General features: G+C 40.2%; 2 protein-coding genes and 1 long non-coding RNA gene across 3 annotated transcripts; all 3 read left to right on the top strand.

The window, feature by feature from the left end:
• Window positions 1-5,477: 5,477 nt before the first annotated feature.
• On the top strand, window positions 5,478-7,084 carry LOC140015873 (uncharacterized). The gene is made up of 3 exons (XM_072068701.1): window positions 5,478-6,329; window positions 6,627-6,924; window positions 7,038-7,084. The coding sequence occupies exons 1-3, from the start codon at window positions 5,478-5,480 to the stop codon at window positions 7,082-7,084; spliced, it is 1,197 nt and encodes a 398-aa protein (XP_071924802.1).
• A 12,219-nt stretch (window positions 7,085-19,303) lies between these two features.
• LOC113689287 (uncharacterized) lies at window positions 19,304-21,118 on the top strand. Its single transcript, XM_027207080.1, has 2 exons — window positions 19,304-20,171; window positions 20,325-21,118. The coding sequence occupies exons 1-2, from the start codon at window positions 19,304-19,306 to the stop codon at window positions 21,116-21,118; spliced, it is 1,662 nt and encodes a 553-aa protein (XP_027062881.1).
• A 19,343-nt stretch (window positions 21,119-40,461) lies between these two features.
• On the top strand, window positions 40,462-43,394 carry LOC140015687 (uncharacterized). Its single transcript, XR_011822316.1, has 2 exons — window positions 40,462-40,670; window positions 43,232-43,394. It is a non-coding gene; the product is annotated as an uncharacterized lncRNA (long non-coding RNA).
• The last annotated feature ends 16,735 nt before the right edge of the window (window positions 43,395-60,129 follow it).

Here is a 60,129-nt window from a genome sequence, read left to right as displayed (position 1 = left end):
TGAAAATGTGATGATTTCTATTTTGCATGCTGATTTGTACCTTCGGATGGCATAGTGAAGGCCTACAAAAAAATTTGGTTATCTATAAAGCTCCTGCCGTGAGCTTGATGCACTTGTTTTATTTTGGCTGCTGAATGGGTCTGAGTTTGGACAATCTGAGCATGAATGATGTTTATCTAACTGGATTTTGGATGATTATCAGGATTAGAGTCTTGCATGTGTTAAATTTCGCAATCAAATGGTGAAAACAAAGCTGTGGAAAATTCTGTCTTGGTTAGAAAATTTTGCCGTGAGCTTGCTTGGGGTAGTGCAGCTTAAATTGGTTTTGATTTTTGTAATTTGGGCTTATAATCATAATTATATAGCTAATAATGAGTACTTAGGCCCTGCATGTAGCTAATTAGTTGTTAAAACAGAGGAATAAAAATTCAAAAGTGCAATCTGCCTTAAGGCAAGATCATCCGGACCAAACAGAAAAATTTCTGGAAATTTTGATGGTTATGGATATTATTTGAACTTGATTTCTGAGCTGGAAATATTCATATGCTAGCTTGATACGTGCATAAGGAATTTAAGAGTTTATAAGCATGTCCAAACCAGAAAATGAAATGAAAATAGAAAGCTCTTCACGCATGATTCAACCGTGACTAGTAGGGAAATTTTCTTGTGGTTGCCAAATGTTGAGTTGAAATCTCAACTTTGATTTTGGAATTTTTCTGGGATTTATAATGGTTGAAATGCCTGAATTGTACAGTTTTGTAGTCCACAAGAAAGGTATGGAGGGTTGAATAAAAACATTTTGGTGTAAAAAGGGGAAAAGGAATCTTTCCAAGTGAAAAATAAAAATTCCAGATTTTTTTTGGATTTCCACTGACCAGTCCCAGTAAAATGTATATAACATGGTGTAGGAAAATCAGTTTAAGGCGCCGTCTGTGGCATTGGAAACTAGAATCACAGGTCTTTGTCCTGTAGAAATCTCGTATTTTTCCTCTATGTGTACTGCTGCCAGTGAATTCTTAAAGTGGACTGTTTTGGGTGAATATCCTATTTCTTTGTGAAACTGGATTTGGATTCGGATTAAGATTCTTGTTTACTTGTGGTTTAAATTTTTGACTGAATCGTGATTGGAGTTAATTAATGTTGCCAAGGGCTAATAATTGATGAAGCCTTGGGCCATTTGAATGATTTTTCAAATATTATAGAATGATGAAAACTAATTGCTGGAACGCCTTGGAGGCTTTATTTTTATTGTTATCTGCTCATAATGGGTTTGTTGAAACCAAGTGCTAATGATTGATGAAGCCTTGATTGTTCAATTTTATTTTACTGGAAAAGCAATTGTTGAAATCTAGAACTAAGGATTTTCGAAGCCTTGGTAATTTGCTAAGTGAGATTTGCCATATCTTACTCTATAAGATGATTTCGGAATAGAATCGGAGCTATGGAAGCCGTTTTGACCTTACGTACCTGAGTAACCATGATCAATTGAATCAAAAATATTTTCCTTTAGCTCAAACTAGCCTTGATAGCTATAGTAAATAAGTGCTATAGCTTTTGAAATCTAGAAGACTTATTTTAATTCTTTTCTTCCCTTAAGCTTTGCACTTGGATAGCTCACTATAGAAAAAGTTCCAAAACACAAGTTTTATTAATTTTAGTAAAAAGTATGGGAAACTTGCTCGGCAAGAAACCCTATTTTAGGAAAAGTAGTTGTTGGAAAAAAAAATCTTGCAAAAGCCATATTTTCATAGAAATGTTCAAAATAACTTCCTTACATTGAGGTTAAGAGACTGGCCGACTTTTCAAGGAAATGATACTAAGTATGTTTTAAGGAATAATACCTAGAGGAAAACTATAAGAGATACTTCGATCATTTTCGTCAAGCCTCAACCTAAGTAGAATTTTGAATCTACTACAGGAAAATAAACTAGTAATGTACTAGATAAACCTTGATGGTTATAAGCCTAAAAACTGAATAAAACTTATAGTCTCAATATTTGATGTTCTAGGATATTGCGAGGACGAGGAATTCGATTCCCAAATTTGACATCTGAACTTCACTCTTGGTGAGTGTCCCTGCCTGTTCTATGCTTACTTGATTAAAATGCTTCCTTGAATCCTGCTGTTCTATTCCTATCTGATTGAAATGCTTCCTTGAATCGAAATATGATATTTGCAAAAAAAAAAAATTGGTTTTGAACCATCGAAGTGAGTGGTGTGTACTTTATCACACTAGCCGTTCGAGTGGTGATGAGAATGAAATATTTTTAAGAATCCAAGAATCCATGAATCCAATTGTAGTTGAGTCGCTGGGTGAATCCCTCGACATGTGAATCCAACTACCATAACATCTGAATCCGTGAATCTAAATGTAGTTGCGTCGTTGGGTGAATCCCTCGACATCTGAATCCAACTACCAAAACGTCGTTGGGTGAATCCCTCGACAAATTTATTACGGGTATATCTCGAGTATACTGCGTCGGTAGATGAAGTTTGGGCCCGAAGCAGAGGTATGAATGGTGACGGGTTAGGATTAAAATAAGTGTATCTACATGGAAATTAAGTAGGGAAAGTTGACGGAGGGTCAACTACGATGGTATCTGATCAAGCGTGGAAAATGGCTCCTGAGAGCCCCTGTATCCTACCCTGTGTTGTTACACGCTTTTCTAATTGCTTAAATTGTTTAAATTATTATCCGTTGTTTGATTTATGTGACTGCATGTTTTGGGGCACCACTGAGCTTTAGCTCACCCCACGTTTATTGTTTTCCTTAACAGGTTCTGGAAGTTGAAAGCTGGAATGCTTGCTTGTATTTCCTTTTGGGTTGTATTGAAATACTATAACTTGTTTTGTGGGCTGTAGTATGTTATTTGGAATAATGTACTTCTTACTTTGAATTGCCACTTGAAGCTAGAAAATGTGTAAACCCTAACTTGGATACCTAGTGTGTAAGTTGTAATAGGGATTTACGTATTTATCTATTCTGATTTGTTTGACGTTATATCTTGGTTTGTAAGTTTGGATTACTTAGAATTGTGAAGATCTATCCAGTTTGGTACGACTGTAGGCCGTGGTGCGTAGCATGCGTAACGTTTAAGAGCCTCGTCTGGCTAATTTTGCTTATATATCACTGTTGTCTCTGAAGTTAATGTGAATTTAAGGAAGATCTTATTCGGGAAAGATTTGTGTTGTAATAGATTAGGATATTCTTCGAAAGGATTTGGGTTAGAATGCTTGCGTGAGTCCTGGCGAGAGCTGGGCAGACGGCCCGCCAACCCTTTGGTTCGCCTCAGGGGGAAGTGGGGTCGCCACAGGTGGTATCAGAGCCTAGGTTAGAAAAGTTATTCAAGAGATATAGTAGATGTGTTAGAAACCTTAATCCTCTCTAGAAATAAGAATGAAGACCTTAGAACTACCTTAAGTGATATTCGATTCAGTTAGTTATTCAAGTTCTAATCTTTAAGTCTTGATGGCTTTGCAGGTATGGAGAATGGAAACGGACATGCTAATGGGGGTAGTACGGCTAATGGACATGCAGAGCCACTTAGATCCATCTCATATAGGCCCCGAGGTGGAGGAGACCTCGTTCGATATTCACCGGCAGATAGGCACCCTAGATGCGAGTGTAGGGCCATATACGCGTACCCCAACGCGTTAGTGTTATCCCTTGATGATGAGCGCCGCCACTTGAGGGACGCTAACTCCATCCTGATCCAGGACGTGGAGGAGCTGAGCATGATGGTAGATACTCAGTTTGATCGCATAGCTGATTTGGAGATTAGGCTCACTGCTGAGCATCACTTGCTAGAGGCTGCTCGACTAGAGATAGCGCGCCAAAGGGCCAGGGCGACTCGACTGGCCGAGAGGATGCGTGATAGGAGTATGGGCATCAGGGCTGATGCCTCGATGATGATGGATGAGGCCGCTAGTTTCATTCAGGGTAGCGAGCCGGCTGGCGTCGAGGAGGATCCAGAGGAGGACCCTGAGGAGGACCCGACTGAGGACATTACTCCGGATAGCCCTACTCAGGGATAGATTAGGACCTACCTGTTTATACTAGCTATAGAAGGTTAGGCTAGGGACATTAGTAAGCCGTCAAGTTTTGTCTAGGTGGATGACTTACCTTCGAGGCACTATATCCCTAATTTTTGTATAAGGGATTAGCGGTATATATTTTTGTTAACTTAGGTGCCTTACTTTTGGAAATGTTCCAACCTGTTATTTGTATGACTTTTATGTGGAAATATATGCTAAGTATTTTATTTCCTTTTTCCTCATTTTCGTACTGGCTTTAGTTACCAAAAAGGAGTAATAATAATCATAATAAATAACACCTTCGCTTAATTGCTTCATCCTCCTGTAATAGGCATCATAGACTATGGATCGCCAAATGGTAGGAAGAGGCCGTGGGAGACCCACTAGACAACACCCGGAAGCGGGTGGTGATAGGGAACCCGAGGTCAACCAGGACCAAGGGCAAGAGGGCGTGGCCGGAGACCAAGTGGCCACTGCAATTAACCGTATCACTGATGTCCTAGAGCGCTTGACTGAACGCCAAGCCACTGGACCAGTGCATCAACCAGGAGGCCCAGTTGATTCCGATGATCGGGCACTGGAAAGATTTCTGAAGTTTGGACCTCCTAAGTTCTATGGAGGACCCGAACCGGAAATAGCTGAAGGATGGTGGGAGAGAATCTCCGACATCTTTGCAGCTCTAAATTACACAGAAGAGCGACAGGTGACCTTTGCCACCTTCCAGTTCGAGGGAGCTGCTCGCTCTTGGTGGAACTTGGTGAGGGTTACTTGGGAGACCAACCATACACCAAGGACTTGGGCGAACTTCACAAGGGAGTTCAATGCCAAATTCCTTCCACCACTCATTCAGGAAAAGAGAGAGGATGACTTCATCAGATGCAAACAAGGGGCGATGAGTGTCGCCGAATATGAAGTCCAATTCACCAAACTATCCCGCTTTGCGCCTGAGTTGATAGCCACCGAACAAAGGCGTGTTCGGAGGTTTGTACAGGGTTTGAATGTGGAATTTCAGGAAGGTTTAGCCGCTGTGAGGATAAATACTTTCGCAGATGCTGTCGAAAGAGCTCAAAGACTTGAGGTAGCTAGAGCCCAAGTGAAATCTTTTCAGTCTAAGAAAAGATTTGCCCCTAGTAGTAGTCGGGAGCCGATTTTTGGAAATGCCCCACCGGCCAAAGTAGGCCGAGGAACCGGTGGAGTGATTAGACCTGGAGCACCGCGAGGCGCTTTAGCAAGAGGAAATGGGGCAAGAAATGCAGGGGGGAAGACACAATGGTGCTAGAGGGGGACCTATTGGAAGAGGGCAATCTAGGAATAATTCACAAGGAGGTCGAGCAATTACTCCTCCATCGACCTGTACTTATTGCAAGAAACTTGGCCATACTATAGACAACTGCTGGAAGAAGCTAGGAAAGTGTTTGAGATGCGGGAGTAGCGAGCACCAAATGGCTGGATGTCCCAGGGTGCAGGAAGGGATTACTCCGAACGCAAGACCAAACAATTCCGGAGGAAGCCGGCCGACAGTTCCTGGCCGAGTGTATGCCTTGGATAACCAGCCCGTGCCCAATTCCTCGGAAGTCGTGGAAGGTACACTCCCGATTTTTCATCGTCTAGCTAAAGTGTTAATTGACCCTGGTGCAACGCATTCATTCGTAAATCCATCTTTTATGTCCGGAATAGAAGTGCAACCTGTTAGATTACCCTACGATCTTGAAATTAGGACACCAATGGGTAATAAGAAGGTAATCACTAGTTTGACCTATAAGAATTGCGAATTTTGGATTGGAGAGCGAAAAATGCTAGTGGATTTGATTAGTTTGGACATAAAAGGCTATGACGTTATCATAGGAATGGATTTCCTAGGTCACCATCATGCTAAGCTTGACTGCCGAGAAAAAATAGTGGAATTTTGTATACCTGGAGAAGCAACTCTGAGGTTAGACGTTAAGGGTAGGTTAGCATCTTCTGCTATGGTCTCGGGAATACGGGCAAGGAAAATGTTATCTAAAGGAGCTCAAGGTTTTCTAGCATTCTTGATTAATACTCCCAGTGATCAAGTAAAATTAGAGGATGTACCCGTAGTACGGGATTTTCCGGACGTCTTTCCTGAAGAACTAAAGACTTTACCGCCAAAAAGGGATGTGGAGTTCAAAATCGACTTGGTGCCTGGAACGGCTCCAATCTCTAAAACCCCATATCGAATGGCTCCTGCCGAGCTTAAGGAGCTGAAGATCCAATTACAAGACCTGCTGGAAAAAGGTTTTGTGAAGGAAAGTGACTCACCATGGGGAGCACCCGTTCTATTTGTCAAGAAAAAGGACGGAAGCTTGAGGTTATGTATTGACTACCGAGGGTTAAATGAGGTTACCATTAAGAATAAATACCCTCTACCGTTGATTGATAGCTTGTTTGACCAACTGCAAGGATCAGTGGTCTTCTCTAAATTGGATTTAAGGCAAGGGTATTACCAGCTGAAGATTAAGAAGGAGGATATACCCAAGACTGCTTTTAGCACAAGATATGGACATTTTGAGTTCGCAGTCATGCCTTTTGGTTTAACTAATGCACCAGCTGCATTTATGGATTTAATGCAGAGGATTTTTAAGAAATACTTGGACCAATTTGTCGTAGTTTTCATAGATGATATTTTGATATACTCCAAGACTCAAGAGGAACATGTTAAGCACTTGGGGATAGTATTGCAAATATTAAGAGAGCATAAACTATATGCAAAATTCAGTAAGTGCGAGTTTTGGTTGGCGGAGATTTCTTTTCTAGGGCACAAGGTCTCCAAAGATGGAATTGCCGTGGATCCGGCAAAAGTTGAAGCCGTCATGAATTGGAAGCAGCCAGGAACCCCAACTGAAATTAGAAGTTTCTTGGGTTTAGCAGGTTATTATAGGCGATTTATCCAGGATTTTTCAAAGATTGCAGGACCTATGACTGAGCTAACCAAGAAAGGGAATAAGTTTATCTGGACTCCAAAGTGCGAGTTAAGTTTCCAGGAGTTAAAGAGACGTTTAATATCCGCTCCTGTTTTGGTGTTACCTGATGGAGAAGAAGGTTATGCAGTGTACTCCGATGCCTCTGGAGAAGGCTTAGGATGTGTTTTAATGCAAAAGGGTAAAGTGATTGCTTATGCTTCTAGAAGATTGAAGCCTCACGAACAAAACTACCCAACTCATGACTTAGAGTTAGCAGCAGTGATTTTCGCCTTAAAGAAATGGAGACACTACTTGTATGGCGTAACTTTTGAAATTTATACGGACCACAAGAGCCTCAAGTACTTGTTCTCCCAAAAGGAACTAAATCTGAGGCAAAGGCGATGGGTAGAATTTTTGGAAGATTATGATTGCTCGATTAACTACCACCCAGGAAAAGCCAATGTGGTAGCTGACGCTCTAAGTAGAAAGGCCCAAGTGGCAGGGTTAATGGTCAAAGAGTGGGACATGCTAGAAGAAATTAGTGGTTGGAACCCTCGCTTGGAGAAATTGAAGGTATTATTTGGGAATCTTTCTTTGAAATCCTCATTATTAGAGCGTATTAAGGAAGCCCAGAGAACGGACCCTACGACTCAGAAGAATTTGGAGAAAGTGAAAAAGGGAGAAATCCTAGATTTCAAGTTAGGGTCTGAAGGAATATTGAGATTCCGAGATCGAATTGTGGTTCCGACAGATGACAAGTTAAGGAAGGAGATCTTAGAAGAATCACATCGATCAAGGTATACTATACATCCAGGTGTGACCAAGATGTACCATGATGTGAAGGAATTATACTGGTGGGAAGGTTTGAAAAAGGATGTGGCTGAGTACGTGCAGAAATGTTTGACTTGCCAACAAGTGAAAGCCGAGCATCAGAAGCCCTCTGGTTTACTGCAACCGTTGGAAATCCCTGAATGGAAATGGGATCATATAACAATGGATTTCGTAACGGGACTGCCTAAGAGTCAAAAAGGATTCGATGCAATTTGGGTAATAGTTGATCGACTCACTAAGTCTGCACATTTCCTACCTGTAAGCATGAGTTTCTCATTGGAGAAATTGGTCAAGTTGTACACAGGAGAGATTCTAAGGTTACATGGGATTCCAGTGAGTATCGTGTCTGATCGAGACCCAAGGTTTGTCTCACGTTTTTGGCAAAAATTTCAAGAGTCTTTGGGGACTAAGTTGAAATTTAGTACTGCGTATCATCCCCAAACCGACGGGCAGTCGGAAAGGACAATTCCGACCTTGGAGGATTTGCTAAGGTCGTGTATACTGGATTTTGGAGGTAAATGGTGTAACTATATGACCTTAGTTGAATTTGCGTATAATAACAGCTATCAAGCCTCAATTCAAATGGCACCTTATGAAGCTTTGTATGGGAGAAGGTGTCGATCTCCGATTCATTGGGACGAAGTTGGAGAAAAGAAGATGTTAGATCCTACAGCTATACCTTGGATAGAGGAAGCCCAAGAGAAAGTGAAACTAATTCGAGAAAGGCTTCAGATTGCCCAAAGTAGACAAAAGAGCTACGCCGACACAAGGAGAAAAGATTTGGAATTTGAAGTAGGAGACAAGGTTTTCCTAAGAGTTAAACCCTTGAAAGGCGGAGTAATATCTAAGAAAGGAAAGAAGCTGAAGCCAAGGTATATCGGACCTTTTGAAATTGTGAAGAAAGTTGGGAATGTAGCATATCAGCTGAAATTGCCTGCAAGCATGGCTAAGATTCACGATGTATTTCACGTTTCCATGCTTAGGAAATATTACCCTGACCCAAGCCATGTGCTGCAACTAGAAGGAATTGAGGTGGATGAGACGTTAAGCTATGAAGAAGGACCAGTCAAGATTTTGGAAAGAGAAGTGAAGGAGCTAAGGAACAAGAAAATTCCTCTGGTAAAAATGTTATGGAAAAATCATGGACTGGAGGAAGCGACTTGGGAATTAGAAGAAGAAATGCAGAACAAGTACCCTAATTTATTTCTTTAGAAAATGTAAATTTTGAGGACAAAATTTTTGTAAGGAGGGGAGGATGTGAGAACCCTGAGAATGCATTCATAAATAAATAACATTTCGTATTTCATTTGCATTTCCTTTACTTTTATTTACTTATTTACTTCTAGCATTTCTTTTGTTTTTGGATTTCAGTTAAGAATGTAAAAATAGTGTATGTGAAGTAATCTAATTTCCCTAAGATAGGAAATTTCTTAGCTTGCTGGGCTAATTTAATATCTTAGAACTAAGATTAAATCTTTCGTTTTATCATGAATAGTAGAATCTTAATTTCCTCGACTCAAACATATTAAGGACACTCGAATCGATAACCTTAATCCCTTAAAATAAATTCAAATCAGTACTAACGTTAAATGTTAGATTTATTTAACTAGGTCAAACTTGATTTTAATAAGTTAATTAATAAGGTAAGAGTGTTAGGATCCTCAATATTAAACCATAACTGATAAATATTCGATAAAAAGTGGCTTAAGTGTACTATCGTGTTTTTAGGCTTTCGAATCCTACTTGAGGATAATCGTTGGAATTAAGATTAAAATTTAGAGTTTAGACGAGGTTAGGGAGCAGGGTGAAAAGACCAAAATGCCCCTCACGATCCACAAAATCTCCACTCCACCACAACCTCATCATGCACGGCCAAACACTCCCTCGTACAACCTTTCATTGCCGCCCACTTAGCCAATCAAAAACTCACAAACTCCACAACTCTTCTCCACTGCAGCACACAAAGCTCGGCCACACTCCAACTGAGCCAACACCCTACAACCCTTTCCATTCACAGCCCCAAACTGAACAGACAACCAAGGCAGCACCGCAACATCCACCAATCAAGACCATCACCACTTCCACAAGCAAAACAATTCGCACACTCCACAAATTCTGTCCACATATATTTCAATAACCACGGCAATACTTCACTCAGTCCATTCCACATACCAAAACACCCCACCTTCACTTGGTTATCATCGACCGAGAGTGAAGAGAAAAGCTTGAGCTGCACCATATAGCCGAGAGTGAGGGAGGAAGTTGAGAGCTGCAAATTCCAATTCTGGTGCTGTCCGCGAGTTGCATTTCCCCTTGTCTTGTCCGTAAGCTGAGGGAGACACCAGAGAACCATCACCACCTTCGATAACCTCAGACCAACACCACAACTGCAACCTTAACCACTCTGCACCTCGCCAATTCCAGCCGCAACTCACTGAACCAGGACCACTACCCTGTCGCGTGCTTGTGAGCCGAGAGGAGGAAAACATTTTCCAGATTTTCGTGTGAAAGCTTGACTAGTTGTGAGGTAATTTCTGGATCATTTTAGGATTAATCTGAGGTAGTTGGAGTTATCTAGTAATATGTATGTGATGTTAGAACATTCGGAAGTTGAATGGAATCATTAGAAAATTCTGTTTTGAATGATGAGGTACCATCCGAAAGCTGAGATGATAACGCACTCCAATTCTGATTTCCTGTGATGATTTGAGCACTTAAGTGGATTTAGTCAAATGAAAATGTGATGATTTCTATTTTGCATGCTGATTTGTACCTTCGGATGGCATAGTGAAGGCCTACAAAAAAATTTGGTTATCTATAAAGCTCCTGCCGTGAGCTTGATGCACTTGTTTTATTTTGGCTGCTGAATGGGTCTGAGTTTGGACAATCTGAGCATGAATGATGTTTATCTAACTGGATTTTGGATGATTATCAGGATTAGAGTCTTGCATGTGTTAAATTTCGCAATCAAATGGTGAAAACAAAGCTGTGGAAAATTCTGTCTTGGTTAGAAAATTTTGCCGTGAGCTTGCTTGGGGTAGTGCAGCTTAAATTGGTTTTGATTTTTGTAATTTGGGCTTATAATCATAATTATATAGCTAATAATGAGTACTTAGGCCCTGCATGTAGCTAATTAGTTGTTAAAACAGAGGAATAAAAATTCAAAAGTGCAATCTGCCTTAAGGCAAGATCATCCGGACCAAACAGAAAAATTTCTGGAAATTTTGATGGTTATGGATATTATTTGAACTTGATTTCTGAGCTGGAAATATTCATATGCTAGCTTGATACGTGCATAAGGAATTTAAGAGTTTATAAGCATGTCCAAACCAGAAAATGAAATGAAAATAGAAAGCTCTTCACGCATGATTCAACCGTGACTAGTAGGGAAATTTTCTTGTGGTTGCCAAATGTTGAGTTGAAATCTCAACTTTGATTTTGGAATTTTTCTGGGATTTATAATGGTTGAAATGCCTGAATTGTACAGTTTTGTAGTCCACAAGAAAGGTATGGAGGGTTGAATAAAAACATTTTGGTGTAAAAAGGGGAAAAGGAATCTTTCCAAGTGAAAAATAAAAATTCCAGATTTTTTTTGGATTTCCACTGACCAGTCCCAGTAAAATGTATATAACATGGTGTAGGAAAATCAGTTTAAGGCGCCGTCTGTGGCATTGGAAACTAGAATCACAGGTCTTTGTCCTGTAGAAATCTCGTATTTTTCCTCTATGTGTACTGCTGCCAGTGAATTCTTAAAGTGGACTGTTTTGGGTGAATATCCTATTTCTTTGTGAAACTGGATTTGGATTCGGATTAAGATTCTTGTTTACTTGTGGTTTAAATTTTTGACTGAATCGTGATTGGAGTTAATTAATGTTGCCAAGGGCTAATAATTGATGAAGCCTTGGGCCATTTGAATGATTTTTCAAATATTATAGAATGATGAAAACTAATTGCTGGAACGCCTTGGAGGCTTTATTTTTATTGTTATCTGCTCATAATGGGTTTGTTGAAACCAAGTGCTAATGATTGATGAAGCCTTGATTGTTCAATTTTATTTTACTGGAAAAGCAATTGTTGAAATCTAGAACTAAGGATTTTCGAAGCCTTGGTAATTTGCTAAGTGAGATTTGCCATATCTTACTCTATAAGATGATTTCGGAATAGAATCGGAGCTATGGAAGCCGTTTTGACCTTACGTACCTGAGTAACCATGATCAATTGAATCAAAAATATTTTCCTTTAGCTCAAACTAGCCTTGATAGCTATAGTAAATAAGTGCTATAGCTTTTGAAATCTAGAAGACTTATTTTAATTCTTTTCTTCCCTTAAGCTTTGCACTTGGATAGCTCACTATAGAAAAAGTTCCAAAACACAAGTTTTATTAATTTTAGTAAAAAGTATGGGAAACTTGCTCGGCAAGAAACCCTATTTTAGGAAAAGTAGTTGTTGGAAAAAAAAATCTTGCAAAAGCCATATTTTCATAGAAATGTTCAAAATAACTTCCTTACATTGAGGTTAAGAGACTGGCCGACTTTTCAAGGAAATGATACTAAGTATGTTTTAAGGAATAATACCTAGAGGAAAACTATAAGAGATACTTCGATCATTTTCGTCAAGCCTCAACCTAAGTAGAATTTTGAATCTACTACAGGAAAATAAACTAGTAATGTACTAGATAAACCTTGATGGTTATAAGCCTAAAAACTGAATAAAACTTATAGTCTCAATATTTGATGTTCTAGGATATTGCGAGGACGAGGAATTCGATTCCCAAATTTGACATCTGAACTTCACTCTTGGTGAGTGTCCCTGCCTGTTCTATGCTTACTTGATTAAAATGCTTCCTTGAATCCTGCTGTTCTATTCCTATCTGATTGAAATGCTTCCTTGAATCGAAATATGATATTTGCAAAAAAAAAAAATTGGTTTTGAACCATCGAAGTGAGTGGTGTGTACTTTATCACACTAGCCGTTCGAGTGGTGATGAGAATGAAATATTTTTAAGAATCCAAGAATCCATGAATCCAATTGTAGTTGAGTCGCTGGGTGAATCCCTCGACATGTGAATCCAACTACCATAACATCTGAATCCGTGAATCTAAATGTAGTTGCGTCGTTGGGTGAATCCCTCGACATCTGAATCCAACTACCAAAACGTCGTTGGGTGAATCCCTCGACAAATTTATTACGGGTATATCTCGAGTATACTGCGTCGGTAGATGAAGTTTGGGCCCGAAGCAGAGGTATGAATGGTGACGGGTTAGGATTAAAATAAGTGTATCTACATGGAAATTAAGTAGGGACAGTTGACGGAGGGTCAACTACGATGGTATCTGATCAAGCGTGGAAAATGGCTCCTGAGAGCCCCTGTATCCTACCCTGTGTTGTTACACGCTTTTCTAATTGCTTAAATTGTTTAAATTATTATCCGTTGTTTGATTTATGTGACTGCATGTTTTGGGGCACCACTGAGCGTTAGCTCACCCCACGTTTATTGTTTTCCTTAACAGGTTCTGGAAGTTGAAAGCTGGAATGCTTGCTTGTATTTCCTTTTGGGTTGTATTGAAATACTATAACTTGTTTTGTGGGCTGTAGTATGTTATTTGGAATAATGTACTTCTTACTTTGAATTGCCACTTGAAGCTAGAAAATGTGTAAACCCTAACTTGGATACCTAGTGTGTAAGTTGTAATAGGGATTTGCGTATTTATCTATTCTGATTTGTTTGACGTTATATCTTGGTTTGTAAGTTTGGATTACTTAGAATTGTGAAGATCTATCCAGTTTGGTACGACTGTAGGCCGTGGTGCGTAGCATGCGTAACGTTTAAGAGCCTCGTCTGGCTAATTTTGCTTATATATCACTGTTGTCTCTGAAGTTAATGTGAATTTAAGGAAGATCTTATTCGGGAAAGATTTGTGTTGTAATAGATTAGGATATTCTTCGAAAGGATTTGGGTTAGAATGCTTGCGTGAGTCCTGGCGAGAGCTGGGCAGACGGCCCGCCAACCCTTTGGTTCGCCTCAGGGGGAAGTGGGGTCGCCACAATGTCTACTTTGCTTTCTTTACATTTCTTTAATTTCTTTAATTCCTTTCATTCCTTTCATTTACTTTTGCTTTATTAAGTTTTTTCTTTATGGGGTATGTGTACACCTCTTGGCTTGTAATAGATAGGACTTGGAGGAGCATTCAATGAAGACCTATCGAAGACGTGTGCCTAGCTAGCAAATGTAATAGTTAGGGCTTTAATTGTCTTATGTGTCTTGCATGCTTAGTTGCTACGTGTTAATTTGCTTTGTTAGGGCCTTGCATCTAGTCGAGCATGCTAAATGTTACGTGCTACGTGTTTATGAGTATTTGGTATGTCTACTTGCTTTCCATAGTGTCGATGAATGGAATGGATGAATGTACGTCACCACACTAGTCCAACGCTAGTTGTGGCTTTTTTTTATCGTTTCCACTAGTCCAACGCTAGTCGGAATTCATAGAATGGGCTAGTCCAACGCTAGACCCTTAGGGATTTTCCCTTGTTAGTACGTCATTTGCTTGTTCACCACATATCACGCATTTTCCTTAGTTTTATCATTTGGCATGATCCTCGAACCCCTTTTCCCCTCATTTTAGGTTTTGCATCCCATACTAGCTATAGGGTTCATTTTGCTTGAGTGTCCCCTTCCGATAAGGGAAACGAGCGAGTATGGCTACTCGATAGCCTTAGCACGCTAGTTTCGCCTTCTAATCAAAAGGAAAATCGAAGTCGAAAAGTTAGGAGTCAACCCCCGTACCCGACTTTTTGCATTCCTCTAGGGTCATACTTTCATTTTTATCACCTACATACTCTTTTAACCACATTTTTTCACATTTCTCAAAACCATACTTTCTCACTACATTTTTCCTATCACGTGCTCATTTTCACCTCACAAATGAAATTCCACTTTACCTTATATATCTATTATTCTATTTTCACACACTTGCACACAAAAAACACTTGAATTTTATACAATTTCACACATGCACCTTTTTATACATTCGCACACTTGCACTTACATTTCTTGCATCTTTCATACACTTTCACACTTTCACACTTGAATTTGAACTCTCATTTGCATTAATCGACCTCTATGAGGTTTTCCTTTGTTGGCCGCCACAATTCATGTGGTTTGGGACCAAAAGCCTCACAAGAGAAATCGTAGAATTTAGGATTGCATTTTCCTTTCCGTTTTGCATTCATATAGTCATATCCGACGTGCCAACATACATTGGGTAGAAAACTAGGAAAGGTAAGGTTAAGTCGCGCAACTAGCCTTGGCTAGGTCAAAGGGGTGCCTTGGATTCTATCCTTGCCTTCCCCTTTGTCAAACGTGACTCCCGAACCTTTTTCTTTGGCATACGTGGACTAGGAGTCGTTTTTTGAAAGGGTTTTACTACTTTGTCTTTAAAAATTTATTTTTTAGGTGACTTGGTACACCTTAATCATTACCAAGTGGCGACTCCAATTTCTCATTCAAAAACCCTTTTTAAAAGCTATTTTTTTGGGTCAAATCGTCGCTTTTTCAAGTCCCATATTAGACCCATATCTTTTTCAACTCACAAAAATCATTTTCCAATTAAAATGGAATCAAAAACATCTTTCCCAAACTATTTTTTTTCTTATCAAAAAATGGGGCGCGACAATACCTTGGGTAGAAATATTAGGAATCGTGAGGCTAAGTCACGCAACTAGCTTTGGCTAGGGTAAGGGAGTGCCTTAGGCTTTGCCTTTGTCTTCTCCCTTATCAAATGTGACCCCCGATCCCTTTCTTTGGTTACGTAGACCTAAAAGTTTTAAAAGGGTTTGTTTACTTTTTCGTTCAAAAACAAAAATCATTTTTGGGTGACTTGGTACACCCTAACTCTATACCAAGTGGCGACTCTATTTTTATCCCAAAAATCATTTTTGGGTGACTTGGTACACCCTAGAAAGGGAACGCCACGTAGGGAATCCCGTTTTTAGGAATAAAACCAACATTTTTTGTGTCCCATGGGTATTTAACCCTTCAAGGGACTGCACGTTTAAGTTATCGCATAACTGGAGGAATGAGACTCATAGGTAAGGTAATTAACGAACTACTTTCTCCATTTTAGATGGCTTGCCCTCGCCGCATCTATCAATTGTTAATACCGTCAACTGAGGTTCAACAACGGCCTACCTTCATGTTACCTAGTGAACTGCATCAAGTAGCCCAGTTTTTAGGACCAATTGGAGACTTTAAGGAGATCAAATCCAACAGTTATTTGATTGAGGCTTTAGTCCATCTGTGGGACCCAGAGTGTTCTGCTTTTAGAATAGGCAATAGCCAAATGACTATAACACTCGAGGAAGTAGCTGGCCTCCTTGGTTTACCCACACGTGGAACTGCCTTGGTATTTCCGTTTGCTTCCGACAAGGCCGAATTTTGTCAAATTATAGGATTGAAAGAGTCAGTGCTACGAGGGTCAGATCAGGGCGTCGCCGTGAATATTCTGTTTGAACGTTTTGCGCCACGCGACGGATTCGAGAGGCATGTGACGGATTTTGTGTTCACTTCCAAAGCCATATGGGAGCGCAAAAGGCCACTAGTATATGGGGTAGTTATGGCTGGGATCTATTTCTTTTCGCGAAAAGATCAAAAGATAGCTTTTAAATCAGCAAAAATTGTGAATGACCTTTTCTTGGGAATTCAGGGTAAGCAATGTTCTATAGTCCCGACCATTGTCGCAGATATTTTCTTAGCTTGTACTGGTTGTCGAAAGGGAGAAAAGTTCTTCCATGGGGCGAACTTGGTTTTATACATATGGGCTACGGGACATTTTAAGAGACAAGCATCCGTTACCAATAGTTTGCCGGTGGTTGGATATAATTGGATAGTCACACATCCCAAAAGAGTCAACGAAGGAGATCTGCCAAAAAACGCATCCGAATATGTGGATTACTTGGAAAAGTTACAAGATTCCAACATTAGGTGGGTATTAGATTGGACAGACTGTTTTGAACCGATACTTCGCACTAAGGCATCCGAACGTGTTCTCTTGCTGGGTACTCAAGGGATCGTCTCATATACCCCGAAGAGGTTTCTCAGACAACTAGGGCGCATTCAAGGACCAGCGTCTATTTCCGAGTTCAGTGAAGTCACTATTTTCTTTGATAAAGGAGTATGTCCAAAAGAGATCCCTATGAAGAGCCAAATCACTGAAGCTTGGAGAACAATATCTGATGATAAAAGCATTAATTATCTTCCGGAGCTCAAACAGAAGGGTGTAATAATTTCACAATATGAGGATTGGTTAAAAGACTCCACCACAGGGTTGCAACATGAGCCATATGAGGAAATTGAGAAGTTGAGAGCCATCGTTAAAGCCAAGGACATGGAGGTGTTACAGTTGAAGAAATCCGTCGAAGCACACAAAGAAAAGGCAGAAGACAACAAGAGGTTATATGAGAAGGAGCGAGAAAGGCGCCAAGAGATGAAGCGGAAATGTGGGGAATTATATGATCAAGCCGAACGTGTCAAGATGCCATATGCTAGAGAAAGTAAAGACTCTGTACTAGATAGGCTTAGGAACTTTGGTGATCTTGTACGAAATCGCCTTCGCGATATGATGTAAACAGATGTATCTGGTTTCTGCAATGAAATGAATCTCTCCCTTTTTTACAAAGTGTTTGTCAAATAACAGGTTTGATTAACGGGTCTCATTCCAAAAGTGTTGCATCATGCTAGGCCTACCCTTGGCACAAAAAGGGCCCCCCAAATAGGACATGCATCCGAATTGTTCGAATAATTACTAACTCATGTCTTTTTCTTTTTTCTCTTCTGAATAGATTGCAGAAATTCAGTAACGATTGGTTTATCTAAAGAAGTCTTTTGCATTTTCAGGTAAAATTTCAAAATAGCTTTTCGGAAAAGCCCCATTATTACGCGATCCCGAAGTAAAGCCCAAAGGAATCGTGTAGACATGAGTACTCAACCAGAATCGTCCGATAAGGCCGTTGCAACTACCCAGCCGGAAGCCGCCAGTCCCGGGGTTCAGTTGACAGAGTTACTCACAAAATTTGGAGAAATGGCATCTGAAATGGCCGCTCAGAAGAAGTTGATTGACGAGCTCATTAGTAGCGGAGTGCAACCTGAACCTGTACCCGCCACACAGCCACAATCCGAACCATTTGTTATTCCTCCAATTCAAACCACGTTACCATTTGTTATTCCTCCAATTCAAACCACGTTTGAGGGAATTGTCAACCCGCAATACGCTTACACTCAAAATCCTCCGTTCTATCCTCCTTATGGGCAAGGATTTCAGCTTCAAGGCGATCCAAACATGCATCTAAATCCACCAGTTTTTTATCAGACTACCGCAGAGCCTGTGGTACCGGAGCACACTTTTCAAAACAAGCCAGAAATGGGAGAGTCGTCTGCCCAGGTTGATATGAAGTTACTTAAATGTTTGGATCGTTTCGATGAATTCATCCGGAAAAACCAAGGTTTAAGCAAATAAGGGGTGTTAGATTACGATGATCTGTGCCTGTTTCCAAACGTACAACTGCCGGTGGGGTTCAAGACCCCTAAGTTCAACAAATATGATGGAACAAGCAACCCTAAAGCACACCTGCGTTTATTTACCAACAAGTTGGACAAGCCGGTGGATGATGAGAACTTGCCACTGAGGTTGTTTCCGGAGAGTCTAGAAGGGGACGCCCTCGATTGGTACTCAAATTTAAAGCCAGAGGAGGTGAAGACCTGGCTTGATCTGTCCAACGCTTTCATCAGACAATACGAATATAACTGCGAGCTGGCACCAACCCGGACTACTTTGGAAGGAATGAAGAGGCGACCATCTGAAGATCATAAGACATATGCCAAAAGATGGAGAAAGATAGCTGCGGAAGTGGAGCCACCGATGACCGAGGATGAAATCATACGTACTTTCATAAAAGCACATGATCCGCCGTACTTTGAAGAGATTTTCCGTATGACCGGATGTTCGTTTGCTGCAATTGTAAATAAACTTGAGAAGTTTGATGACTTTGTAAGAGCTGGGAAGATTGTTAATGTCTCTGCTCTCAAATCCCAGTTGGATGCTTTACAAGGGCAAGGAAGCAATGTGAAAAAACCGCAGTTCAAAAAGAAGGAGGGGGATGCGACCTTTATCTGGAACCAAAACCCTTCGCCTAGACCCCGATATCAACACAATCCAACCTACCAACCACTTTACTCTTATTCAAACCCGCACCCTGTATATACTACTAACATCCACCACCCTCGACCTCGCCCAAGCTATCCTAACCCACCTTCAGCTCCTTTTCAAATTTCTCAACCAAATTCACCCCAAAACCGACCTCGCCCTCCATATAACCCAAGATTTCCTCCCCCAAATAGACCTATTTACAACCATCCTCAACCTCCTGAACCTTACAACCGATCCCCTAACCGTACATTTACCAATTTAGGCAGGCCTCTGGATCAATTGTATGACCAGTTGAAGGCCGCGGGAAAAATTGGTATGGTACCCCCTCCTACCTATCCATATGGCATGCCCGCGTGGTATAACCCACAAGCCGTCTGTGCTTATCATTCAGGGGCCCCCGGACATGCAACCATTGATTGCAAGGCTCTAAAGCATAGAATTCAAGATATGGTTGAAGCCGGGGAGATTGTAATCCGAAAGAGGGAGGCACAAGGGCCGAATGTAAATAGGAACCCCTTGCCGGAACACGCTAATACCAATGGGGTCATTCTGGACGACGCGGAGTACGTGGAACAAGTCAAAAAGATAGTAAGGGAAGCTGAAGTGTTTGGGGTCACGGACCAACCATTTGTCATAGAATTGCCATTTGAAGAGGATGAAAAGCCTTTTATCTTGGATCTCACGCCAGCTGAGAGGGCGGTTTTGGAGCCAATAGTCGTCGAATTCCCGAAGCAGGAGCCTGTCCTGAGTCTGCAACAAGTGCCATGGAACTACGATGAACCTGTCATACAGATTGGAGAAAAGTTAATTGCGAAGGAAGAAGTGTCAGCGGTCACCAGATCGGGGAAGGATGCAAGTCCATTTGAAGCTGCCATTCCATTTCAAGCAAGTAATTCCGAGCCACCTGCTAAGCCAACAATCACCGAGAAAGAAGCATTGGATTTTCTTAAGAGGCTCCAGAGAAGTGAATACAATATAGTCGAGAAGCTAAGCAAGTCGCCCGCTCAAATATCCATGTTGGATTTGCTCTTTTCATCAGACACGCATAGGAATGCATTGCTTGAAGTGTTGACTAAAGCTCGAATCCCTAAGGACATTTCAGTTGATAATTTCTCACATGTAGTTGGGAATGTGTTATTCACCAAGCAAATTGCTTTCTCAGACGATGAATTGCCGGCGGAAGGCATTGGACATAACAAGGCCCTGTACATAGTTGTGAGGTGCAACGGGAAAATGCTGCCGAAGGTTTTGATTGACAATGGATCTGCGCTTAATATCTGTCCTTGGAGTACCTTGGAAAAGCTAGGATTGCAAGACATAAAGCTGAGGCCTTCAGGGACCGTAGTCCGAGGTTTTGATGGAGCACAAAGAGAGCCAATAGGAGAAGTGGATTTAGTCGTCGAGATGGGGCCTGCCCAGTTTCAAATAACCTGCCAAGTCATGCACTTTCCTAGTGTTTACAATGTTCTGCTTGGAAGGCCGTGGATTCATAAGTCTGGGGCTGTGCCTTCTTCATTACATCAATTGCTGAAATTCGTAGTAAATGACAAGCTGATACCTATCTTTGCCGAGGAGGATTGCCTTGTAATTACCGATTCTGAGTGCAAAGAAGAGAGTAGCCGAAATGCCACCGTGACCCCTTATAGCACGGCTGATATTGTCTCCGTCAGTTGGATAACAAAGGAGGAGCGAGCTCTATCAAAGGCCAGTGTCATGATGGCTAAGGAAATGATCCGCGGAGGATATGAATTTGACAAAGGGCTGGGACGAGACTTGCAAGGAATTCGGAAGCCAGTGGAGATTGTGGAGAAAAAGGATTCATTTGGTTTGGGTTTCCGACCGACTACTAAAGACATTAGAGAAATGAAGGAACGAAAGAGAGCGGAGAAAGAAGGAAGGCAAATGGCCCTTGACATTCCACCCCTGCATTATACTTTTCCACGACCAACCGAGGTAATCATGTCAGAGCTTAACCCGGTCGACGAAATTGAAGCTAGTTTGGCCCAATTGTTCGTTGGGGCAACATTTGAAGACAGTTTCCCAGATGAGGCCGAGTTTCCCGACATCCCTGAAGGATCAATTTCTAATTGGACAGCCGAGTTTCTGCCCATTCGAAAGGAGTTTCGGTAAACCTAAAAGGGTTTGTCATTCATGCGAATTCATGAAAATACTTTTGCATCTGTAAATAGCTAATGAAAGCATCTTTACCTTTGACTAAATTTTGCACATGTAAATATTTATTTCCGCTTGCTTTCTTTAGTATTTGCTTTCAATCAAAGGTTTTATGAAAATGCACAAGTTGTTCTTGTCATATTGTTTGGTTTATTCGTTTGTTTATATTCATATTGATTGTTCATTTGTTTGTTGTATGTTTGTTTGCTTATTATCCCACATTCGTTAATTCTTTCAGATGGCCAAAAATAAAACTATTTGACCCTTTGGATATCACAATTCTGGAATTCGATAATGGCAATCTCTATATCACTCACGACTTAGAGGTCTGTGAATCCGAGCTCCAAAGCGAGAGTGATAATGAGAAGGTATTCGATTCTTTTGCAAAGGATCTTGAACAATATGAGGAGAAACCAAAACCGAACCTGGAAGAAACAGAAAAGGTTAACATTGGCACTGAGGATGAGGTTAAGGAGGTGCAAATTAGTATTCATTTGAATGAGAGGCAGAAAAAGGAGATCCTTGAATTTTTGACTATGTTCCAGGATGTCTTTGCATGGTCCTATGATGATATGACTGGCATCTCAACTGATGTTGTAGTGCACAAATTACCCACAGACCCTACTTTTACACCCGTAAAGCAAAAACCCCGAAAATTCAAACCAGATATGAGCCTCAAAATAAAAGAGCAAATTGAAAAACAACTCAAAACCAACATTATCATTGTTTTCCATTACCCAATTTGGCTTTCGAATCCAGTCCCTGTTCCAAAAAAGAATGGAGAGGTGCGAGTTTGCGTTGATTATGTAGACACCAAATTTTGAATAATTTGTATGTGGCTTCTACTTCATGATTTTTATTTTAGACCGCTTGCATTTAGTTCATTGTTGCGTGTTTTGCATTTTTAGTTGTTATTTTATTTTAGTTTTATTCATTTTGCCCTTTTAGTTTGTCTATTCATTTTTTTTTTGTCATTTCAGGTTTTAATCACTTTTAAGTTTTAGATTTTAGTTTTTAGTTTTTTAGTTTTTAAGTTTATAGAGTTTTAGAAAGAAAAGAAAAATCATTTTAGTCATTTTGTTTTTATTCAATATTTTCTTGAAAGAAAATGAAAATGAAAAATCATAAAAATGAGAAAAGAAAAAAAAAGGAAAAAGAGGAAAAATTCAAAAATAGGCTTTAGTTGGATTGGAAAAATGAAAAAAATAAAAATGAATGAAACGAAAAATCAAAATTGCCATTTTTGCTGTTTATTTTCTAGTTTATTTTATTAGATTGTTAGATTGTTTTTACTTAATTTTATTATCGTTTTGTTAGGCTACTTTAAAAAAAAAAAAAAAAAAAAAAAAGAAAGAAAAATAACATTTCGTTTTATCTTAATTAGCATTTCTGCACTTTTGTTTTTCTGCATTTAAATAACATTTATGTTTTTCTGCATTTGTTAATTAGTTGTTTTTGTGAAAAAAAAAAAAAAAAATTGTCGCAGCATGCACGCTGCAATTTTTTTTGCAGCGTGCAAAGGATGGCCAGGCTTGCCCTTTGGAGGGCTGGATGAGAGGGCCTGTCCTTGCCCCTCATCCTCACCTTACAAGCAAGGGTTTAGGAGTTTGGGAGGTAGGATAAATAGAAAAAGAAGACATCAGCCGCAGGAAGGGGGACTACGAAAGGGAGACAGGAGAGAAAACGGGAGAGAGGATCGGAGAGGGCCGAAAAACTGAAAAAAAGAAAGAGAAAACAGCAGAGAAAATCAGAGAGCTAGAAAGGTCGGTTGTGAGGAAAGGCTGGTTTTTCGAGTGAGGCTTTGAAGAGAGAGTTGGGGAGGTTGACAGCCACAAAGAGAAAAAAAGTTTGAGAGAGGTGGGCGGCTGCAAAAATTGGAAGGAAAAAAAAGGAAAAGACCGACGGGTTTGAGGAGAGGTTGAAGGCTAGAGAAAATTCTGGGTAGAGAGCATACGGGAGAGAGTGACGGGAAGGATCAAAGGATCAACAACAGCTTTTGGAAAAGAGGTAGCTTTGTGGGGGTTGGAAGTAACAAAAGAGGGAGACCGAGAGGAGATCGAGTAGCTACTCCATCAGAATTGGCATCGCAATCCAAACTGAAGCAGCAATTCTAAAGGCGGTGACCAGGTAGTTTTTGACCCTTTCTCTTGCTTATTTTTCATCTCATATGAAACCTGATTGTTGGACAGAGATGTTTCATGCATTCCGTTTCATTATACATTCCAAAGTTGCTCTCTTTGGCTGTTATTGTGTTTTTCTTGTGTCATGCAGTCTTTTGCTCACTTAAATGTTGTGGGATTCGATTTAGCAGTCCAAAATTTTCTGTCATAGCCGTTTTCTTTTTCTTTTTCTTGGCTGTTGAATGGGAATCTAGTTCAGGGCCCTGGTTTTGATTGTTTGAATAAAATACCATGAAGTGCTATACTTTTGGTTACCGAAATTTTTCTTGGATGAGGCAAGGAAAGTTTCCATTTTTTTTGGTATTGCTGAGTTGGTTTTCACGGGCATGAAGCCTGAATATTTTGTTGTGTTTCTTCAGCCAAATTCTGGACAAAACTTGCGCCATCCTTTAGCTTATTTTGGTCTGGATTTCATTTGAAACTTTGGGTTCGATGGTACTTTGAGAGTTATGACATGTATGCACTCATTCCAATCTCTTTTCACGCCGTCCAGCTTAGTATGGGTGAACTTGTTGGATTTAGATCATTACATTTGAATGAGCCTTAAATTGTCTTTGTTGGCCTTGATGTTTCCCGTACCATGCTTTATCATTTGACATTTTCATGAGGGAAATCTGGAACTCTGGTTTGACATGAGGGAAGTTGCCTTTCATACTCCTGTTTACTGTTTTCTTTCCCGTGGCAGCCCCAAGTGCTAAATCATCTTTGTATATTCCTCCAGAAATTGTCGCATGATCTTATTCTAGGCTTTCTGTTTGCTGGGAGAGTGGTGATCATGTAGTTGTTTAGCCTAAAGTTGTAATGTGGGTTGTGAAAAACATATAGTCAAAGTCGTGTTTTGGAAAATCTGCATTTTTCTTCACCATTTTCTTTCTCGAAACAGCTGCTGGGTTGAGCTTCTCTTTGTATGTTTAGATGCTAAGATCCAGCAGATTTTTGGTTTTAGATCAAAGTTTTGATGTTGGTTAAGTTTGTTTCCATTTGAAGTTGTGTTTTGAGGCTAAGACCCGTGCTTGAAAAATGAAAGTTGGTGACTAGTTTAGTGCAGAATTTTCTTAGCAAGCTGCCGAGAGTTTTGCAGGAGCTTCCATAGTAATCTTGCATGATTTAGTTACAGAATTTTTGCAGCAAGAAGTTTGATCCTATGGTCACTCTCTGCTTTGTTTCATTTTCATCTTTGCGATTAGTTTTTGTGCATGATGATTGGTGTTAAAGAAGCTAATAAATGTGGAGTTTGAAGCTTTGTGTATGATGTTTGGGTGATCAATAAGAAACATTGGCAGAAGTATAGTAACCAGAAATTCAGAAATCTGTTCGTATGCATGCATGAAAATATCTAAGAATTGTACTTTGACCCCTTGGCTTCTAACTAATGCCGCTATGACCCAACCAATTGAATAATTTCCTCAATCTGGTCCTTGGAAGTTTTAACTCCACAACTTCATGGCTTGTTTTGTTTCAATTAACTACCATGCTTGGTCGATTGCACTTAAGTCATGACTTTAGGGGTTTTATGACCGAATGAGCTCGTGTTTGCCTATTTTCTTTAATTTCCCTAAATAAATTGGTTGTTTGATCTTTTCTTGGCTCTTGGGACCTTTGGAGTGCTTAAATGTTTCGATTGAATTCGACTGGTTGACTAAGGTTTGCAATTGGGTCTTTAGTTGGTAATTGGGTCCTTGGTGGGTCCTTTTCTTGAAACTTATGCATTATTTGATTTCATTTAAATTGCAATTAGGAGAGATTTGGTGACTTTGTTATACTTTACTATTTGAGGTACCTTGACCTTTTTATTATTTTGAAGCCATTTTTTTTTTTTCATTTGGACACCATTCAAAGGGGCGGTATAATTTCTTTTATCCCTTTTGTTTCTCTCCTATGTGACCCAACGTGTTAAGTGAATTGCATGCTTACTTTGCTTTCCTAGCTTTTCCTTAATTCCTTTTACTTATGTCCTTTACTTTTTATTTTCATTACGTTATTCTTTAAATGGGGTATGTGTACACCTCTTGGCTTGTAATAGATAGGGCGTAGCAAGTAATTTGGTCCATTTCCCCTTTCCCCTTTGTTTTAGTTAGCAAATGTAATGGTTGCATGCCTATGTGTTATATGTTAAAGGTTTTATTAGGATTTTGCATCTAGTCAAGCATGCTAAGTGTTATGTGCTACGTGTTTATAAGTGATTCGCATGTCTACTCGTTTTTTTATATAGTGTGGATGAATGGAATGGATGAATGTACGTCACCACACTAGTCCAACGCTAGTTGTGGCTTCTTTTATCGTTCCCACTAGTCCAACGCTAGTCGGAATTCATAGAATGGGCTAGTCCAACGCTAGACCCTTAGGGATTTTCCTCGTTAGTATATCATTTGCTTGTTCACCACATATCACGCATTTTCCTTAGTTTTATCATTTGGCATGATCCTCAAACCCCTTCCCCTTCACTTTAGGACTTGCATCTCATGCTAGTTAGGGTTCATTTGCGTGAAAATCCCCTCTTGATAAGGGAAACGAGCGAGTGTGGCTACTCGATAGCCTTAGCACGCTAGTTTCGCCTTCTAATCAAAGGGAAAATAGAAGTCGAAAAGTTAGGAGTCAACCCCCCGTACCCGACTTGTTGCATTCCTCTAGGGTCATACTTTCACTTTTATCATCTACATACTCTTTTAACCACATTTTTTCACATTTCTCAAAACCATACTTTCTCACTACATTTTTCCTATCACGCGCTCATTTTCACCTCACAAATGGAATTCCACTTTACCTTATATATCTATTATTCTATTTTCACACACTTGCACACAAACACTTGGATTTTTCATACAATTTCACACATGCACCTTTTCATACACTTGCACACAAACACTTGAATTTTTCATACAATTTCACACGTTCACCTTTTTATACACTTGCACACTTGCACTTTAGCCATCATTTGCATTAATCGACCTCTATAAGGTTTTCCTTTATTGGCCGCCACAATTCATGTGGTTGGGACCAAAAACCTTACAAGAGACATTTTAGAATTTAGGTTTGCATTTTTCCTTCATTTTGCATTCATGTAGTGCATCCAAATGTAATAAATTCTTTGGTTAAAACAAGAAAATCTTTGATTAAATCAACGCAACTAGCCTTGGCTAGGTCGAAGGGGTGCCTTGGATTTTTATCCTTGCCTTCCCCTTCGTCAAATGCGACTCCCGAACCTTTTTCTTTGTTTGCGTGGACTAGGAGTCGTTCAAAAGGGTTTCTTACTTTTTTTTCCTTAAAAAATTCACTTTTTGGGTGACTTGGTACACCCTAACTCTATACCAAGTGGCGACTCCATTTCTCATATAAAAAACCCTTTTTGAACTATTTTTCTTGGGTCAAATCGTCGCATTTTCAAAAGTCCCATTTAGACCCATTTTTCTTTTAAATCATGATTCATTTTCCAATCACAAAATACATTTTTAAACCATTTATTTTTATTTATCAAAAAATGGGGCGCGACAGATTATAGAGATCTCAATAAGGCCAGTCCTAAAGATGATTTCCCTCTGCCAAATATTCACATTCTCCTGGACAATACCGCCGGGCATGAGATTGAATCTTTTTGTGATTGCTTTGCTGGATACCACCAGATTTTGATGGCAGAAGAAGATAGGGAGAAGACTACTTTTATCACTCCTTGGGGCACCTTTTGCTACCGAGTCATGCCTTTCGGTTTAAAGAATGCCGGGGCTACCTATCAGAGGACCATGACCACCTTGTTTCATGATATGATCCACCGGGAGATGGAGGTCTACGTGGATGACATCATAATCAAGTCTAAGAGGGCAGAGGACCATTTGGCTGATTTGAAGAAATTGTTTGAAAGGTTGCGGAAGTACAATTTGAAGCTAAATCCTGCGAAATGCGCCTTTGGAGCACCCGCGGGTAAGCTGTTGGGATTCATTGTCAGCAAGAAAGGCATAGAGATAGATCCAGCAAAAATCAAAGCAATTCGAGATAAGACAGTGCCGAAAACTCAGAAGGACGTGGAAAGTTTCTTAGGGAAGATCAATTTTATTGGGAGGTTCATTGCCCAGCTAACTGCCACATGCGAGCCATTGTTCAAATTATTGAGAAAGAATGTACCGTTGTATTGGAATGAGGAGTGCCAACCGGCTTTTGACAAGATTAAAGATTATTTGTTGCATCCACCAGTCTTGGTGCCACCGAAGCCGGGTCGACCATTAGTCATGTACCTATCCGTGCTTGAAGGAGCAGTTGGTTGTGTCCTTGGACAACATGATGACTCTGGAAGGAAGGAGCAAGCCATCTACTATCTAAGCAAGAAGTTCACGCAGTATGAGGCTAATTATTCATTCATTGAGAAAAGCTGCTGTGCATTGGCCTGGGCAGCCCAAAAGTTGAGACACTACCTGTTGAGCCATACCACTTATCTTATTTCCCGATCTGATCCTTTGAAGTATCTTTTGGAGAAGCCGATGTTAACTGGACGTCTGGCAAAATGGCAGATAATTCTCTCAGAGTTTGATATTGTTTTCACTTCATAAAAAACTGTCAAGGGGCAAGCTATAGCTAATCATTTGGCCGAAAATCCAAGGGATGATGATTATCAACCACTTCATACGTATTTCCCTGATGAGAAAGTTTTATTCGTAGCCGCTACAGATGATATAAGTGAGCAAAGCCCTGAATGGAGGCTTTTCTTCGATGGAGCTTCGAATTCTCTCGGAGTTGGAATTGGAGCTGTTCTGGTTTCACCCGAAGGGAAGCATTACCCTGCCGCTGTCAAATTGCAATTTGCTTGCACAAACAACATGGCCGAATATGAAGCCTGCATTTTTGGTCTCAAAATGGCTTTAGAAATGGAAATCAAAGAGTTGATAGCTTTCAGTGATTCAGATTTGCTCGTGCATCAAACCTTGAAACAGTGGATAACCAAAGATTCAAAAATTCTGCCCTATCATTGCAGTCTGTTCACTCTGGCCAAGCAATTTCAAAATTTGGAGTTCAGACATCTTCCACGAGCCCGAAACGCATTTGCCGATGCTTTGGCCACCTTAGCTTCTATGATCCAATATCCTGATGAATTGAGGATCGAGTCAATTCCGATTCAACTTCAAGACAAGCCTGCCCACTGTTGGGTTGTAGACAAGTCCTCCGACAATGTTCCGTGGTATAATGATCTTAAGGAGTTTCTCAAAACAGGACCTTACCCTTTGCATGCTAATACAAAGGACAAGAGTTTTTTGCGTAGAATGGCTTCAAAATTTTTCTTAAATGGTGAAGTGTTATACAAAAGAACCTCGGATTTGAACCTTTTAAGGTGCATTGATGAAGATGAAGCCCAATATATGATGAAAGAAGTGCATAGTGGCGTTTGTGGACCTCACATGAATGGCCATTTGCTAGCAAAGAAAATCATGAGAACCGGATACTTCTGGCTTACTATGGAGCAGGATTGTATAGATTTTGTCCGGAAATGTATAAAATGTCAAATGCACGGTGACATTATACACGCTCTACCCACTGAATTGCATAGCATGACCGCCCCATGGCCCTGTTCAATGTGGGGTATAGACGTAATTGGTACAATTGATCCTCCCGCTTCAAATGGACATCGATTTATATTGGTGGCAATTGAGTACTTCACTAAATGGGTTGAAGCGGAATAATTCAAACATGTCACGAAGAAGGTAGTGGCCAATTTCTTGAGAGATCACATCATCTGTCGCTTTGGAGTACCCGAAACGCTTATTACAGATAATGCCAAGAATCTGAACAATGACATGGTAGATGGACTATGCGAGCAGTTCAAGATCAGACATCGCAACTCTGCCATTTATAGGCCTCAGATGAATGGAGCTGTAGAAGCCGCAAATAAGAATTTGAAGAAGATTATCCGCAAAATGACAGAAAGGCATCGCGATTGGCATGAAAAGTTGCCTTATGCATTGATGGCGTACCGGACTTCTATTCGGACATCGACTGGGGCAACGCCATATTCACTCATATATGGAATGGAAGCTGTATTACCAGCTGAAGTTGAAATTTCGTCGCTAAGAATCCTCATGGAGGCTAAATTGGAAGAGGTTGATTGGATCAAGCAGCCTCATGAGCAATTGACTTTGATCGATGAAAGGCGATTCAATGCTATCTATCATGGTCAGTGCTATCAGAAACGTGTGGCCCGGGCTTACAATAAAAAAGTCCACCGACGGACATTCGAAGAAGGTGACAAAGTACTAAAGCGGATTTTGCCAATGCAAGATGAAGCTAAAGGCAAATTTGCTCCAAATTGGCAAGGGCCGTTCATTGTCCAAAATGTATTACCTGGCGGAGCTCTTATTTTGGCAGAAATGGATGGACGACCTTTCCCTCAACCCATCAACTCAGATATGTGCAAAAAGTTTTTCATTTGATCATGCAAATTTTCTTTAGAAACTCATGCAAATGGCGAAATGCAAGTCAGGCCATCTTCTTTTACACTAAAAAACATTTTATCTCTACTTGTCCCCTTTGAGCCATCAGAATTGACAAATTTCGTTTGATAACCCTTGAGAATTGCAAACCCCACACTGGGGCAAATTTATTTAAAAAAAAGAGATGATAAAAAAAAAACCCTACACTGGAGCAAATTTAGTTTTCAAAGAAAAATGCAAAAAGTGAGGAAAAAGCAATGAAAAAATGCAAAAAGAGAAAATCCGATTGGACTGGGGCAAATTTTCTTCAGTTTCTTCAAAATCGGAGACAATTTCAAAATAGTGCAATCTCAAGTTATTTCACCCCTTGTATCAAATCTGCTTTCAAGCCTCAACTTTTCTTGAAAAACACCCCACCTTACCTCATTACAAAGCCCAAAGTCCTGGCTTTCGTCACTTGCTGCATTTCTATTAGAAAATTTGCTAATCAACTGGCAGGTGATGTCCGTAATGTCTTCGCCTAATCTCATAAGGGAAGTACATTTTACTGATGCCAGAAATCTTTAATTCATGTTTCTGAGTCGATCATGGTCGAGATATTTCATTGTTCTTTGGGTGAAAACCCGAAAGGGCGCCTCGAAAAAAAAAGAAAAGAAAAGGAAAAAGAAAAAAAAAAGAAAAATGTGGGGGCAACTTTGATGAAAACCCGAAAGGGCGCCAAGGCAGGTTTTCTCAACAGACGAGCACGAGAGGGAACAGCTGGTGACCTGGTTCATTTAGACTTTTTCCTCCTATTTGTGATACTTCTGCCAATATTGAATTCCGAAGCAAATATATCCAAAGTCTTGAATATGATATTCGTTGGCCAAAAATTTGTATCTTTCTTTACAAATATTCTTTTGCAAAATGTAAATCTCTTAGTTTTTTTCAATTATCTGCGTTCGACTGCTTGTGGTTATCTACATTCTTTTGCCTGCTCATCTTTGCCTGACATAGGATATCATCTTGCATATATCATTGATTTTTTTATATATGACAAATTTTCATGCATCATTCTTTCACCATTGGATTCGAGTGGATGATAAACCCTAAGGTTTGTGCAAGGATAGGGGATTCAATCATCTATTCGGTGACGTGGTAAATACAGCCTCAGAAATTGAAAAGGGTTCAAAATTACAAGTTCGATTAAGGCAGACGCAGCAGAAAAGAGGCAAAAGCATCACAAGATTCATGTTTACACGATTCTCAAGGCAAACCGGATCAAATGATGGTGGCAAGTCCATTATTTCTTCTTTTCTTACAGGAACGTTGCATTTACAAACAAAAACAGCCACTCTCCATTTGGCACCCAAATCGATGTCAGAAAAAGCTTCCCAGTAAGCAAAAACAACATCAGCTATTGCTTCGACCACAGAGATCCAAATCTCCCTCTTGGTACAAGAGTTTGAATTACTCTCAGGTAAAAACTTAATTTGTGAGATCCCGTAAAACCCTAATTATTTTCCTAGGATTTATTTTCCCCTTAATTGCATGTTTTCTGCATTTTCTGGCTTAGAAATATTTTCTTAGTGGATTTTATGAGCAATTATAGTTTTAAGATGATTTTTCTAGCATTGGTGAGTTTTTAGAAAATTAAGAATAAATATTGGACGTGGGACCCACTAGTGCGAAAAGTTCGGAAAAATTCGGTCAATAAGGTTAAGTTTCGGATACTGTTAAAAGTTTATCGGGTATTAAGAGATAAGTAGGGTGTGTAAAGTGATTGATGTGAGAGAGAAAAGAATGATAAGGATGCATTTAATAGAGTGACACATGTCACTTTCTTATTGGTTGAACTTTTAAGAATTACTATTCATTGTCTTGACTTATTTGACCAAGGGATTAAATATCCAAAATTCACCAAAAAATCACCATTTTTCTCTCCTTGTTGGCCGGCCACCTTGAGCAAGAAAGGAAGGAGATTTCTTCAATTTTCAAGCTTCTACTTGGTGCAAATCAACCAAAAACATTTGCTTCCATCCATTTCACTCCATAAAATTCTTCCTTCTAGAGCTAGTAAGTTGTTTGGTGAACTTTGTTTGAAGGTTTAAGGTGTCCAACATCCTCCTCTCTCTTGTTTCTTGGTAAGTGATGCTTCAACCTCTCCCCTATAGATAATGATGGTTATTTTGTGCTTAATGGTGGCATGGGTGTTGAAATATATGATTTGTTTCTTGATTTGAGGAGTTTTGGAGAAGTTTTTATTTTATTGGGAATTTTTCTGGTTTAATATGAATGGGATGTTGTGGCCTTGTATGATGAATTGTAATGGTTGATAATGACTCTATGAGGTGTATTGGATAGGAAAATGCAATCAATTTTGGATTTGGTGTGAAAATTGAAAAGTTAGGGTTCTTAAATCCCAATTCTGTCCGGTTTTAGATCACTGGGTTAGAGGCCGAATTAGACTTTTCTCAAAACATGAAAGTTGTAGGTATTGATGTGATTGAGATTCCTGTAAAATTTCAGGTCATTTGGATTAATGTAGAATGAGTTATGACGAAATTACTGTAGCTGTTCTGCTTTGGACAGAATGCGAAAACTGCGATAGTAATTGGCCATTTTGACTGGAATTGGTTTGGATTTTGGAGTTGGTGTCTTCTGATGAAATTTAGCCGAGTGTCTTAGCTAACATATGCCTTTGGAATTTCGGCATTTGGACTGGTATGGACTGAGATATACCGATACAGTTTTTTGTGTTTTGTGAACCTGTTTTAGGAATTCTGGGTTAGTATTTGGCATATTTGACCTAGTTGTGTTACGAACTGGATTGAGTGGTCTTCTACATTGTTGTAGACCTGTTTCATAGATTCGAAACGGTGGGTCTTACACCCCCATCCGATAACCGTAGAGAATTTGACGCCATTACCGCATAATGAGTGTAAAACAGTTTTCTATTTGGGGGCCAAGACTAAGGCCATTTTCTAATTTCTGGTTTGCTATTATGCTCATTTATGTATATGAAACCCTATTGGGGTTGTGTTTAGCGTTGCTATATGACTCGTTATCGAGTCTCATTGTATGTGTTATATGTTCTAGGGCTTGAAGGTAGTGCACGACGGCTTGGTGATCGTGGTACATGAAATACCACTTACTTGCTTGGTGAGTATACCACTCACTAAATTGTTACTATGTGGCTTTGTTAAATGTTATGTGATGCCTTGATGGCTTACTTGCATATTGGAATTGATTAAGGTGAGGGTGTACTTGACCGCCCTCACCTCTTTTGGATATTGTCATTGATTGGCTACCGTTTTATTGCATTACTGAACTTGATATATTGGTTGGTGAATTCCATTTCATGGAAACTGAATTGATGTCGTTTGGACGATGTCCAACGGCCTTACTGCATTACTGAGCTCAACCCCGTTTGGTAGTCAATTGGATCGAGCCGGCGAGGGCTTGGTCGTGAAGATTGAATTGCCACGGGGACTGTACTGGGGAACCTTGTGGTAATGAGACCCTTGGTTCCGGTAAACTCGAGTATTACCAAAAACTACTGAAATGAAGTGCGGGCCCGGTTGGGGTATGTTAGGTGGAAGGATTGGAAGTAAAGGGTGGTCTACGGTTTGGTACTTTTAACATTGACGGAGAGTCAATGAGGTTGGATCAAGATTGCAAGCGTGGAAATGGGCTCTTGAGAGCCGACCGTATCCTTTTACCGTTTTGCTTCATTGCTTATTTGTGCACTTTAAATGAAAGTTCATTCTTATATGACTTTGATTGCTTATTGGGTGGTATACCACTGGGCTTTAGCTCATTCCGTGTTATTTGTTTTCCTTACAGGGTGATAATTACTTTTGAGAATGGATTGGATAGTCAATTGCCGAATTGAGCATGTAAATGTCTTTTGTATTGCTCTTGAAGTGAAACCCTAATGTATAACGGGTTCATTTCCTTTTGATAGGCAAATCGAATGTGTACTTCCTTAGCGAATGGTTTTGGCTTGCCGTTGTGGCTTGTAAATGGCTAATGTTATGTTGCATATGTATTTCGATGCTTGGTTGGGTTTCGGACGGGTCGGTTACTATTCATAGCCGAATCTGGAGTTCGTTTCTTTTATGTAGACACCAAATTTTGGTACGATTTATTTATTTATGTTCATGCTAGTTTATCTTAGTTATTCTTTTTATTTTCTTTAGTCGTTTACTTGTTTTATTTTTTTTATTATTTTTAGTCTTTTTAATGTAGAATTTCTAAAAAAAAAAGAAAATATGTTTTAGTTGTTTTAAAATTCAATTTTTGTCTTGGAAAAAGAAAAAAAGGAAAGGGAAGAAAATTGTTCACAAAATATGTTTATTTCTTTTTAAATTCAATCTTTTGACTTTATTTATTTTTTGGTTAGGTTATTTCGAAAACAAAAGAAAAGAAAAAAATGAAAATGAAAAATGGAAATTTGCTTTTTTTTGTTGTTTTTAGTTTATTTTTATCTAATGTTAATTAAGTTGTTTTCATCATTAATTATTATTGTTTTATTATTATCATTTTTGTTGTTTAATTAACTAATTAATTAATTAAAAAAAAAAAACCGCAACTTCCTTTCTGCTCTGCACAAACCACAAACCGCAACTTCCTTTCTGCTCTGCACAAACCACAAACCGCAACTTCCTTTCTGCTCTGCACAAATAACTCCCGGGACAGCAGCTTCAGCACCGCACAATGCAGCCAATCAAAATTCAATACCAACTCAACACTCAACCGACCTCTACATTCAAACATCCTCAAAATCACGGCACCATTCCTCTATTTTTCTACACCGCAAACCACGGCATTTTCATTTTCATCGTGAAGCATCCAAGAGCAAGGGAGGGAACGCGAGCTGCAATCTTCTTTTCGTTTTGTTCTGACCGTAAGTTGGAGGAAAGGCAAAGAGAAACCGTGAGCAAAACTCCACACATTCTGCACCTCCATTTGCACCCGGCTTCACGACTGCAACCTCAACCAAACTGCACTTCACCTCCCAGTCGCAACTCATCAAATCAGAATCACCAACTGCACTTGGCCGTGAGCTGTGAGTGATCAGCTTCTTTGGAAATAACGACGAGAGAGAGAGAGGTGAGGACTTAGTTTATCTTCCAGCCTCACTTCAAGACCAATCGAGAGAGGGAGAGAGAGAACCGAGGGTCAAACTTCCTCCAATCCAGCCGCAAGTTTGAGCCAGGGAGAGGGAGAGTTGCGGACTGCAATTCTGGACAGCCGAGAGTGGAGGATTGTTGCAGCTATTAGTCGTGTGTATTAAGCTCCAAGCTGAGGTAATTTCTAAACTTGAACTAATTGATTATGGGTAGATGAAGCTGTTTAGAGGCATGCATGTGAGAGTTGTACGTTTAGATGAAGAATTGAGTTACCAGAAATGGGTTTCAAAAGAATTGGAAATGCCGTGAGTTTGAACTAGAAATTTCAGCTTTAACTTGTTACTTTGTGATGATCTGAGCTTAGTTGTGTGTTTAGCTAACTAAATGCTGGATGATTAGGCCCTGCATGAGATGATTTAGCTATGTGTAAACCAGAAATTTGAATGAAACCAAAAATCTGCTGCATGCATGTCATCCGTAAATAGTTGAGCAAATTCTGGAATTTTGGATGAATGTTGTTGGTGACCGACCCTGCTTTGGACTAGAATTGATAGTAACTTCATTTATTAGTCAGGCATGATAGCTTTGAGTACATAATTCAGTGATTTGGCCAAAATTGTTGACACATAGCTGCTGGAAATGTTTCAATTTATCCGAGGGAGGGAGAAAGAATTTTTCCAGTTTAGACGTGAGCTTTCATAATTGTTCCCTTGCTGCACTTTCATTTAGCCGTGAGTTATCATTTTGTTTCCTTCGCTGCATTTTTCATAAACCCATAAGCTTGATGAGCTTTATATGTGCGAGGTTCATGTGAAGGGAGTTGCGACATAGCAACAGAAATTTTCGTCGTAGATGGTTTTCTTTCTTTTGCTGCAGTTCATCTTCATAATTTGCTGTTTTCCTAGCTTTTCGCAACAATACATAAGCTGGTTTGCTCATTTCTTTTCGCTAGCTGAATTAGGTGTAGAAAGGGGTGGTGTTTGATTGGTTTTGAAGTTGTATGCTCGGCTCTAAACATTGTGAACCCATTTTTAAACATTGCTGGATTTTTGATGAGATTAGAAATGTTGAATCTTCTTGGCATAAAATTTCCTAGCACTTGCATGTTTGTTCCTGATATGTTTTGGTTTGTTTGGGGAATCAAGTTGGGAGTTATGTTGTTTGACTCAAAGTGGGGATGTTGCTAGATAAAATTTGTCCAAGCTTGGCGTTAGTTTTGCCAAAATCTGTTTGGAAAAAAAAAAATGAAAATGCACCAATCTTTGAGTGGGTTTTTGTAACAAAAGTGCAGCAGCTTTTTGGTTTTGTAAACTTGCAAGAAATTACTTTGATTAAGTATTGTTTAAGCATGCTTTAATTAGAGTTAGTTTAACGCTTTGTTAGCTAAAGATTCATAGATGAATTTGTGGATAAGTTAGCTTAGCCTACCAAGATTTTCTTGTTGCTGCCGAAACTTCCTTGTTGTTTTGCCGAAAGTTTCTTGTTTGTTGCAGAAAATTTTGTTCCTCACGTATGCATGCATGTCAATATTTCTGAATTTAGCACTTTGTCCCCCCAAGTCCCTTCTCATTTTACTAGGGCCCAAGTAATTGGAACATTTAATCAATTTGATCCTTCTAAGTTTCTTTTTGTTCCACAAGAGCCCAAGCATGTTCTAGTATCTTGTAATTAAGTCCTAAAATCATTGCAACTTCAATCATTGTTTGACTTTTCCTTTATTTTTAAGATCTTTGAAGTGCTTAAACGATTTATTTGGACTTGAATGTTTGAGTAATGCTTGTTTTGGGTCTTTAGTAGATGCTATATTTGGAAATTGAACGGGTTATTCCGTTTTCTTGGTCTTTAAGCATTTTTTGAGCTCATTCAAGTTGCAATTAGGTGGTTTTTGATGTTTTTGCTTATACTTTACTTTTAAATTGATGCCTTGACCCCTTTATTGTTTTGAAGCCATTTTCCTTCATTTGCTTACCATTAGGGGAAGGTATAACTTTCTTTTATCCTCTTTACTTCTCTCTTACGTGCTCCTACGTGTTACGTGAATATGCATGTCTACTTTGCTTTCTTAATTCCTTGCATTTATTTCATTTACTTTTACTTTTATTTAAATTATTCATTATGGGGTATGTGTACACCTCTTGGCTTGTAATAGATAGGGCATAGCAAGTAATTTGGTCCATTTTCCCTTTCCCTTTTGTTTTAATTAGCAAATGTAATGGTTGCATGCCTATGTGTTATATGTTAAACGCTTTATTAGGATTTTGCATCTAGTCAAGCATGCTAAGTGTTATGTGCTATGTGTTTATAAGTGAATCGCATGTCTACTCACTTTTTGTAGTATAGATGAATGGAATGGATGAATGTACGTCACCACACTAGTCCAACGCTAGTTGTGGCTTTTTTTATCGTTTCCACTAGTCCAACGCTGGTCGGAATTCATAGAATGGGCTAGTCCAATGCTAGACCCAATAGGTTCTTTTTTTTCTTTCCTTTTTCATTAAGTGCATGATCACCACATATCATGCATTTCCTTAGTTTACCATTTAGCATGTTCCTCAAACCCCTTCCCCTTCACTTTAGGACTTGCATCTCATGCTAGTTAGGGTTCATTTGCTTGAAAATCCCCTTCCGATAAGGGAAACGAGCGAGTGTGGCTACTCGATAGCCTAAGCACGCTAGTTTCGCCTTCTAATCAAAGGGAAAATCGAAGTCGAAAAGTTAGAAGTCAACCCCCGTACCCGACTTGTTGCATTCCCCTAGGGTCATACTTTCATTTTTATCACTTCCATACTCTTTTAATCACATTTTTCTTACATTTCTCAATCCATATTTTTCACTACATCTTTATCATTTATTTACTTTACTTCACAAATGAAATTCAAGTTTCACTTATATATGTACTATTCTATTTTCATTCATTTGCACACACAAACACTTTGATTTTCATACAAATTCACACATGCACTTTCTTTACACATTCGCACACAAACACTTTGTTTTTTTACATTATTTCATACATGAATCTTTTCATACACTTGCACACTTGCACTTGAGTCACCATTTGCATCAATCGACCTCTATGAGGTTTCCCTTTATTGGCCGCCACAATTCATGTGGTTTGGGACCAAAAACCTCACGAGAGACATCATAGAATTTAGGATTGCATTTCTCATTCATTAGTCTTTGTCCAAATTGCAAATACATACTTTGGGTAGGAAAAATTAGGAAAATAAGGGTTAAATCACGCAACTAGCCTTGGCTAGGTCGAAGGGGTGCCTTGGATTTTTATCCTTGCCTTCCCCTTCGTCAAATGTGACTCCCGAACCTTTTTCTTTGTTTGCGTGGACTAGGAGTCGTTCAAAAGGGTTTTTTACTTTTTTTCCTTTAAAAATTCACTTTTTGGGTGACTTGGTACACCCTAACTCTATACCAAGTGGCGACTCCATTTTTCATATAAAAAACCCTTTTTGAACTATTTTTCTTGGGTCAAATCGTCGCATTTTCAAAAGTCCCATTTAGACCCATATTTTTTCATCAAAAAATTCATTTTTTCAAAATCAATAAATTCACAAAACCAAGTATTTATTTTTTACCAAAAAGTGGGGCGCGACATTTTATTTTGGGATATTTTGCCCTTTTGCCTTGTTGCGCGCTTTATAAGTTTCAAACGTGATAGATCGCTTTATACTGCACCGTTAGTCCTGGCGAGAGCTGGGCAGGTAGTCCGCTAACCTCTTTGGTTCGCCTTAGGGGAAGGTGGGGCTGTCACAGGTGGTATCAGAGCCTAGGTTTGAATTAGCCTGGGGATAATAGAAGTGCTCGACTTGGGGATGCTATTGTTTATGCCTATTAAGTTTATTCATGTGATTTTCCTTTGTTATAGGATGGATGCCAGTGGTGACCCGAGTGACCGTCCGGCAGGAGATCGTCCTCGTAGCACGTTGCCGCCGATTAAGTATCAACTTAGGCAGAAGGGGGCCGTGGTCCGTTGGAGCCCGGCCAGCCGCGTTCGACAGTGTGGGTGTCGTAGCAACTTTGCCTACCCAAATACACTAGTTTTGTCGGTGGCAAAGGAACGCGAGGAGTTTGCTAAGGAAAATACTAAGCTTGAAGCTGTGGTTGTTGCGTTGGAAGCTGAGGTGACTTAGGCTAAGGCGACCAATGAGAAGCAAGCCTCGCGTATTAAAGAGCTAGAATATGACGTGCAAGAGGTCGAGGAAAGAGTTGATGATCTATGTGATCAGTTGAGAGATGCACGCGAGCGCGAGACTAAGCGAGCTCGTAAGGTCAGGGGTCGTGCTGAGGCGATCCTTAACCTATGCGACGACGGACTCGAGGAGTCTAGTGACGAGGCCTCGTATGCTGGGGCCGAGGCTGGGGAGGAGTCTACCCCATCGCCTGGGTCTCAGACCCCGGCGACTGATTAGGCCTTGATCTTAGAGGCTTCTTTTGGCTAGTGGTGGCTCTTGTATGTATATAGGGATAGGGATAGTGCCTTAGCTAACCGTTTTGGATGTAGAGTTAGCTATGTGTAAATCTCTTTTGATAGGCCTATCCTGTGAAGACCCGAAAAATTTCTTTTTTTTTTTCGAATATTAATGGTTTCATTAAGTATTTATCCACCTGTTTTCCCCAAATAATTTATTACGACCATTTTAAATCCATTCGTATGGAATAATGTCTTCATTGTGTTTTTAAAATGTCCCGTTAACAACTTCAATTTTCGGAAGGATTGTTTAAGTGCGAGATAGTGAACACGAGTGTTTTGAGGTGATATTATATTCGAGAGCATGATTATCCTGGGGAAATTAAGAACGGACAATAGCAGATTAAGAAAAGTTAATCGAGAATTAAAGGTGAATAAGTTCTAAGTGAGCATATACTACTCACGCGTGGATAGTTTCCCAAAAGACGCATGGATACAAATTTATTGGAGATTTGAGGAGTTAATACTCGACTCATGTGAGGACTCGTAAAAACTATTATTTTATTTAAACCTAATTTATGGCTTAATAAATTATTTAATTGGATTTTTTGCCACGAGGAATATTTTCTAGTCTTATTAGACCTAAATGCATGGTAATATAACTTCGTTATATTTTTAAAATGATTCGTTTCGAAAATTAATTTCCTAGAGCGCGTTTAGTAAAAATAGTGAATAGTACTTGGAGATTTTATCCGCGTAGTAGCACAATAAGCTTGGAATATTGGAGATTTGTACTATGGTCCTAAAATAGGTAATCTTATGAATAAATATTCAAGTGATAGTTATTAGTGCAATCGTTATAAGAATTTTTTTGAAAGTTTCGCGTTATAGCGTTAAATTTGACGATACGCGTTTTCACACGCGCGACTTCATTTGAGGGACTTTAGACCCTTATTCCGGGACAATTAAGAGTGAATAATATTTACATGAATATATATGCCTTGGAGGTTTAGTGCACTAGTGAACCAAACGCGCGAAAAATCGAGCCGTAATCGCACCAAACGGCCCCTAATGAGAGTTGACTTTTGGGTGATTTTGCACCACACATTGCACCTTCTCTTGGAAGCTAACTTAGATCAAACACACTCTCTCTTCTCTCTCCTCATGGCCGGCCAAAGCACTCCCTCTCTCTAACTCCTTGTTCTAAAATTTCTGCACACTAATCTCACCCAAAACCACCCCAAATCACCTCCAAATTTAACCAAACTTGCACCACACCTAGCTTGACACTTGAGGAGCATTTTGAGCTGCAAAAGAGAGCTAAAACTCACGGTTTTTCTGGGGCAAAAAGGACCGAAATTCTGCTTGAACATCAACCCCAAAGTAAGTGATGATCTACCCTTGAAAACTTGAAGATTGGAAGCTATCTTGCCTTGTTAAGTTCATGGATGCATTTGGTTAGCTTTTGTATGGTGTAAAAATGTGATTGTGGGCTCTTGGAATTCCCACACTTGGGTTGTTGTTGCTGATGTGATGATTGATGGTGATTATATTGTTGGTTTAGTGGTTATAATGATGCATTAGTGGTGGGTAATTAGTAGGAACTTCATTGGGTGCAAGAAGTAAAAGTTTCCGATTTTACCCCTGCTTTGTTCGGCCATTTTAAGACCAATTTTAAATGATAAAATGGCTTGAATTGGATGCTTATATGATGTATTAGATGTGTGGAAAATTTCATTGAAAAATAATAAGGTTTGGTGGGGCAAATGAATTTTTTTGGGGAAACTAGCAAATCTGGAAACTGTGCCCGTATGGCTCAGACCAGCGGTGGTATTTCGGCTATAACTCTGTCCTCGGATGTCGGAATCATGTGCCGTTGGTGGCGTTTGAAACTAGACATTCCTGGCTTTAATTTGGTATATAATACACGTTCTGATTCTTTGTGAGCAAGCCAAACCAAATGTTTTAAGTTCGCTGTCCTGTTGTTCTGTTCATCTGGAATGAAGTGTACAGGCAGCAACTTGATGCCCGATTTTGAACCAGATGGGTGCCGAATTTGGAAATGATTTCTTCTGTGGTATTTTAACCCTATGAATGTAGTTTCCAACGGTATAAGCCATGCTCGATTCCGAGTTAAATTGATTGAGTTATGACTAAAACAAGAGGACTGCCCTGTTTTGGAAAAACGTAATATTTGGGCTGGTTTTGGACAAAAAACCGTGAGTGATCTTATTAATTGAAATTTCGATGCTAAACCATTACCAAAGGTATCATGGATGTATCTTAGACCCTTATTTCACAAATGAACCATGGTTGGATAACTTTCTTGGTTAAACGATTGGAAATTTGGAAAATGAAAGTCAAAGGCAGATTGCCTTAGGATTTTTCTTGAACTTTGGTTGGCTAATTAACGACCTTGCCGAAGGTATTTTTCCCTGAAATTCGATAGAGAGATACCTTCCATATAGTATTGAAATACTACCAATTTTGGTGCCGATTCAAGTTCGTTTCGATACCCAATTGAATTACTAAAGTTAGAGGTTCAAATCTGGAAAATTCTCATCCAGTCTTGAATTTGCTCAACTTCGGGCTACCGTATCTCGGTGCTCGAAACTCCGATTCTTGATCCGCTTGTTTTGTTATAAACTTCACTTGCAACACTAATTGAGCTGCAAAATTCAGAGGCCGGTTTGCAACGTACGAATCGTGCCGAATTTTCAAAGTTGGCCAAAATCCAACTTCATTCTGCCTTGTGAACCAACCCTGCATCTTCAAGCTCATTTTTGACCACTTTTCACTTTGATTCATGGAAAAGTGTCTTCTAGGAACTTATAGTACTCTCTAAGAGGTTTCCAACGGTATAAAGTTTTCCAATTTTTGACTTATACCGAGCAAGTTATGATTTTTCAAAGATTTATCGTAAAACTGAAAAATTTTCCAACTTCAAAGAAATAGAGTTTTTCAAGAACTCCTTATTCTTTTGATATTCTTAAACGTTTTGCTTACGATTTTCATGATAAAAACTCAAATAATATTGTACCTAATAAAAGGCAAGTTGAACCTCGATTTACGTGTAATTGAGGTTCCTCTTTGCAAAATAATCCTTAGATCGTACTAATGTACAATCTTGCTTGATAATTGAGATACTTGAGTAATTATCCACTATTAAATGCCAGGCGCACAAGGAGACCTTCAAGAGGATCTCACCGTGGACACTTGAACTCCAGCGAATAATCTTTATTGATTAGCTCGGTGAGTGTCAAGTGTGTGAATCTTTGATACTTGCTTAATTGTGGTAATTATTAGAGATTTTAAAAATAAGGGCGGGTGTGTACTTTATCGCATCCGTTCTGATTTCAAATGAATGAATGAAATGTATTGAATGAATGAATGAAATGTATTGAATGAATGAATGAAATGCAATGCTATGTAATGGTTACATATGTCGTTGGAGTGAACCTCCTCGACTTTCAAATGAATGGGGGACGCCCAAACTCATAGGCCGACCTTGAACTCGAGCCGGCAATGGGCTTGGTCGGGAACTTGGGCGAGCCATGAGATTATAAGCTCGACCTAATAAGAGGTCCTGCTTGGCATACTTGTAGAGTATCGCCTTATAATAGACTTGTGGGCCCTTGGGGTGTACGGTGGACGGAGGGAAGTAAGTGGTGATCTACGGAAATGGAAATACCGACCCGGTTGACAGGAGGGTCAATACGGGAAGGTATACGAATGACATCGGCAGAGCGAGTGGAACTTAGCTCCTGAGAGCTACTATATCCTTGAATTGTTTCTGCTTATTTTTCCTGCTCAAATGGTACTTTATTGAAATATCACGGTTTTATTTAATAAAGTTGGGATTGCTATTTGAACAATGTGCTTGCATGTGTGTTCTTGGCCTCACGAGCGTTTTGCTCACCCTGTAGATTTGTTTTCCTTAACAGGACTGGAAATGGAGTTAACGCGGAGAAATCTCCTTTTGGATATATTGTGTTTTAGGGTTTCAGGTGTATTTTGGCTTGACCCCTTTATGATTGTACTTTGGAAGTTTAATGTATCATTCGGATATCTGTGATATATATTTTGAAATTTAAGTTGTATTATGAACGCACGACGTGCGGGTGGCAAGCTGATAGGTACCTTGTGATGTAACCATGAGAACTGTCACAGTTGGCATCAGAGCCATATGCTAACAGGTTGGGTAATGGATGGATATTGTTAAGCATGAACGTTTCCGCACTATATGTATTCGTATTAATTTGATTTTGGTATCTAGTATCGTTTTAAGGTTGAACGTTTATTGCTTGAGTCCTAGCGAGAGCTAGGCAGGCGTTCCGCGGATACCCTTTGGTGCGCCTTAGGGAGAAGTGGGGGCGTCACATATCCTCAGGTGGATCTTTTGTGTACGTACGTGCTTTGGCCGTACCTGACTGACTGCTTGTATATATGTGTTTGGCATGTATATATGTGTGATTGTGTTTATGCTTGGACTGTATAAATGTGTTTTTGTGCAAAACTTAAGTGTTACTTATATGCTTTGTTATTGCTTTGGTTTAGTACTTTTGCCTAGACCAAGTATACCTTATGGAAGGAACACGGAGTGGACGGGGACGTGGGCGTGGTAGGCAACCCACACCAGTTAGGGAAACGGGGGAAGCTTCTACTGGACCAAATCCTGAACCCCAGATAGACCCCAACGTTCAAATAGCTGCTGCTATGCAGCAAATGACCAACCTACTTGCACAGGTAGTGCAACAACAGGGCCAAAACCCAAACCCTAACCCCGGAAATCCTGGTAACCACGTTGAGAGCGAGGATAGAGCTCTTGAGCGTTTTCAAAAGTTTTCCCCACCAAAGTTTATTGGGGGACCCGACCCTGACGTCGCCGAGAAATGGCTGGAGAAGATGGTTGATATATTCGCGGCTTTACACTACCCGGACGAACGGTAGGTCACTTTTGCCGTGTTTCAACTGGAAGGAGCTGCCCGTTCCTGGTGGAACGTAATTAGGCAGAAATGGGAGCGAGAGCAAACACCGAGGACATAGGTGAACTTTATACGAGAGTTTAATGCCAAGTTTTTCCCTCCTCTAGTCCAGGAGAGGAAGGAAGACGAGTTTATCCGGCTCCGGCAAGGGGCTCAGACTGTGGCGGAGTATGAGAGCCAGTTTACCCGCCTGGCCAAATTTGCGCCTGAATTAATCATGACTGAGCAAAGACGAGTGAGGCGCTTCATTCAGGGCTTGAACGTTGAGATCCAGAAGGACCTCGCGGCGGCTCAAATTACCACGTTTAGCGAGGCTATGGAAAAAGCCCAACGAGTTGAGAGTGCACGGCTTCAGGTCCGAAACTTCCAGGCTAAGAAGCGTGGATTTCCTGGGAGTACGTCTGGACAAGGTGAGAAGAGCACTCCCTCCAAGTTTGGACGAGGAACTGGAGGTGGTCGTCATTCTGGACCAGGCAGAGGGACTCCGTTCAGGGGCGGCCAAGCTGGGCGAGGGCAAAGGGGAAACACCCAGAGTGGCTCGGCTTCGGCACCTCGTGGTCCCTGTGGGCACTGCGGAAAGACAAACCACACCGAGGACAATTGCTAGAGGAAACTGGGGAAATGTCTGCGGTGTGGAAGTGCGGACCATCAGCTGGCTACATGTCCGGTCCTGAAACAAGACGGAAAGGGGAGCCAACTACCGTCGAGAACCAATACTGGATCGGCCAAGGGAGACGGATCCAAACCAAAAGTTCCGGCTAGGGTATATTCCTTAGAGCCTCACCAGATCCCAGAGTCTTCCGAGGTGGTGGAAGGTACGATCCCCATTTTCCACCGCTTTGCTAAAGTTTTAATTGATCCTGGTGCCACTCATTCGTTTGTTAACCCTGATTTCATGTGTGGCATCGATATAAAACCTGCTAGTTTACCATATGACTTAGAGGTTAGTACACCTACGGGGAACCAACGTTTGGTGACTAGTATGGTTTATAGAGATTGCGATGTTTGGGTAGGCGAGCGGAGGTTTTTAGGAGACCTGATTAGCTTGTCCATTAAGGGGTACGACGTGATTCTGGGAATGGACTGGTTAGCCAAATATAACGCCCAACTGGATTGTAAAACGAAAATAGTAGAATTTCGCATTCCTGGCGAGGCAACCTTAAGGTTGGATATAAGGGGTAGGTTAGCCTCATCTGCTCTCATTTCGGGCATTCGAGCTAGGAAACTGATAAGTAGAGGGGCGCAAGGATATTTGGCCTTTCTGGTTAATACCCCTACGGATAAATTAAAAGTGGAAGACGTGGCCATAGTGAGGGAATTTCCGGATATGTTTCCTGATGAGTTAGTGGCTTTACCTCCGGAAAGAGAGATAGAATTTCGAATAGATCTTTTACCTGGAACTGCACCTATCTCGAAAACCCCTTACCGAATGGCGCCTGCAGAACTTAAAGAGCTTAAGTTGCAATTGCAAGACCTTTTGGAGCGGGGATTCATCCACGAGAGTGAGTCTCCTTGGGAAGCTCCGGTCCTATTCGTGAAGAAAAATGATGGAACTTTGAGGATGTGTGTTGACTATAGGGGGCTGAACAACGTGACGATCAAGAACAAGTATCCACTGCCTCACATAGACGAGTTATTTGACCAGCTGCAAGGAGCAGTGGTCTTCTCGAAGTTGGACCTCCGACAGGGATACTACCAGTTGTTGATTAGGAAGGAGGACATTCCGAAAACTGCTTTCAACTCGAGATACGGGCATTACGAGTTCGCCGTTATGCCCTTTGGACTGACTAATGCTCCCGCCGCCTTCATGGACTTAATGCATAGGGTTTTTAAACCCTATCTAGACCGATTTGTCGTGGTGTTCATTGACGACATTTTGGTCTACTCTAAGACACGCGAGGAGCATGAGGAGCATTTGAGAGTGATGTTGCAGACATTGAAGGAACATCAACTGTACGCCAAGTTTAGTAAATGTGAGTTCTGGTTGGAGAAAGTGGCATTTCTAGGGCACGTGATCTCTCGCGAAGGTATTTCGGTGGACCCGGCGAAGGTTGAGGCCGTGACAAATTGGAAGAGGCCAGAAACCCCCACGGAGATTCGCAGCTTTCTAGGGCTAGTTGGGTATTACCGAAGGTTCATTAAAGATTTCTCCAAGTTAGCCGGACCATTAACCGACTTGACAAAGAAGCATGGCCAGTTTATCTGGAACGGCCGATGCGAAACGAATTTTCAGGAGTTAAAGAAAAGATTGACCATGGCTCCGGTACTAGTTTTGCCAAAAGGAGTGGACGGGTTTGCAGTATATGCGGACGCGTCGCGAGAGGGATTGGGATGTGTTTTGATGCAGAATCGGAATGTGATTGCTTTTGCCTCTAGGAAATTGAAGCTTCACGAGCAGAACTACCCGACTCACGATCTAGAATTAGCTGCAGTTGTGTTCGCACTGAAAAAGTGGAGGCATTACCTATATGGGGTGACCTTCGAAGTGTTTTCGGATCACAAGAGTCTTAGGTACCTTTTCTCCCAGAAGGAACTGAACATGAGACAACGGCGATGGATGGAATTCTTGGAAGATTACGACTGTACGATCAATTACCATCCGGGAAAGGCAAATGTGGTAGCAGATGCCTTGAGTCGTAAGGTGCAAGTAGCAGGACTAATGATCAAGGAATGGGATTTGCTAGAATTCGTGTGCGAGTGGAAACCCTGTCTTGGGAGTTATAAGGTGATATTTAGCAATGTAAGGGTGACATCCACTCTACTGGAACGTATAAAAGAGGCGCAAGGCGAGGATTTGATGGTACGGAAGTGGAGAGAGAAAGTGGAAAAGGGAGAAACAACGGACTTTAATTTGAGTCCTGAGGGTATTTTAAAATATCGGAACCGAATGGTGGTACCAAAGGAAGAGTCGATGAAAATGGAGATTCTGGAGGAAGCTCATCGGTCCAAATATACAATCCATCCGGGCAGCAGCAAGATGTATCAAGACCTAAAAGGAACCTATTGGTGGGACAATATGAAGAGGGAAATCACTCAGTACGTGCAGAAATGTCTCATTTGCTAGCAAGTGAAGGCAGAGCATCAAAAACCATCGGGTCTGTTACAACCCTTGGAAATACCCGAGTGGAAGTGGGAAAACATCACCATGGACTTCGTTTCCGGTTTACCGAGGACACAAAGAGGACACGATGCCGTTTGGGTGATCGTTGATCGATTAACCAAGTCGGCCCATTTCTTGCCGGTGAACATGAAGTACTCAATGGACAAATTGGCTCGACTGTACGTGGATGAGGTTGTAAGACTACACGGTGTTCCTGTGAGCATCGTCTCTGATCGGGATCCACGATTTGTGTCTCGGTTTTGGCAGAAGTTTCAAGAAGGCCAGTCAGAACGGACAATTCAAACTCTCGAGGACATGCTGCGAACGTGCATCTTGGATTTCGGAGGCAATTGGGGTCAGCACATGACCTTAGTGGAGTTTGCGTACAATAATAGCTTCCATTCGTCAATTCAAATGGCTCCGTACGAAGATCTCTACGGACGCAAGTGCCGCTCACCGATTTACTGAGACGAAGTTGGTGAAAAGAAAGCACTAGACCCGACAACTATTCCGTGGATGGAAGAGGCTCACGAGAAGGTTAAGTTGATACGGCAACGAATTCAAACCGCCCAGAGTCGCCAAAAGAGCTACGCGGATAACCGAAAGAAGGATTTGGAATTTGAAGTTGGAGATCAAGTATTTCTTAAGATCACACCCTTACGAAGTCTTACAGCGGGGAAAGGAAAGAAACTCCAACCACGGTACGTCGGACCCTACAAGATCCTTCAGAGGGTTGGAGCGGTCGCGTATCGATTGGAACTACCGTCTAGTCTCTCTCGAATCCACGATGTATTTCACGTCTCGATGCTAAAGAAGTATCATCCAGACCCATCCCATGTATTGCAACCGGAGGATATCGAAGTAGATGAATCACTGGCCTATGAAGAGAAACCAGTTCAAGTACTCGATCGAAAAGTCAAGGAACTCAGAAATAAGCGGATTCCGCTAGTGAAAGTGCTGTGGAGGAACCACGGAGTTGAGGAAGCTACCTGGGAGATGGAAGAGGAAATGCGAAAGAAATACCCAAACCTTTTCGGAAATTAAGGTGAGAAATTTTGAGGACGAAATTCTTTTAAGGGGGGGAGAGTGTGAGATCCCGTAAAACCCTAATTATTTTCCTAGGGTTTATTTTCCCCTTAATTGCATGTTTTCTGCATTTTCTGGCTTAGAAATATTTTCTTAGTGGATTTTATGAGCAATTATAGTTTTAAGATGATTTTTCTAGCATTGGTGAGTTTTTAGAAAATTAAGAATAAATATTGGACGTGGGACCCACTAGTGCGAAAAGTTCGGAAAAATTCGGTCAATAAGGTTAAGTTTCGGATACTGTTAAAAGTTTATCGTGTATTAAGAGATAAGTAGGGTGTGTAAAGTGATTGATGTGAGAGAGAAAAGAATGATAAGGATGCATTTAATAGAGTGACACATGTCACTTTCTTATTGGTTGAACTTTTAAGAATTACTATTCATTGTCTTGACTTATTTGACCAAGGGATTAAATATCCAAAATTCACCAAAAAATCACCATTTTTCTCTCCTTGTTGGCCGGCCACCTTGAGCAAGAAAGGAAGGAGATTTCTTCAATTTTCAAGCTTCTACTTGGTGCAAATCAACCAAAAACATTTGCTTCCATCCATTTCACTCCATAAAATTCTTCCTTCTAGAGCTAGTAAGTTGTTTGGTGAACTTTGTTTGAAGGTTTAAGGTGTCCAACATCCTCCTCTCTCTTGTTTCTTGGTAAGTGATGCTTCAACCTCTCCCCTATAGCTAATGATGGTTATTTTGTGCTTAATGGTGGCATGGGTGTTGAAATACATGATTTGTTTCTTGATTTGAGGAGTTTTGGAGAAGTTTTTATTTTATTGGGAATTTTTCTGGTTTAATATGAATGGGATGTTGTGGCCTTGTATGATGAATTGTAATGGTTGATAATGACTCTATGAGGTGTATTGGATAGGAAAATGCAATCAATTTTGGATTTGGTGTGAAAATTGAAAAGTTAGGGTTCTTAAATCCCAATTCTGTCCGGTTTTAGATCACTGGGTTAGAGGCCGAATTAGACTTTGCTCAAAACATGAAAGTTGTAGGTATTGATGTGATTGAGATGCCTGTAAAATTTCAGGTCATTTGGATTAATGTAGAATGAGTTATGACGAAATTACTGTAGCTGTTCTGCTTTGGACAGAATGCGAAAACTGCGATAGTAATTGGCCATTTTGACTGGAATTGGTTTGGATTTTGGAGTTGGTGTCTTCTGATGAAATGTAGCCGAGTGTCTTAGCTAACATATGCCTTTGGAATTTCGGCATTTGGACTTGTATGGACTGAGATATACCGATTACAGTTTTTTGTGTTTTGCGAACCTGTTTTAGGAATTCTGGGTTAGTATTTGGCATATTTGACCTAGTTGTGTTACGAACTGGATTGAGTGGTCTTCTACATTGTTGTAGCCCTGTTTCATAGCTTCGAAACGGTGGGTCTTACACCCCCATCCGATAACCGTAGAGAATTTGACGCCATTACCGCATAATGAGTGTAAAACAGTTTTCTATTTGGGGGCCAAGACTAAGGCCATTTTCTAATTTCTGGTTTGCTATTATGCTCATTTATGTATATGAAACCCTATTGGGGTTGTGTTTAGCGTTGCTATATGACTCGTTATCGAGTCTCATTGTATGTGTTATATGTTCTAGGGCTTGAAGGTAGTGCACGACGGCTTGGTGATCGTGGTACATGAAATACCACTTACTTGCTTGGTGAGTATACCACTCACTAAATTGTTACTATGTGGCTTTGTTAAATGTTATGTAATGCCTTGATGGCTTACTTGCATATTGGAATTGATTAAGGTGAGGGTGTACTTGACCGCCCTCACCTCTTTTGGATATTGTCATTGATTGGCTACCGTTTTATTGCATTACTGAACTTGATATATTGGTTGGTGAATTCCATTTCAAGGAAACTGAATTGATGTCATTTGGACGATGTCCAACGGCCTTACTGCATTACTGAGCTCAACCCCGTTTGGTAGTCAATTGGATCGAGCCGGCGAGGGCTTGGTCGTGAAAATTGAATTGCCACGGGGACTGTACTGGGGAACCTTGTGGTAATGAGACCCTTGGTTCCGGTAAACTCGAGTATTACCAAAAACTACTGAAATGAAGTGCGGGCCCGGTTGGGGTATGTTAGGTGGAAGGATTGGAAGTAAAGGGTGGTCTACGGTTTGGTACTTTTAACATTGACGGAGAGTCAATGAGGTTGGATCAAGATTGCAAGCGTGGAAATGGGCTCTTGAGAGCCGACCGTATCCTTTTACCGTTTTGCTTCATTGCTTATTTGTGCACTTTAAATGAAAGTTCATTTTTATATGACTTTGATTGCTTATTGGGTGGTATACCACTGGGCTTTAGCTCATTCCGTGTTATTTGTTTCCTTACAGGGTGATAATTACTTTTGAGAATGGATTGGATAGTCAATTGCCGAATTGAGCATGTAAATGTCTTTTGTATTGCTCTTGAAGTGAAACCCTAATGTATAACGGGTTCATTTCCTTTTGATAGGCAAATCGAATGTGTACTTCCTTAGCGAATGGTTTTGGCTTGCCGTTGTGGCTTGTAAATGGCTAATGTTATGTTGCATATGTATTTCGATGCTTGGTTGGGTTTCGGACGGGTCGGTTACTATTCATAGCCGACTCTGGAGTTCGTTTCTTTTATTTTGGGATATTTTGCCCTTTTGCCTTGTTGCGCGCGTTATAAGTTTCAAACGTGATAGATCGCTTTATACTGCACCGTTAGTCCTGGGGAGAGTTGGGCAGGCAGTCCGCTAACCTCTTTGGTTCGCCTTAGGGGAAGGTGGGGCTGTCACATAATTCATTGTTCAGATTTCCCCAGTGAAATCCCGTTTTAAATTCTGTTCGGGTCAGTCCCGTTTTAAATTCATGTTCGGGTCAGTCCCGTTTTAAATTCCTGTTCGGGTCAGTCCCGTTTTAAATTCATGTTCGGATCAGTCCCGTTTTAAATTTCTGTTCGGGTGAGTCCCGTTTTAAATTCCTGTTCGGGTCAGTCCCGTTTTAAATTCCTATTCGGATCAGTCCCGTTTTAAATTTCTGTTCGGGCTAGTCCCGTTTTAAATTCCTGTTCGGGTCAGTCCCATTAAATTCATGTTCGGATCAGTCCCGTTTTAAATTTCTGTTCGGGCCAGTCCCGTTTTAAATTCCTGTTCGGGTCAGTCCCATTATAAATTCCTGTTCGGGCCAGTCCCGTTTTAAATTTCCTGTTCGGGCCAGTCCCGTTTTAAATTCCTGTTCGGACCAGTCCCGTTTTAAATTCCTGTTCGGGCCAGTCCCGTTTTAAATTCCTGTTCGGGTCAGTCCCGTTTTAAATTCCTGTTCGAGTCAGTCCCGTTTTTAAATTCATGTTCTGGTCAGTCCCCGTTTTAAATTCCTGTTCGGGTCAGTCCCATTTTAAATTTCTGTTCGGATCAGTCTCGTTTTAAATTCCTGTTCGGGTCAGTCCCGTTTTAAATTCATGTTCGGGTCAGTCCCGTTTTAAATTTCTGTTCGGGTCAGTCCCGTTTTAAATTCATGGTCGGGTCATTCCCATTCTAGAATTCCTGTTCGTTGAGATCATTTTGTAGCCAAACAACACAGGTAAGTATTTGGTGTCTACTTCTTTGTCTCAAGTTTTTCCAAAACTTAGACAAAGAGGGGCAAACTGTGGACACCAAATTTTAGCGTGATTTCATTTAATATTTATTTCTTAGTTTTTATTTGTTGTGTTAAATTTTATTCACTTTTTAGTTTCTTTTAGTTAGTTTTTTTATTTTATTTTTATTTTATTATTTTTTATTTTTTAAGGTTTTTGGCGTAGAATTTATCGAAAAGGAAAAGTCACTCACAAAAATATGTTTTATTTTCTTTTAAATTCAAATTTAATGTTTTTGTTATTGTTATTATTTTGTTTCAAATAATTATTTGAAAAAAAAAGAAAAAGAAGGAAAATCATTCAAAAATATGCTTTAGTCGTTTTAATATAATGTTTTCTCGGGAAAAAGAAAAAAAAGAAGAAAAAAAAATTGTCCACAAAATATGTTTATTTCTTCTAAATTCAATATTTTGGCATTTTTGTTTATTTTTGTTAAGTTATTTTGAGAAAAAAAAAAGAAAAACGATGAAAATGGAAAGAAAAAAAGAAGGGAAAATTGGATTTGCATTTTGTTGTTTCTAATGTTAATTAAATTGTTTTGTTTATTATTTTTAATTTTGAGTATTTAAGTTAAAAAAAAAAGATTTTTACACGCAAGCTGCGGAAACGCAGCTTGCAAGGATATTTACGCACGCCCCAGCGGAGGGCTAGATTTTACGGTAGTAACAAGCCCCTCATCCTCAACGTTGAGATGAGGGTTTAGAGGATAGATGTCCCCATATAAAAGGGAAGAGATAGCCGAGAGATGAGAGATTTTTTTTTTTTTTTGACGGCTAAAACTAGAGAGAGCAGGGAGAGTTTGAGGGGTGGAGAAAGGAAAGCAAAAGGTGACAGGGGGTAAGAAAACAAGAGAGACGGAAGGCTAAAGGAAAATGGGAAAGAAAATCAGGGACTGACCGAGAGAGAGTTGAGAAAGAAAAGAGTGGAGCGTGAGAAGGTGTTCTGTGACGGCGGAGGAAAGGAAGACAGCTGAGGAAGGGAGGTGGCTGCGGGAAAGAAGGAGACTAAAGACCTCATCTTTTGATCGCATCAAGCCTCAGCCGAAAAAAAAGAAGAAGGTAACAGCTTTCCACTTTGAAATACGTTTATGAGTTGTTGGGCTATGTTAACATGTTGAAAGTTTCTGCCTTTACACCAGTTGTCGTCCTCCATACGAGTTTTATTTGTGAATCTGCGTGGGTTTGGCTGAGATTTGGGACGGGTAGGATTTGTGTTTAGCTGTGGGGGGTATATGACAAATCCATGATGCTTCTGTTTAACGTTCATGGTTGATTCTGCTGTGTTTGAATGAACAAATCCAGAAAAACGGCATACGACTTTTGGACAGCTTCGTTTGATTTTTTCTGGTCGTTTATGTGTGATGGTGTTTCTTGCTGTTTACCTTTCCGTGTTATTCTTTGTACCTTGTCCGTTGTCTTGTTTGAGCTTTAGAATGTTCAGAGTAGGGGTCAGTTGATGTTTATACTATCTTGCATTATTGCCGAATTATAGTTGGGATTTGAAGAATCTGTTTCGTTGCCTTACTATACCTCAGGTTAAGGGGCTTTGTTTTATCTTTCCTGTCCCCGTTGTCCCAAGCTCTGTGCTGGAGTGAGTTAGGAGTTGTACTTAGTCCCTTTTAAGGCATTTCATGAGAAGTCAAGAGTCCTCTTGATCATATTGTTACTTTGCGAACAGTTTTTTTTATATTTCTCTTGGGTTGCTGAGGTTTGTTTCTGTTTGTGTAACTCTTAGAATTTGTTGTTTTTCCTGGGTTGCATTGGTCCTTCCTCTTATTTTTGGCGTAGCATGGTGTAATGGGTGCGTAATGGGCATGATGTCCTTAACAACAGAAAATTCTCTTTGACCAGAAATTAGCAAGGAAATTGTGGTTTCGATCTTCCTCATTTTGTCTCTTGTCCTGTGTCTTGATCGAATTAAGTAAAGCTGCCATATCTTGATTCATGGTTTGCTGCTGCTCCGTCTCTTGTTAAAATTGCAGAAAATTTTTGCATGCTTGTATTAAAAAAAACACAGGAAATGGAAAGAATGCTGAGTAATCTTGTTGTTTGCATCCAAGTTTTGTTGGTTTGGTCATTAGATATGATAGGATGGCATTCAAAACCCACCAAAAATTGAATCCAACATGCTAGAATTTAGTACAAGTAATAAGAGAGGTTTTCCTGTCTTTGCAAAATCTGTTTGGGGGGGGGATTTTAAATCCTTGATCTTGTTGTCATTGTATGATTTCGTTGGGATGAGTTATGTGGGATTAGTTTGACAGATTTTTGATTGTTTCTTTTGGGTATAATGTCATGGACCTTTTCCTAGGTATGGAAGCCGACAGATTGCAGAAAAATTCTTGAAAAGTTTGCATGCTTGGTTGATGGAATATGTGATTTCATTGTTTAGGTTCAAAGTTTAAGGTCTGGTTCAGTTCTTAGTTATGTTTAGTGAAGAGGAACTTGCATACTTTGTTGTTTTCCCTTGTCCCGTAACAACCCATAAAGCTGGTTTTCCTCAATTTGTTTGCATGTTCAACCTTATGTCAAGGATAGTGATAGATGATTTGACGGGGTTTGGGTTGTGTTCTGAAGTTTTTGCCCTCTTTTTCTGGTTTGCCGATAAGCTGCAAAGTTGCAGCAAGAAAATTGCAGAACATTTTCCAGATTTTTGCATGCTCTTTACCTCTATTTTTGCATTGAAACATGAGAGTTGGGTAGTTAAAAGGTGGAAGAAATGTGTGGTTATCTTCTTACTTTGATCCTTGGTTTAGTTGATTGGAGCCATTACTTGTGTTAGGATGGATGGGAAATTGCATTTGAAAATCCCAGCAGATGCTTCAACCTTCTTGTTGCAGAAACATTTCGTAGCATTTGCATGCATTCTGCATGAATAAGTTCCAGAAAAATTGCACTTTGACCCCCCAAGTTCCCCTTTGTTTCACTATGACCCAACCAATTGAATAATTTCATCAATTTGATCCTTCGCAGTTTTGTTTTTTGCAACTTCATTGTTTGTTTGCTTTAATTAATTACCATCTTATGTTTAAGTGTATTTAATTCGTGACTTTAGAGGCTTTATGATCCAGTGAGCTTTGTTTTGCACATTTCTTTTAATTTTTCTTAATTAAAGTGGTACCTTGACCTTTTTATTGTTTTGAAGCCATTTTTCCTTCATTTTAGCACCACAAAAGGGGGCGGTATAATTTATTTTACCTTTTTTTTGTCTCTCCTATGTGGTCCAACGTGCTAAGTGAGAATTGCATGCCTACTTTACTTGCTTTCCTTGTTTTTCCTTAATTCATTTCATTTACTTTTGCTTTTATTAAGTCATTCTTTTATTTATGGGGTATGTGTACACCTCTTGGCTTGTAATAGATAGGGCTTGGAAAGCACTTGATGAAGACCTATTGAAGACGTGTGCCTAGCTAGCAAATGTAATAGGTCCATTAGCTTGGTTGCTTGCTATATGTTATGTGTTATTTGCTTTATTAGGTTTTTGCATCTAGTCGAGCATGCTAAGTGTTATGTGCTATGTGTTTATGAGTGTTTGGCATGTCTACTTGCCTTCCATAGCCATGAATGAATGTGATGGATGAATGTACGTTTCCACTAGTCCAACGCTAGTAGGAATTCATAGAATGGGCTAGTCCAATGCTAGACCCAATAGGCCATCTCCTATCGTGAGTCCATGCTTGCATGTTTCACTTCATTTCATGCATTTTTCTTAGTTTTTATCATTTGGCATGCTCCTCGAACCCCTTTTCCCCTCATTTTAGGATTTTTGCACCTCATGCTAGTTATAGGATACATTTGCTTGAGAGTCCCCTTTCGATAAGGGAAACGAGCGAGTGTGGCTCCAAAATAGCCTTAGCACGCTAGTTCTCCTTTCTAATCAAAGGGAAAATTAAACTCATAAAGTTAGGAGTCCCCGTACCCGTTTTTGCTTGCATTCCTCTAGGGTTCATGCATTTCATTTATTCACTATCCTATACACTTCTACTTTATATTCTATCCCTTTTTCCACATTCTCACTTCACACTACTTTTGGACGTTTTCACTTAACTACTCACACTTTATACCATGTCACTCGCACACATGCACTTTATGTTATTGTCACATCATCATTCTTTACTCACCTTATCTTGTAAATACATTTGCACACCTCCACTTACATCCTATTATTTTTATTACTTTTCTCACTTCACACAAATTCACATTTCTACATGGCATGCATTTTTACGTCATTTAGGATTATGTGTGACCTCTCCAAAGGATCATTATTGGGCTTCACAATTAATGCGATTGGCACCACTCAACCTTTGAAGAGAAATTTCCCCCATGTCCCCCTAGGTCTAGGTTTTTGCATTCATATAGTCATATCCAACACGCGATACATACCTTGGGTAGAAAAATTAGGAATCGTGAGGCTAAGTCACGCAACTAGCTTTGGCTAGGGTAAGGGAGTGCCTTAGGCTTTGCCTTTGCCTTCTCCCTTGTCAAATGTGACCCCCGATCCCTTTCTTTGGTTACGTAGACCTAAAAGTTTTAAAAAGGGTTTGTTTACTTTTTCGTTCAAAAACAAAAATCATTTTTGGGTGACTTGGTACACCCTAACTCTATACCAAGTGGCGACTCCATTTTTATCCCAAAAACCCTTTTTGAACTTTATTTGGCCAAATCGTCGCATTTCACAATCCCACGGCCTTTTATTTTGTCACTTTCACACACATTCACATTTCACACACTACACTACTTTCACCACATAATCAAAAAGTGGGGCGCGACAACTTGGCGACTCCACTGGGGACATCCTAAGTGGGTCCAAGCATTTGATTTAGCCATTCTTTTCCTTTTTCTACCCCTTTTATGCATTGCATTTTGGATATTAGGATTGCATTTTTTTTCTTTTTTTTAGGACTCTTTGCCTCACTCGCGTCTCAAACTACTCCCTCGCTCACGAATGTATGATTGGTTGATTGGATGTATGTTTACTTGTTTATTTCGCGCCTGCATTGCATTTAGGGGGGGTGTGTCACCCTAGAGCCTCGCGTTGGTTCTTGATCCCTCCCCTCCAAACAAGCACTAGCATACGTGCATACGCTTTAATTTTTTCACCCTTCATTTATTTTTCTTTTAGTGGCTTGTCACGCCACTCCACCCTATTAAGATTAGGTGACCCACTTGAACGTGTGATCACGACACGATGTGTGTGTAGCACGATCCGATGGGTCACTCAATCTTCCGCTTTAAGCTTTGGGTTGATAGCCTTTAGCTTTTAGTCGAAGGTTGAGGATTTTTGATAGATTCATTCAAACACGTAGCCGTGACACGATGTGTGCGTAGCGGTGTTTGGGGAATCGCTCGAGCCACCGACAAAGAACCTTGGGATTGATGACCCTTGGTTTCCAAGTCTGAAGGCTCGGGGACCTGAGCTTATCGAGTCTAGATGCATTAGCGAACCCCAACCTCATGCATCCATATTAGAATTGCCTAGGGTAGAGTCGACCTTACCCTAAATTAGGAAACACTATTCACGAGGGAAGGGGTCCCATCCCTCTTTCCTTATCTGTCTTCGTTGCTTTTTTATATTATCTAATTGTCCAAATGTGTTATGTGATTATTTGTTGAACTCACGTTTCCTTGTCTTTTGTCTTTTGCATTCACAAACATAAAAGGTCTGGCATGACCTTCTTTTAGGACCTACCCTTGTAGATAGGCTATTGCACGTTTATTTTGTTCATAAATTCATAATGCCATACCATTTTAGGCCTACCCTGGCAAATAAAGGGTTCCTTAGGTCACGTTTCATTTCAAATTGCATATTTTATTGTTTTAATAAAATGGCATCATGCATAAACCCTAGAAAGGGAACGCCACGTAGGGAATCCCGTTTTTAGGAATAAAACCAACATTTTTTGTGTCCCATGGGTATTTAACCCTTCAAGGGACTGCACGTTTAAGTTATCGCATAACTGGAGGAATGAGACTCATAGGTAAGGTAATTAACGAACTACTTTCTCCATTTTAGATGGCTTGCCCTCGCCGCATCTATCAATTGTTAATACCGTCAACTGAGGTTCAACAATGGCCTACCTTCATGTTACCTAGTGAACTGCATCAAGTAGCCCAGTTTTTAGGGCCAATTGGAGACTTTAAGGAGATCAAATCCAACAGTTATTTGATTGAGGCTTTAGTCCATCTGTGGGATCTAGAGTGTTCTGCTTTTAGAATAGGCAATAGCCAAATGACTATAACACTCGAGGAAGTAGCTGGCCTCCTTGGTTTACCCACACGTGGAACTGCCTTGGTATTTCCGTTTGCTTCCGACAAGGCCGAATTTTGTCAAATTATAGGATTGAAAGAGTCAGTGCTACGAGGGTCAGATCAGGGCGTCGCCGTGAATATTCTGTTTGAACGTTTTGCGCCACGCGACGGATTCGAGAGGCATGGGATGGATTTTGTGTTCACTTCCAAAGCCATATGGGAGCGCAAAAGGCCACTAGTATATGGGGTAGTTATGGCAGGGATCTATTTCTTTCCGCGAAAAGATCAAAAGATAGCCTTTAAATCAGCAAAAATTGTGAATGACCTTTTCTTGGGAATTCAGGGTAAGCAATGTTCTATAGTCCCGACCATTCTCGCAGATATTTTCTTAGCTTGTACTGGTTGTCGAAAGGGAGAAAAGTTCTTCCATGGGGCGAACTTGGTTTTATACATATGGGCTACGGGACATTTTAAGAGACAAGCATCCGTTACCAATAGTTTGCCGGTGGTTGGATATAATTGGATAGTCACACATCCCAAAAGAGTCAACGAAGGAGATCTGCCAAAAAACGCATCCGAATATGTGGATTACTTGGAAAAGTTACAAGATTCCAACATTAGGTGGGTATTAGATTGGACAGACTGTTTTGAACCGATACTTCGCACTAAGGCATCCGAACGTGTTCTCTTGCTGGGTACTCAAGGGATCGTCTCATATACCCCGAAGAGGTTTCTCAGACAACTAGGGCGCATTCAAGGACCACCGTCTATTTCCGAGTTCAGTGAAGTCACTGTTTTCTTTGATAAAGGAGTATGTCCAAAAGAGATCCCTATGAAGAGCCAAATCACTGAAGCTTGGAGAACAATATCTGATGATAAAAGCATTAATTATCTTCCGGAGCTCAAACAGAAGGGTGTAATAATTTCACAATATGAGGATTGGTTAAAAGACTCCACCACAGGGTTGCAACATGAGCCATATGAGGAAATTGAGAAGTTGAGAGCTATCGTTAAAGCCAAGGACATGGAGGTGTTACAGTTGAAGAAATCCGTCGAAGCACACAAAGAAAAGGCAGAAGAAAACAAGAGGTTATATGAGAAGGAGCGAGAAAGGCGCCAAGAGATGAAGCGGAAATGTGGGGAATTATATGATCAAGCCGAACGTGTCAAGATGCCATATGCTAGAGAAAGTAAAGAATCTGTACTAGATAGGCTTAGGAACTTTGGTGATCTTGTACGAAATCGCCTTCGCGATATGATGTAAACAGATGTATCTGGTTTCTGCAATGAAATGAATCTCTCCCTTTTTTACAAAGTGTTTGTCAAATAACAGGTTTGATTAACGGGTCTCATTCCAAAAGTGTTGCATCATGCTAGGCCTACCCTTGGCACAAAAAGGGCCCCCCAAATAGGACATGCATCCGAATTGTTCGAATAATTACTAACTCATGTCTTTTTCTTTTTTCTCTTCTGAATAGATTGCAGAAATTCAGTAACGATTGGTTTATCTAAAGAAGTCTTTTGCATTCTCAGGTAAAATTTCAAAATAGCTTTTCGGAAAAGCCCCATTATTACGCGATCCCGAAGTAAAGCCCAAAGGAATCGTGTAGACATGAGTACTCAACCAGAATCGTCCGATAAGGCCGTTGCAACTACCCAGCCGGAAGCCGCCAGTCCCGGGGTTCAGTTGACAGAGTTACTCACAAAATTTGGAGAAATGGCATCTGAAATGGCCGCTCAGAAGAAGTTGATTGACGAGCTCATTAGTAGCGGAGTGCAACCTGAACCTGTACCCGCCACACA

The sequence above is a fragment of the Coffea arabica genome, chromosome 10c, assembly GCF_036785885.1.
Source record: "Coffea arabica cultivar ET-39 chromosome 10c, Coffea Arabica ET-39 HiFi, whole genome shotgun sequence".
NCBI lineage: Eukaryota > Viridiplantae > Streptophyta > Magnoliopsida > Gentianales > Rubiaceae > Coffea > Coffea arabica.
This window is presented reverse-complemented; position numbering and strand designations above follow the sequence as displayed.

Coding starts and splice junctions, on each gene's coding strand:
- LOC140015873 (XM_072068701.1), top strand. CDS start 5,478: ATGGCTGGATGTCCCAGGGTGCAGGAAGGGATTACTCCGAACGCAAGA. Junction 6,330..6,626: donor ACTCACCATGGGGAGCACCC/GTTCTATTTGTC, acceptor GATTTAATGCAG/AGGATTTTTAAGAAATACTT. Junction 6,925..7,037: donor AAGTTTCTTGGGTTTAGCAG/GTTATTATAGGC, acceptor TTAAGTTTCCAG/GAGTTAAAGAGACGTTTAAT.
- LOC113689287 (XM_027207080.1), top strand. CDS start 19,304: ATGGTACCCCCTCCTACCTATCCATATGGCATGCCCGCGTGGTATAAC. Junction 20,172..20,324: donor CGATGAATTGCCGGCGGAAG/GCATTGGACATA, acceptor TGAGGCCTTCAG/GGACCGTAGTCCGAGGTTTT.